Source organism: Magnolia sinica, chromosome 7 (genome assembly GCF_029962835.1).
Source record: "Magnolia sinica isolate HGM2019 chromosome 7, MsV1, whole genome shotgun sequence".
Taxonomy (NCBI): Eukaryota; Viridiplantae; Streptophyta; class Magnoliopsida; order Magnoliales; family Magnoliaceae; genus Magnolia; species Magnolia sinica.
Window position 1 is genome coordinate 81231186 of NC_080579.1, and position 72089 is coordinate 81303274.

General features: G+C 40.4%; 1 protein-coding gene across 2 annotated transcripts; it reads right to left on the minus strand.

Annotated features, from left to right (window-relative positions):
- Positions 1-15361: 15361 nt before the first annotated feature.
- LOC131251539 (phosphoglucomutase, cytoplasmic 1) lies at positions 15362-53237 on the minus strand. 2 transcript variants are annotated; one of them, XM_058252295.1, is made up of 19 exons: positions 53101-53237; positions 52900-53012; positions 49736-49817; positions 44825-44880; positions 43906-44019; positions 43748-43810; positions 26568-26687; positions 26370-26470; positions 24319-24378; positions 24107-24206; positions 23502-23659; positions 23314-23409; positions 22701-22764; positions 22513-22594; positions 21315-21490; positions 21146-21222; positions 16872-17004; positions 16204-16320; positions 15362-15624 (listed from the first exon to the last, which is right to left on the minus strand). In XM_058252295.1, the coding sequence occupies exons 2-19, from the start codon at positions 52978-52980 to the stop codon at positions 15553-15555; spliced, it is 1752 nt and encodes a 583-aa protein (XP_058108278.1). In that variant the 5' UTR covers positions 52981-53012; positions 53101-53237; the 3' UTR covers positions 15362-15552. The 2 variants fall into 2 exon arrangements, with proteins under 2 accessions (XP_058108278.1, XP_058108279.1); XM_058252296.1 differs by lacking the exons at positions 43748-43810; positions 43906-44019.
- Between the last annotated feature and the right edge of the window lie 18852 nt (positions 53238-72089).

A 72089-nucleotide genomic window follows, 5' to 3' on the forward strand; every position in this document is an offset into this window, starting at 1 on the left:
CCTGCCCTCGCATGGCATATTTGGAAAGAAAGAAACAACCGTATTTTTAACTCCAAATATACTTCAAAGGAAGCCATCTTTAGAAATATTGTCTAGGACCTGAGAGTTAGAGTTTTATTCTTATTTGAGCCTTTTATTGTAGCTAAGGCTCCCTTTGCTTTATCCGCAGCTTGGGACCTCCCCTCTGCATACTCTATTTCGCACCCTCCAATGCGCCACGTGACTTAGCTAATAGACCCAACTCAGCCTGAACTCTTACCTCTGTTTAGATCTCTATTTCCATATTTAGTCTCTTTGCTTTTTTGACACTGGTGAGGATGTGATGAGATCGACCACCATCTTCCTCAAGCGATAAGCTCCTTGAATCCACAAGGTACTCTTGAATCCATAAGAGAAAAAAAAAAACTCCAATCCATGAGAAGAGATAGAATTTTGTAAGAAGTTTAATTGATAAATAATAATAATAATAATGAGTTTAACACCTTTAAATAACCCTAAAAATGCAATCAAAAAGTTCTCATCAAATTAGGAAAAAATTTCAAAAAATCATGCAAATTTCCCACATCTGTCAACTTGTCATTGACCAGTCGAGCTGATAGGTCGAAACAGCCAAAAAGTGTCCAGATATTTAAAACGAAAATTATGTGATTTTTGACCTATAGACCCGATTTGCCGACCAGTCAAACTGGATTTCTACTGGTTGATCAAATCTATCGACCTGTCGAAATTGGCAAAAAAAAAAAATGTCCATTGAAAATTATGAAATTTCTAGTAGTTCTGGTGGAATTTTGACCTGTTGACCACAATGGTCAACCGATCAAACTATACAGAGTGTGTTCGATCCTTCTTGACTTCTTTTCTTCTGCCCATCTTAGCCACAAACGAATCCGCGACTTGTTCTACATCATTTTCCCCACTACTCATATGATTTGGGGGGTAGTCTCTGATTATGGCATGCAAGGGACTTTGGATAAATGCCTTCAAACTTTGTCGCAAGTTATATCTAAACTTCACCTATTAATATTGCAGGTGCTTGCATCCTGGTGCAAAATAGTCAGAGCCTTGCAGCGATCATGGACCTCTCTTAGGAGACGCGCCTATTTGTCCGGAGAGTGCACTCATATATCATTGCTTCTAGTAGCCATGCCAGTTTAACTCCAGGGCACATTTATACAACTCTTTCAAAGCTTGCAATTGTTTCCATGCACTCATTTTCTCACTTTATTACTAGGATAGAAATTGCTCATTTGCTTTGATGCCTGGCCCTAATTATGGGTTCTCTTTCTCTTATTCTTTCTCTTTCTTTTTCTCCCTGGTGGTCTCCTTCCTCTTTTTTGGTGTTTTTCTTGCCTCCCTTGTGCTCGAGGTGTGGGTTACTTCTTTTTTTCCTTTTTCTTCTTTTCTAGGGATTCTCTATGCTTGTTGTATCATTTTAAGCTTTGCCTTGTGCAAGTAATAAGAAAATATTCCTCACTTGCTTTCCAAAAAATAAAAATCTAACTAATGATATGGACAGTCAACCATGTGAGGACCATCTTTAATTATTGATCACTACCAAAAAGTCACTTTATCCATCATTATAGTCATTCAAGCAATGTCTAGAGAAATAAAGGTTTCATATTATTCATAATAGAGGTCCAACATTGACCTGTAATGTCTATAATGAGGGGCTCACTTTTAAATTCAATGCCTCTAAAAAGTCACATTGATAATCTTGTTGATTGATGTCTTAAATCTGTAAATCAACAAGTATGTTGATAACAATTTTGATTCCATCGAAGTCTTGCTTGATGTCATCGAAGGCTTGCTCGATGCCATCGGTAAAATCTAAGATTTTCATGTTTAGTCACAAGAACGTTTTGGTATTTAGTTCAATGCCATTGAAGTGGGTTTGATGACATCGACAGTCTAGTAATGCCATTGAAGTCCCATCGAATGATTGCGCAAAGTTACGCAGAGTTGTGTATTTGCGGAATTTATTTCCTATTTCGATTGTAATTCTCCTAGATGCTATGTGTGTGTGTGTCTATATATATATATATATGGGTATAATCGGTATTAGGTGTATTTTAGAACTTTCTATTTCATTCCAAAGGGTTTCAAGGGCTTATAAGGAGAGATTCGAGGCTTGTTCGAATCGGGTATTCTCTCTATATCTTTTAAAGGTTTTTTCACATTAATTTGGAGTCTTTATGATTAGACTTGGTTGTTGCAATTAGAGTACTTTACTTGATTCATCTATGTGCTTTCGCGGTCCCCCAATAAGTGGTATCAGAGCCAACATTGGGGCACAGATTGAATCTGAGAGCATAATATCATTGGCTTCTAATCCTAAGTTCGATGTTGAGAAATATTCCAGCAAAAATAAATTTGAATTATGGAAAGTCAAGATGACTAGTCTCTTGGTTCAGCAAGGATTGGATGATGCACTCTTTGAGAATCGACCGGAATCTATAACAAATGATGAATGGAATAAGATGGAGAACCTCTATCCAATTGTGTCTAACGGATGAGGTCATCTATAATGTCATGAGAGAGAAAACTGCAGCAAGTTTATGGGCAAAATTCGAGCACATCTATGAGAAGAAATCTCTTGAGAATCGTCTATACTTGAAGTTTCAATTATGCAATCTAAAGATGACAGAAGGAAGTGATATTGAGGCCCACATTAGAAACTTTAATATGATAATTTACAAATTGTTGAATGTGGAGGAAATGATTAAGAATGATGATCAAGCATGTATCATGTTAAACTCTCTCTTGGGTTCATATGAGTTATTCAAAGACTCGTTGTGCACTGGTAGATCAACCTTGAGTTGTTATCTCAACCCTTATGGGAAAGGCAGTGACATGGCACCTCTATTGATGCATTAGTTATTAGGGGATAAAATTCTGAGCCAGACAGTGGATCTTCTCGATTAAGATTTAAATCCAAGGGCAATGGCAAGGGAAAGTTAAAGTGTTGGAGCTATGGGACATCTCAACACATGAAGAAGATCGTAAAAATCATAAGGTAAAAAAAAAGAACTTAGAGGCTTCTTCTAAGGAAGTCAACACTGCCAAGTCTGATGAAGGTACAAGTGGATGGGACATATTGTCAGTATCTATGGTTGGACACTTATACAATGATCATAGGGACAAGTGGATTTTGGATACTAGGGCGTCATATCACATGACTCCTCATCGGAGTTGGCACAGCATTTATAGAAAGTGCGATGGTGGCCAGGTATTTATGACCAATGACAATGCTGGTAATGTAATTGGTGTTAGATCGGTGCGCATTAAGATGTTTGATGGCATGGAGCGTACCTTGACCGAAGTGAGATACATTTTGATATAAGGAAGAGTTTAATATCTCTTGGAGCACTGAAGGCGCTTGGGTGCAAATTCACTGGCCTATATTATGTCATTAAAGTTTTGAAAGTGACACTCATTGTTGTGAAGGTATAGAAGAGTGAGAACCTATATAGGTTGATTGGGAGTACATCATTGGGTGGAGCTGCAGCATCTGTAGTGGATTCCACATCTGAGTGTATGTAGCATGCACATTTAGGCCAAATGAGCGAGCGGGGCATGAAGGTACTCTTTAACTGTTGTTTATTTTCAGTTTTTTAAAGTTTTTATTTAAATATATGCAAGCATTGTATATATGGTAAATATTGGAGGTTACCTTTTAAATCTGGAAAACATGTATATGTGCGTGTTCTTGATTATGTGCATGCTGATGTATGGGGGTTGTCGCCCATAGTTTCTGCTGAAGGATCGTCATGGTTCGTCACATTTATTGACGACTACTCAAGTGTGGATTTATTTTATGAAAAATAAATTCGATATTTTTACCAATTTTAAAAAATGGAAAGTGATGTGAAAAAACAGTTAGGGCGAAATGTAAAGGTTCTAAGGACAGATAATGGTGAAAAATTTACTTTAAGTAAATTTAATCAATATTTTAAAGATGAAGGAATCGTGAGGCACAACACAGTGCACCACTCACTAGAACAAAACGATATGGCTGAGTGGATGAAACAGACTCTCTTAGAGAAGGCCCGATGCATGGTTGGTAATACTGGGTTGAGCAAGGAATTATGGACAAAGGTTGTTAACATAGCTTGTTACTTGGTAAATCAATCCCCTTCTACGTCTATCAATTGTAAAATTTTAGAAAAAGTATGGAGTGGTCAGAAGGTAGACTACTCGGGAGTGCGTGTGTTTAGTTCTAAAGCTTACTCTCATGTACCATCAGTTGAGATAGATAAGCTAGATCAAAGAGCCAAGAAATACATTTTTGTTGGCTATTGTGGTGGTGTGAAGGGATACAGGTTGTATAACTAGGTCACACGAAAAATCATCCTTAGTCGTGACATCAAATTCGACGAAGGATCCTTATTCCGTAAGGATGAGCAAGAAGAAATAGAAAAGTTGGTGGTGGATATTCAATTGGACAGAGATGAAACTCAGGTCGAGACAGAGACATAGATAGAGGTACATGAGCAAGTGAAGCAACCACCTGTGAGAAGGAATCCACCACAGGATCACAAGTTACCGGCGAGATACAATGATGACTTAAATATCGCATATGCCCTCATTACAAATTAGGGGGATCCGTTTACTCTTCAAGAGGCTCTTGATGAGCCGGATGCAAAAAAGTAAAAAGCGATGATGGACAATGAGATGGACTTCTTGTACAATAACGGGACATGGGAGCTAGTGGAGCTTCATATTGGTCGTAAAGTGATCTGGTACAAGTGGATCTTCAAGAAAAAATAATATATGTGCAAGGCAAAGTTGGTAGCAAATGAATATGCTCAGAGAGAAGGTATGGACTTCACTGAGATATTTGATATCTATCAAAATCGTGTTGGCGATGGTTGCCCAATACAATCTCGAGCTGCAGCAGATGGATGTGAAGACTGCATTCCTGCATGGGGAATTAGAAGAGCAAATATACATGAAATAACTAGAATGTTACGAAATACAAAGGACAAAGAACAAGGTTTGCAAGTTAAAGAGGTCGTTGTTAGGGGTGCACATCGAACCGGTAGAACAGTGGAACTGGACCGGAACAGACCAAACGGTCCGCTTTGGTCCAGTTCTAGAGTACATCAGTTCCGGTTCCGGTTCCAAAATTAAAGAACCGTTTAATTCGGTTCGATTCCGGTTTGGGGTTAAGTAGAACCGAACCGAACCGTGGTCCAAACCATGAATCTGAACCATGGATCCAATCCGTGCAACTAAACTTGGAACCGAACCGTGGAACCGTGAGTTTACAATATATTTTAGTTGTATATTTGACTCATGATTTATGGTTTACAATGTACCTTTTGATTGTTTTCATAAATGTATTTTTTCACACCATATACAATATCTAAACCATTCATCAAATGGATCACAACGCGAATGGACATGGGCTAAATTATAAAATAGAACATGCAATTAAGATGGATTAGAAAAAGCCCAGAACCGAACCGTTTTTCACGATTCGATTCCGGTTCAGTTCTAGGGTGCTAACGGTCCGGTTCCGATTCTGAAAATCCTAGAACCTGAAGGAAAGGTTCGGTTCCGGTTTCACTCCAGAACCGGACCAAACCAAACCGTGTACACCCCTAGTCGTTGTATGGCCAGAAATAGTCACCTAGGTAGTGGTACAAAAAGTTTGATTCTTTCGTTATGAGTCAGAAGTTTATCAAGAGTGAGTCGATCACTATGTCTTTTACAAAACACTGAGTGATGGCAAATCCATCATCCTGGTGTTGTATATTGATGACATGTTAATTGCCAGTTATAGCATGTCTGAAATCAATTTACTAAAGACTCGGATATTAGAGACACTTGAGATAAAAGATCTGAGGGCTGCAAGGAGTGTTCCTGGCATCGATATACATAAAGATAGGAAGAGGAGTAAGCTTTGGTTATCTCAGGTAAAATACATTAAGAAGGTGTTGATCAAGTATAAGATGGACAAGGCAAAACTGGTCAGCGTTCCCCACACAGCTCACTTCAAACTATCCTCATAACAATATCCTAGAACAGATAAAGAAAAACAGGGTATGTCTCATGTGCCTTATTCGGATGTGGTTGATAGCTTGATATATGTCATGGTCTGTACGAGACAGAATATTTCACGGGCGGTTGGTGTTGTTAGCAGATATATATATATGTGTGTGTGTGTGTGTGTGTGTGTCTAACCCTAGAAAGCAACTGTGGGAAGCGGTAAAATGGCTACTTCAATATATTTGAGGTACACACGACTACATCTTATCTTTTGAAAAAACAGAGGCCAAGTTAGTTGGATATGTAGAGTCAGATTACGCGGGCAGTGTGGATTCTAGAAAGTCGACTTTAGGTTAGTCGTTTATGTTGGCAGGTAGAGCAATCAGTTGGATGTCAAAGCTTCAATCTGTGGTGACTATTTCCACAACCAAATCTGAGTATATGGCAGTGATGGAGGCATTCAAGGAAGGTGTTTGGTTGAGAGGGATGATAAATCAGTAGGGACTTCAGTAGGAAGTCATGCTAGTTAATTGTGACAGCGAAAGTGCTATTAATTTATCTAAAAATTATGTTTATCACTCACGTACTAAACACATTAATGTTTGTTACTATTTTATCTAGCAAGTGCTTGAGGAATGAGGCGTGACTCTGGAGAAGATTAACACAAGCGTGAATCCGGCGGACGTGCTCACTAAAGTAGATCCCACAAAGAAGTTCAAGTTCTGTGCAACTTCTATAGGCTTGGCGAAGGCATAAATGGAAGATGGAGCGTGCACGAAAAGAAATGGTAGAGTTATTATGCAAGGTAGAATTAGAAATAAGAAAAAAGTGAAAGTGCCCTGGTTTGTCAATTAACGTGACATGTGAGTCATATAGTCCAGTGAGCCCCATATGAAGACTACAAGTTGAAGACTCAACAAGTGGATCTGTGCAAAAGTCTCTAAAGGTAAATGAAAACCTCACATACCATGACCAAAACACCATAGGTAATAATCTCCATTCAAAAAACTATAATCTATCCCAAAAATATCTAGAAAAATATCTTTGATAGATTAAATAATGGATAACATAATTACAAGAATAGATGAAAATATACAAAGTTTTTCTACAACTATCAATGACATCAAAATTTGTGTTTTAATGGCATCGAGATGTATTCGATGACATCGAGATTGTGACCAAATATGTCCAGCAACCATTTGACATATTACTGGAATTATTCGATATAATTGAGATCTATTCAATGTCATCGAAATTCAAATTTTGATGACATCAAGGAAGGCTCGATGGCATCGAAACATAGGCACAAAATATCCAGCAAGCTATGAAGGAAAATCATGATTTATTCGATGACATTGAATTTCAAACTTCGATGACATCGAAATTGGGACCAATTTGTCGAGATAGTTTGTGAAGAAAAAAAAAGGAATTATTCAATGTCACTAAAATTTAAATTTCGATGACATCAATGTAGTCTCGATGACATGATGTTTAAATTTCATAACTCTCCAAGTAAACCTCAAGTTCTCTTGGTAAGAAAAATTCGATGACATTGGAGTCTATTTGAGTCATCGAAGGAAACTTCAATGACATCAAACGACCTTCGATAACATCGAACGCAGACAGATTTCTATCCATTTTTTTACCGTTTAAACTTTATTGCCTATTTAAAGAGGCTTGCTTCTTAAGTTCCACAGTAAGAAAATGAGAGAGATTTAAGAGAGTTAATACTATAGTTGATCTACCCTCCATTTTAAATCTCTTTTTTCATGGGAGTTCATCTTTCAATCCCCTCTTAAATGCAATCATTGTTATATTAATAGATCGGATTGAAAAATGAATTCTACCATTCGAGGATCTTTCAGCAACACCTTAATAGCAATTTATTAAACTAAAATCCTTTAAATGAAAAATATTCTGAAATCTCTCCAACACTTTAAGACCAACATTTAATAGAGTAGATTTCATAAAATACCTTGACCCAATACCGGCGACTTGCATAGGAAGCATACACAGCTATTGCAGATCAAGAAAGCTGAAGACCCTCCATCAACAAGAAAGATCACCTTCAGCATGTGCTATCAACGGGGCTCATCTTGTCACGCCCCAAACTCGGAAACCGGGCTCACAAAATTCCCGATCGCCGAATCTGGCGCCGACAGCCTCCGTAGAACCCCATTCTCGGCTCCCAGCGCCCATTCGCCAGGTTCCGATCCTGGGATGCCACAAGGAGGATTTTGTATATCAGTTTGATTCGTAATAAGCATAGCCAAAGGCATAACCCACAAACAACAACCAAAAACTCCATCACATTTCCACTATAATCAAAAACTTTACAAGTACAATGAGCATAAGGGAAATACAATGAAGATAGACCAAAACTCCAAAAGAAGATCAGCCACGCGTCCAAACCTCAGCGCTGCTGCGATCCAACGCATCTATCGTGCATAAGCTTATAGAAAGCTTAGAGGGTGGTGAAAGCGTATGCTCAAGGTGATAATGTAGCTATGCAGTATCAGAGTAATGCGGAACATGCTGATGAATGCTAAGAATCTCATTAGCCGTGCCAAGGCCATGCGGTGCAAGGAATGATGTCGGCCATACCAAGGCCATGCAAGGCGAAATGCAAGTCAAGCATACAAATCCTCATCTAAGTCCACATGTCAATACGGCTCAAATCTGAAATATCCTAGTACACTCCAAGCAGATTGCCGCCCATGCAATAAGGTGAGTGGAAAAGACCTCAATATCCAACTTATCAATATCGGGCTCGGCTCGTCAAGGCGGACCCATTCCTCGAGACATCAACCCGACAGCATTGCCCTACTTCGGGGGTAAGGCCACACCCCCTTCCAACCGACCACGACACGTGGGAGACGTAGCCTGGTAATCGGCACCCCGCGCTCATGCACCCACTCGGCCTAGACGTTGGAGCAACCTCGGTACCATAAGGGTTTATGGACTTTCACCCAGGGATATCTATCGCACCCCATGTAGAACAAGATTTCGGATATCCAATCCCGCAAACCACGATACGTCTGGGAGGCTACTACCGATGTCCTAGGGCGTACAGTAACAATATCACACAATGCAAATGCATGAATCACACTATCCAGTCATACAACAATTCTGCGCGTATCGTGCGCTCATGTAGGGCAACACCCCCTGTACGGGAGCCCCTAAACAATCTGCCCGAAGGCTATGCTATGATCAGTCATTTCTCATATCAAGCATACGTATGATGCATATGATCATGAATCATGGAATTAAATATGTTATATGGGGTGGATGATGTTCATAATGAAGATGGGCCTAGACGGCCTACACATAACACGCACGAGCCTAACAATGGGCCTTAGGGAATGTCATAATGCGGACATTTAACCACACTATACTTGCAATGTGGACGTCAAACCACCATTGCTCCCAAGGCATAGCCCTGACGTAAACATCATTACATAAATCATGTTGGGATCGTACATTGCAATGGACCTTAGGCACGTCCCATTGGGCCTTAAATACGTCAAATGGGCCATATCATATGGGCCTTGTATTCATCAAGTGGGCCACATCATTGGACCGCACCAATGGGCCTTATGTGCATTGCAATGGACTATAAACTGTGGGCTTTAGAATGTATCAAATGGGAATAAGTTGTCCTTGTGTAGGACGTCATAACCTTGTGTAGGCATTGATAGTCTTGTGTGAGCTTCACCTTATGTAAGCTCCTAGTTATGTCCTTGTGTATGACTTGTTTACCTTGTGTAGGCTTCTAAGGTTGTCTTGTCTCCATTTTAAATCTCTTTTTTCATGGGAGTTCATCTTTCAATCCCCTCTTAAATACAATCATTGTTATATTAATAGATCGGATTGAAAAATGAATTCCACCATTCGAGGATCTTTCAGTAACACCTTAATAGCAATTTATTAAACTAAAATCCTTTAAATGAAAAATATTCTGAAATCTCTCCAACACTTTAAGACCAACATTTAATAGAGTAGATTTCATAAAATACCTTGACCCAATACCGGCGACTTGCATAGGAAGCATACACAGCTGTTGCAGATCAAGAAAGCTGAAGACCCTCCATCAACAAGAAAGATCACCTTCAGCATGTGCTATCAACGGGGCTCATCTACTTACAAGTAAGTTACTAGAGTTCATTGACCCTGAAGACCTTTCCTTGTGTAGGACTGGTATTCAGAAGTTGATATATAAGACCTTCATAGGCCTCCGACGGGGGAATAAGTTGTCCTTGTGTAGGACGTCATAACCTTGTGTAGGCATTGATAGCCTTGTGTAGGCTTCACCTTATGTAAGCTCCTAGTTATGTCCTTGTGTATGACTTGTTTACCTTGTGTAGGCTTCTAAGGTTGTCTTGTGTAGACTCCTTAATTAACCTTGTGTAGGTTGTAAAGGTTGATGGTTAACTTGATTTAAAACCATTTGATAGTGAAATCCAGCACACTCCAAGGGGGAGTGCATCAGCCGAGAGTGGAGTAGGCACATAGCCGAACCAGTATATATCGTTGTGTTTGTGACGATTATTTATGCTCATATGTATTGATTTATTGAATGTTTAAATTAGCACAATACATGTTTTAATATAATATAGCAGCTAAATTTTCATTATTCAAGTTAACTCCTTAACTCATGTCAAAATTGGTAGAATTTTTTAGTTATGAATGACCCCCCTAGAAATTTGATCATATATGCATACTTCGATAACAATGGTTCAACAGCAATTTTAAAAAGAATTTATGAAGAATGACAATTGATCCATGCTAATTTTATATGATTGCATGATTATGAGAGGTTAAAAAGGTAAAAATAATTGTAAGAACAGATGAAAATATACAAGGTTTTTCTGCAACTATCGATGACATCAAACACCGATTCAATGATATGTTTCGATGACATAGAGATGTATTCGATAACATCGAGATTGTGCCCAAATATGTCCAGCAACCATTTGACATATCACTGGAATTATTCGATATAATCGAGCTCCGTTCGATGTCATCAAAATTCAAACTTCGATAATATCAAGGAAGGCTCGATGACATCGAAACAAAGGCACAAAATGTCCAGTGAGCTATAAAGGAAAATCATAATTTATTCGATGACATCGAATTTTAAACTTCGATGACATCAGGGAAGAATCAATGACATCGAAATTGGAACCAATCTGTCGAGAGAGTTTATGAAGAAAAAACAAGAATTATTCGATGACATCGAAATTCAAACTTCGATGACATCAATGTTTGAATTGCATAACTCTCCAAGCAAACCTCAAGTTCTCTTGGTAAGAAAAACTCGATGACATCGGAGTCCGTTCAAGTCATCGAAGGAAACTTCGATAACATTAAACGACCTTTGATGACATCGAATGCAAATAGATTTCTGCCCGTTTTTTACTGTTTGAACTTTATTGCATATTTAAAAAGGCTTGCTTCTTAGGATCCACAGTGAGAAAAGGAGAGAGATTTAAGAGAGTTATTATTATAGTTGATCTACCCTCCATCTTAAATCTCTTTTCTCATAGGAGTTCATCTTGCAATCCTCTCTTAAATGCAATCATTGTTATATCAGTAGATCAGATTAAAAAATGAACTCTACCATTCAAGGATCTTTCAGCAACACCTTAATGACAATTTATTAAATTGAAATCCTTTGAATGAAAAATATTTTGGAATCTCTCTAACATTTCAAGACCAACATTTAATAGAGCAGATTTCATAGAATACCTTGACCCAACACCGACAACTTGCATAGGAAGCATATATAGCTGTTGCAGATTAAGAAAGTTGAAGACCCTCCATCAACAAGGAAGATCACCTTCATCATATGTTATTAATGGGGCTCATCTACTTACAAGTAAGTCACTAGAGTCAAGTGACCCTGAAGACCTTTCCTTGTATAGGACTGGTATCAGAGGTTGACATACTAAGACCTTCATAAGCTTCTAACGAGAGAATATGTTGTCCTTGTGTAGGACGCCATTGCCTTGTGTAGGTATTGATAGCTTTGTGTAGGCTTCACCTTCTGTAGGCTCCTGGTTATATCCTTGTGTAAGACTTGTTTGCCTTGTGTAGGACTTGTTTGCCTTATGTAGGCTTCTAAGGTTGTCTTGTGTAGACTCTTTAATTAACCTTGTGTAGGTTAGGAAGATTGATGGTTAACCTGATTTAAAACCATTTGATAGTAAAATCCGGCACTCTCTAAGGGAGAGTGCGTCAGCAGGGAGTGGAGTAGGCACATAGCCGAACCAGTATATATCGATGTGTTTGTGACGATTATTTGTGCTCATATGTATTAATTGATTGAATATTTAAATTATGCACAATACATGTTTCAATATAATACAGTAGCTAGATTTTCACTGTCTAACAATGACACAGTTTTGATGCCATCGAGCATTCTTTGGTCACAACGGTTCTACCGCAATTTCAAAAAGGATCTATGAAGAATGACGATTGAAGACATAATAGAAATTGTTGATTGATGTCTTAAATTTGTAAATCAACAATTCCAACAATGACACAGTTTTGATGTCATCGAGCATACTTCGATACCATCGAAGTCCTGCTAATGCCATCAAGAAAATTCAAAATTTGTGATGTTGGCCGCTAGACACTTTTGGTGTCCATCTCGATGCCATCGAAGGTTGTTCGATAACATTAATGGCATGCTCGATGTCATCGGTAAAATTTGAAATTTTTATGTTTAGTCACTGGAACGTTTTATTGTTTAGTTCGATACTATCGAAGTGGGTTCAATGACATCGACAGTCTGTCAATGCCATCAAAGTCTCATCAAAGGTGTCATCGAATGATCGCGCAAAGTTATGCAGAGTTGCGTATTTGCGGGATTTGTTTACTATTTTGATTGTGATTCTCCTAGATGCTTTATATATGGGTGTAATCGGGATTAGGGTGTATCTTAGAGCTTTCTAATTCATTTTAAAGGGTTTCGAGATCTTGTAATGGGAGATTCAAGGCTCGTTCGAATTGGGTATTTTCTCTATCTCTTGTAATTTCTGCTTTCATAGTTCATTACCATCACTTCGTGCCGTGATTATTTTTTGTAAGAGTTTTTCCACGTTAAATTCAGACTCTTTGTGATTGTACTTGGTTGTTACGATTGGAGTACTTTGCTTGATTCATCTCTTTATGCTTTCGTAGTCCCCGACAAATCCTAACAAATCATAGATGAGAACCGGATGGTCAATATTTCTTAGACTAGAAAGATCTTATCAGTAATTTACTATCCATAATGATGAGCCCACCTTTTATTACCGGCTCCTCCTGAAAACTTACTTTGAATTGATGATCCTAACCAAATGATCAATAGATATGAAATCGAGGGTCCATATTTATTACATTAGAAAAGGTACGTAGCATCCGCGATTTGGACTATTTATCATGTAGGGGCCACCATTGATTGTCGATCTCCCAAATATCACTTCGATGTGATGATCCTAACCATCCAATAAATGTCCAGGAAAATGGACCATCAATTCCTCTTAAAAGTTACTTTTGAGCTCATTATTCTAACCATCCGATTGAGGAAGGGAGATGGATGGTTCGTGTTTATTATACCAGAAAATGTTTGAGCAGTTATCTGCACCTTTTGTCTCATGACCCACCTTTGAGACTTTGACTAATAACACCTCCCAAAAATCAATTTGATCCAATGACAATAACCTTTTGATCAATTGTTAGGAAATGGATGGTTCACATTCATTATACTATAGGTCTTATATAAGTGATATGCCCTTCATCACATGGAGCCACCTTTGGTTGTTACTTCCTCCTAAAAGTCACTTTGAAAGGAGATCCTAACCATCCAGTTGTTGATAGAAAATGGACGATCCATATTAGTTATAATATAAAAAGGTCCAATCAGTGATCTGGACCCTAGACCATGTAAGGCCCACTTTTGATTGCCCATCCATTTCAAAAGATCAAATCGATATGATGATAGTACCCGACCAGTTGATTGTTAAGAATATGAACAATCCTATAGTTGAGAATATCAATCATTGATCCAGATCACCGATCATACAGCCCATCTCTTTTAGAAGCCAACCTAATTGGATTATCCTAACCATCCAATCAATGGTTAGAAATGTGAATAGTGAATACTTTTAGAGTTCCAAGTTATTGATTTGGACTATACATAATGCATGTCACGTGCTGAGATGAAAGCCCAAGAAAGATGAAGGAGAGTGTGGGACGGTATTGGGGAGAGTTGTTGATCAAATGACTTCAAATATAATTAGTTCTAACTTAAGAAAACGCATGCAATATATTTCAACAACAACAACAACAATAATAATAGGATGTTTCAAATGCCAGTTCTTGGCATGATCTGTTATGCTATGATGGATTGTTTTTATAAATTATCATGGGGTTCTCAGTAATCCATCCAAATGGGACCTGACCCCTTTGCTTGACATGTCATTGCGCGCACAGGGATCAAATGCCACCACTTTCAGACCATCCAAACAGGCCCTCAGAGGTTGTATATTATAAATCTAGTGGCTGGAGGACAAATAGGCTCATCCTAACCAGTTTTAGACCATCCAAAAAGGTTGTATATTATAAATCTAGTGGCCAGAGGAATCACAAACAGGCCTGGGAACAGCGTTGGGTTTGGAAAAGCATGAAAACCGATTTTGTGCATTTAGCCGACCATCCATTGTCTCCATCAAATGAGCTCAAAACAGCAATTCCACTAATCTGATCTAGGAGTTGAAACAAGCAGACAGATTTTGTGTTTTTTTTTTAAGAAAAAAAAAAAAGAAAACCACAACCAAGTGGGCGAAGTGTACGGAAAACTTCCCATGCATTTAGTTTCATTTGAACTCATTGGCATGCATTTGAATGACAAGAATCATTGCTTCCTTTCCATCTATTTTCCTGCTTTCAGTGAATCATCCTGCTTTCAGTGAATCATTGCCTCCTAACGGCCTGAAACCAAACAGGCCATTAGGAATGCAATCCTAATAAACAAAATGGCAGAACACGCTCTCATGGCCAGCTTGGACGTGCCATCCAAAATGGCGTTTGAGGCATAAACCCCATTTTGAAGCTTAAATCAGGGTTTTTTCTATGTGCGTTTGAGGCATAAACTCCCTTTTGAAGCTTAAACCAGGGTTTTTTATGTGCATTTGGATGCACTTTGCAAATCCCTGTTTCATCATCCCTCTAAACAGAATAGGTGCTAAAATGCAACTAAACGTAACCAATCCAACTTGTTTTGTCAAGTCAACGGGGAAAGCAGGCTTGAAACCCCCTCTCTGGGGTTGTGCAGGTGCGTGCATATGGGCCATAACGGCAGTTTCAGTAAAGCAAGTCCCAACCATACTTCAAAAATGATATTTTATTATATATTATCATTTCCGGAAGTGCAGCAGCATGATGGAAAATAGCATGAGATATACGATCAGGTCAAAAAATAGTATCATGACTCAAGCAAACTGCTCATGGTACTGGACCCCACATCGGTAGATACCTCTGAGGAACTGATGAAGTCTAGAGAGGAACTATTATTTTCTAAGTAATAACTGTCGGTGCAGATCGGCCTGTGAATTCTTGCATCTTAGAAAGCTTGAGAGCAACCTCCACCTGTGAACAGCATTACATGCATCACAGCCACGTACCAATGTACATATCTATGGAAACTAATTTGAGAAATGGTAGTGAGAAGCACTACCTTAATAGGCCCAAGTGTTGTAGTTTCTCGCCGTACACAGCAGAAGGTATGTAGTGAGAAGCACTACCTTAATAGGCCCAAGTGTTGTAGTTTCTCACCGTACACAGCAGAAGGTATGTAGTGATTGTGATTAATCTGGTGGGTCACAGAGTGGATGGACCATAGACTAAAAAAACATGGTGAGTGCATAACCCAGACAACTGATTATTGCAGGTTTTACCAGTTTGAGTGCAGACCCATTGATCGTTTTTGCTCAATCTTTAGTTAACCATGTATTTGTGGCTAGTGATTGGACAGCTGCTATAGTCCAGTTGCTCCGAGTTTTTGGTCTATGGTCTTTCCAGATGGCCCAGTGAGCTGACGGCCATCACTATTCACAAGTGATGCATCTACAACCATGATGTTTCAGCGCGCGCTTCATATAACTTCATGAAGAATACGCAGGTGGCATTTCAAAGAGAAAAGGCAGCAGATGAGGGATCAGTGCTTACCAGAGGAGCAAGTGCATCTTGAGAATCCCTCCCAATTTTTGAAGAATCATTTTCGTATTGCTCGATGTAAAGACGGATGGTCGCACCCACAGAGCCAGTTCCGGATAGGCGGAAAACCTGATATTGTGATTTGAAAACAGAGTCACAGAATTGCAGTAAAAGATTATTTCGTTTGGATACTGTAAATGAGGAACTGTAGTGTCCTCATTCAACAGGACATCCACCCAGTACAAGCATCTCCCAGACCATGGTTCAGTGATCCAGAATGCTGGCGCAGGCCTTGCTGTGGATTAGAGATCTCACCCATAAATTTTGGCGGATTGGACCTTAACCTTTCAAACAGGAAATAATCCAGAAGAAAAGGCCCGGAGATTGGATGGTCAAGATCATCCAACCTGGAAGATTTGCAGCATATCCTTCATCCATGTAGAGTCCATCAGACAAACCTGTGCTGACAAGCTTGCATGGACTAGTGCCATCTGGACATGGTACATATCTGGAAATTGGTCTCATGTGTTGTTTTGGAAAGGAGCACTTTCATACGCACACAAGAATGTTTCATTACTTTTGGAAATTCTACTGAGAATAGAAATCCCAAAAGGCATGACATTTTTTTTCCTGGCCAAGCCAAATGCAGCCTTAAATAATACAATAGAGAAATTGCTTACCAATCGCGACCCATCTTCAAACAGATATCGGATGCCCTGGTGCTTCGAGATGGAACCATCGACAGGATCCTTGTACTCAAATTCATCTGCTTCAACGACTTTTGACACATCTGATCTTATTCCCTCTATAATCCTGCAAGAAGCAACCATCAATAGTCATTAAGAAAGTGACCACACCTCCATCAAATCACAGAGCACAAGGGTAAGAAGAAGCTCCTATGCGGCCAGGAATTTCTTACACAGCATACCTCTATGGGCAATAGTTCAGAACAAGGGAGTTCCACTTCCGTCCCACTTTATACACATAGTGGCTACCAAACTTACAGGAATGACTACAAGACTGATTCCAATGGTAACTACAGTTACCCACTCAGACACATCGTCCAGCTATGGATATGGGCAGGAGAATGCTTATAGCTATGGGTACAAAATGGGATATCTGAGCTTTTCGTATGAGTACAGATTATTATCCAAGAGTCAGTATTGCAGTCCGTCCATATCCTGCAAACCTTACCAACCACAGTCAGTTACCCTTACCCAGAAATGTTACCAAAATCCTTATCGTATCACAATTCGTAATTGGGGTTGAATCTTATCGAATCCCAAATCATAAGTTCTTTTTATGCTTTTTTAAAATTTTGGAAAAAAACAATTATATGAAAAATATAAATAAATCAGATTTATAAAAATAAAAAATTAAAAAAAAAAGGTTAAAAACTCATCAATCATCCTTTTGCCATCAATATGCACCAAGTAATACCATGTCATAATAGTGTTAAAGGATTCTTATCTTTCCTTTATTTTCTCTTCTAAGAAATATCCCTTAAAAAACATACAAGGATCCTTTAATAATTTATGTTCTTGTTACCTTTCTTTTTTTCTTTTTCATTTTTTGAAAGGTTTCTTGTTACCGTTCTTGAATATAGAATCACGTCGAAAAAGCAGCATTTGATTCTGTAGACCAACAGGAAAAGATATTTTGATTTCTAACCACTAGTCCACTACACAATACATACAAGTCAACATGATCGTAACCATTCATAAAAAAATTCCAGATAAGTCATACATCAATTTGGTGCTTTGACCAATTAAGAAGTAAGAAATCATTAAAAAGTTCCATCATTTAATGTTGAAGATAATATATATTATTTTGTCTATTATAAAGAACTAAATAAAATAATTTACCTTTTCTAAATTATTTTTAAAGCCCCCACCAATTTTGAAACATAATATCAAAGTCAAGTGAAGCTTAAAATAGAAGAAGAAATGATGCGGACACAGGTGCATTCAAGGTGTACCAACGAAGAAAGCGCCAACCACAAGTGTCGTCCTTGTGGATAGGCGAATATTGAGGAGCTGAAGACCTTTCACATGTGATTGGACATATAGAAGACCCCACTTAAGGAAGACACATGTGAAGGAAGATTGGAGAAAAAAGACCGAGCGCCCAAACTTTCCCATACTTATGTTATTTGCGCGTTTTTTGACTTAGTTAGGGGCCTTTTAGTAATCTTATATCTTTATTTGCTTATCCTAGGGGTATTTTAGTAATTTTATGTCTTTATTTGCTTATTTAAGTGGGTTAAAGCCCTAAACACGAATTTCAACTATTGATTAATGAAAAGCAAACCCTTTGGTTGCCTCCTTCCTCTCTTCTCTCTAATGGTGCTTCTTCTCTCCCCTTGATCTTCTTCTTCTAATTTCTTCTTGTGCCCCTCCAACTTCCTCAAGGTAATAACTTTCTTCCTTCTATTTTTCAGTTTTGGCTAATTCTTCTTCGATCAAAATCTTGAGAACCGATCTAAACCCTAAATTCCCAAATTCTCAAATCCCTAATCCGAGAAACTTCTTGGTTCTTCGCACTAGTGATCTTCATTGATCGATTGGGTGTGACCATGCAAGATCGGGAGGTCTCATCCCTCGCCGGATCCAACCTAAGTAGTAATTGAATTCCATACTCCATGGTTGTAGTGATGGCCCGCTCCATTGCATGTTTCCTTTATGATTTTCTTAGTTATGATGATTACTATTAGAATTTTAGATCATTTATTCCTTTTATTTCCGCTGTTTAATTATGTCCATGAGCATGCATCATAATTAGGGCTGTCCTGCGTCAAGAAAAGTAAAATTTGAATCATAAATCAGATTTTGAATCGTAAATCATATAATTCAGCGATTCAAGGTGGGATTCAAATTGTTTTGCTTAAAATTCAACTCAAATTGTAAATCGTAGGATTTTGACAACACCGTTACCCATTACCCATGGTTGAGTGTACTCGTTCAATAAGGATGAGTACTAGTGATAGCTCAGAGAGTGCCTGCATTGGTATAATCAATGTTTTAAATATCGACGATATTGGCCGATATATCATATATCCCACGATATATCTTATATCCCACCTGTGCGATACGAACACACACAAGTAGTGGGATATATCCCACATGTTCGATCTGATGAGCATTTTTTATTTTTGATCTTTTTTTGATGTAAATCTATGTTAAATCAGTGTCAAATTGTTACAAATCCATGCATGAAAAATCATGGATTGGGAGCTTTGATTTTGAGATTTAGAGGAAAAGGACTGAGTTGCGAAAATTTGAAAAAAATCAAAAATTTCCCAATTTCTCGTAAATCGGTTGCAATCTGTGTCCAAACATAAAATCAAACATGCATGTAGCCTAATCTAGTGATTCTTATTTTGCTTTTGAATGTATTGCTTGTGTTTCCACATATATTCTTACATTTATAAATTATATAAATAAACTTTGAATATAATTGCATCAATTCAATTAGACAACGCATAGATTAGGACCCCATACAAAGAAAACCTATTATGTGCACTTGTTTTTTTGTAATGTTTTGATTTGTGTGTATTGATGTCTTTTTTAGCAATCACTGAAGTTTCATTGAAAAATTCGACCAATTTCCAATGTTTCCCCATGTTTCCAACAACAATGATACATTACACGATACAACCGATATACCCCATGCGATAACAGATATGTTTCCGTATCCCAAGGGTGCGATATGTAATGCGATACCGATATTTCGAACACTGGGTATAATCAATCCATGACCTTGCCATATTATTGTCGTCACGTGAAGCAGTGTTATACATATCCCAAGGCCAAGGATCATATAAACAGTTTAAAGCATTATGTATCTTCCTTTTTTCCATACTTTATCTTTAATGTTTGACATACTTTTTTTTCCTTTTTTGAAGATTTAATGTTTGACATATTTTTTTTCTTTTTTGAAGATTTAATGTTTGACATACTTCTAAATTATTATTAACCAAAAGAGAAGTTCAGATCTTGTTTTGCACTATGGCTAGTACCTAACCGAATTGTTGTCCCCAAGAAACTAGGTTATGGCTATGAAGATGGCAATGAATATTTGATTCAATCCCAATATTTAGTTAATTGAGAAATAAGAACGGTAAAAATGAGAATCAATCAATTGAATTATATGAACAAAATAATTTGTTTTATAATGAACCTCAATGCTAAAATGATTAACAAGAAATATGAGCATACGGCTGCCAGAAATTTTTTCAAACCACAAGCAAAATTAAATGCTTGGTTTAGGTTTCAATTTGACTTGAATACCATTCAGTAAATGGCCTTCTTTTAACAATAGTAACTGTTCTTTTACATGGAACAAATAGCATTTGAAACAGCCCATCCATAAATGGTACCAGCCCTACAAAACCCTTGGTTATGAATCTAAACCAGCCAACTAGTAGATGACTTCTTGGATGAGCCAAACAGCTGAAAAAAGTGTTTTAAAAAGCTCATAACTATCCAACCCATTTAGTAAATGATCTTTTTTAATGATAATGATAATAATAACAATGTGTTTTTATGTATCAAATAGGGTTCAAAACAGCTAATCAATGTATGGTACCAACCAAAACCCCAGATTGGTGCACTTTGGAGACGAATCTAAACCAGCCAACTAGTAGTAGTATGCGACTTCTTGGATGAGCCATACAGCCCAGTAAGTGTTTCAGAAAGTTCATAACTATCCAACCCATCACCCACATTCATGCAGTTGAAGGGGACATTCAACTGTCCAAGGGTAAAAAAAGAAGTCTGCAGCTAAAATGCTTAGACACAACCAATAGCTGCAGTTCTTTTCCCCTAGGCCTCCATCCATGAGCTGGCCAGTCAAGTTCTTAGTCTGGCTTGGTTGACACATTATGAGAAAATATAATTGAACATGAACTAAATCCAACCTACAGCAGGTAGGAAAATTGCTCAATGAATCTTACTTGTTGACATCGGGAAGAGAAGATTGCAATTTGACCAAGTATGCCATGAGCTCCTTAGCCGCACCAGCATCGACATTCTACAACAGTACAAACTCATTAAAGGGATGATCCACTAATTCTATTGCTAGGGTCAGCCTCAGATTGGCTATAAGTCCTTGAGAAATCTTACCTCATAGTCAAATCGAGTATAATAGTGGCGACCGTAAACAGCCCAGTGCTGACGAACGATGTCTTCCACACTCACCAGCTTCTCCCCATTGAGATTACCCTTGTTTTTGAAGGCGATAATGGAAAGCCAAGCTAGAACTGCCCAGATGCCATCCTTCTCACGGATATGATCCGATCCTGTACACAATCAGAAATGAATTTTGTAAGGCCTTTGTATAAGTTTTTAGTCTCTAAAAATATAACATGAAGTCTTAAGATTCTTAACATCAATGGCAATAAGTGAGAAGAAACAAAATGGGAAACTACTATATGAGCAGCACTGCTTTCTTTTTTAAACCTGGATTATATATACACTAAGGCCCTGTTTGGTAGACGCCTAAAATGAATTCATCTCATTTTAGTTAACGATAACACGGTAATAGAGATCTTGATCTTAAATGCACAATTACTGTTAACGTGAACTCATTATGCATTAGAGATCAAGATCTCTAATACATAATTACTGTTAACTAAAATGAGATGAACTCAATTTTAGGCATATCTACCAGCCAAGGCCCAAGGCTTTGAAACATATCCTGAAAAACACTGAAGCAAAAATTCACAACTCAGGATTTGAACACAAGGAAGAGTCCCGCTAAGGATATTTGCTGAAAGAGGTATCCGGTCCACCACATAGGACACATGATAGTGTGGCGTGCTTAGGCAAGAGCCAGAATGTTCGTTATGCAGCTCCACCGTGAACATGTGCGGACCCAAAAGTCAGGTAGGTCCATACACCAGGTGAGCTACACATGATAAAATGGATCATTAAGATATATTGATACATGGTCCCAGTCCAACATATGGATGTGCTGCACATGAATGGCCTATTTTTGGGCCAGGACATGTTCGCCATGGGGAACACCTGACGAATAGTCCAGATCTGACATGTGTGCCACATAGGATCCCAACCTCAAGCAAATATCCTGTGTTTCTCTTCGAGAAAAAGTATACAATAACCATGCCCCTTGGCCTAGGTTAATGAACCTTTTTTTCGCTACAACTTTGTTTAGGCTTTTCTTCTTCTTCTTATTCTTCTTCTTCTTTTACAGTAACAGATCTGTTTAACATCATCACAGTGCCCTGTTAAAAGTTTCTTCATAACTAAGCAGGATAGCCGCAGGAAATAAAAAACAACGACCAATATAAGAAATACACACCAGTTCCAAAACTTTCTTCACCGCAAATAGAACATAATCCAGCATCCATCAAGTTCCCAAAAAACTTCCAGCCAGTAGGAACCTGATACAAGATAGAAATAAGTCACTACATTGTGCATCTGACACTACTATATCCGGATATTCAAGCTTCTATATGAGAAGCTTCCTCGTTTCATTTTCCAAGATACCTCAAAAAATTTTAGATTCAAATGTTTTGCTACAACATCAAGGGCAGCTGATGTAGGCATGCTCCTGCAAGCAACAACTCCCAAATGATCAGAAAACATAAATGAACTAATTGGTTATCTTCTCAACAGAAGGAAAAAAAAAAATGTCTAACTTAAGGAAGGTACTGAGCAATGCTAGCAGGACAACATCCGCAGTTGCCAAACCCATACACCCCCCAAACATGCCTATGTGGTGCACGTACAAGATCCAGGCTGTTTGCCAGGTAGGCACCAACATTTAACGCATTGATTATCTGGTGGGTAAAACCTTTAGCAAAGATGGATGGTTAGGAAAAGGGAACCGAAATCCCAAATTCAACCTGTCTGTGGCCCACCTGCTGGACAGATCAGCCCAACTTCTCACCCAGGGCACCTTAGCATTGCAGCCAACCTGATAAACAACCCAGATCTCACGCAGTCTCCCATATTGGCATACCACATTCAGCGTTGGCGGCTGCAGACACATCTGCAAGCAGCGTTTCTCGAAGGACCACCATGACTGACCATCAAGCAGCCGAGAAAAGGATGCTTCAACAAATAGTAACACTAACAGGATGATCAAGAAGGATTGTACCTGGCAACTCCCTTCAAACCTGAAGCGAAATAAGGAATGGATTGAACAGCATTTGCAGCAATGATTGCAACAGAATCTGATGGTGTTACAAAAAATCTGGTTTATGAAGGGAATACGAAGTCAGTACCAAATTCCGGAGGCCGAAGGCAAAGGGGAGTCCTTTCACCAGATGCCAAGTATACTCGTACCTTTTACCAAGGATCATGTTACGATCCGCATCACCATCAGCAGCAGCGCCAAATTCTGGTGGTTCACCAACAGAGTTGTCTTTTCCCAATCCCATTCGTGCAACCAATTCTTTTGCATAAGTCAGGTTTGGATCTGGATGGCCTCCTCCAAAGTCTTCCTGTTTGCACAGACTCAAGTATGAAACCAATCATGAAGAAAATGTAAAGCCTAAATAACTCCACAGTTAAGGATACGTAAAACCTACAATGGTCGAATGCTACTTGTACCAAACACATGTTATGGGCATGAGTTCTCACAGAGGCATGTGGCAGACACATACAAGATCTGCACCACGCATCTGCCAGATCACGCCATATATGGGCCGTGGCCTAAATATTAGGCATTTGATTTAACAAAACAATTGCTATCATTCATTAGTAGATACTGGTTAGATCAAGCTGTGAAGATCATTAGATCAGCATAACTTGGCCACCGATGATATGTAAGGTGTCCTGCAAAATGAATGTTCTCCATCTGTACGTGTGCCACACCATCCTTGGGAACTCATGCTCAATAATTTGTTCAGAAACCGTGTGAAATTACCATTGCTTTCTATAAGACATACCTTCGGTACACAATTTATTAATGAACTTTGATGTGCACCAAGCTCTTCTACAAAAATACGTTGGGCGTAAATCCCACCTACTCCATGAAGTGCATCATAACTGGCAGAGCAACAGCATAAATGAAATTGATAAATATCCATCATGTAGTCAACAAACAAGGCTGGAACAGAAGAATATGCATCTCAGATGTGACTTGAAAACATTCACATACCAGAATGTAAACTTCGGAGATTCAAACAGCTTTTTGATAAACTCAAAATCAAAAATTGACCTGGTTATTGAAAAAAAAAAAGGATTGAATTAACTTGAATGGAAGAGGAAAGAAAACAAGGGCTGAATTAAGTGGGATGCAAAGGCAGTATCAGTGCATACAGTTTCCGACTACAATACTGTCGCAAATGGTGTATACATGAAACACAAAAACCAGTAGTTCTTCAAAAAAATTAGCAAATGCAGGAAGCAAGTGTGAACAAGAAAGTACATACATATTATTAAATTTATTCATTTATTTATTTATCAGCAAGGAAAATATGACCATGCATATGCAGCTTTTAGAAACATAAGGACATAAAACACCAAGATCCTGCAAATCCAATCTCCCACTATCTTGAATTATAGGGTCCTAAGCCTCCTTAGCAAACATATAGTTTAGAGGTGGAGTCCGTGCGTGTGGGACCAATGGTTGTTTTCTAGACTTTTGATTTGATGGGCCCCACATGTACAAGAGATTCCTAAAGATTCTACCACAATGGAAGATCCTAATTATCCATTCTTTGGCCCAATTCCACTGGATGTGCCATGCAGATTTTTCTTATCCAACTATTTGTAAGCCACTTATCTAATGGGTTAGGATCTTCCTGCACTGAAGTTTACAAACTGGACCACCGAACCATGGCCTCACATACCTGATTACTTCATACATGGACAAACCAATTTTAATCCTCTTGCTCATTATACCTCTGCATATCTAGTTTTGATACCTCAGAACACAAATAGAGAGTAGGCATTACAGCAAAAGATATGGGAATGTCACATGAGAAACTGAGATTTGAGAGCCGAATCAATCGAAAGATTAAATTCGATTGACTGTTCAGCAGAAATGCCATACCAAGTGAGTGACTTGTTGGTTTTTCTTTTAGTTGTGATTCCATAAAAACAGGCTGGACCTAAGTAATCACTATTGAACTTAATTACCAGCTAATTGCTTTGTATTCTTAAACCCCTATATCTAAGAACCAGTCACTATATGATGTATTAATCATATGATTGTAGTGACAGAAATCATTTCTCCAAAAAGGAAAAATCTATCTGATTACGGATCTCAAGATTCAACATCCTTCCCCACAATTAACGAACTCAAAATAGCTACAGGAATATTATAGGCCTCTGAAGATAATCCCAGGGAGCAAGAATATTCTATCATCTACCCATAGATGCTGCCAAGCAGGGCATTGTAAAGACATAGTTCAAAAAATATAAGATACCATGCCCCAATATATAATATCACTCCTTAAGTGTAGCCTGCAATATGTTCCATCTTTTTTATGTATAGGCACAGTGCACTGGATATATACCTCATCATATAAGAATGCAGTTGTTCCAGGTAACCAACAAGTGTTTATCCTGCAGTTTTTTAAGTAACATGCGCATGTTTCTAACTCTGCAAAATTCTGATCTGCTGGGATATCATAGATATTTTTTCAAGGATCTCCTGTGAATGCACAAAAAGCACCTAGATGTCTTCCTTGTGGGAAACATTCCCACATGCATAATGCCACTAATACGTGCCTATGTCATACACATGCATTCTTTTGCAATAGTTGCATCCATCCCTCCTCTCTGGTGTATATCAAAGTGTAACATGTTGACTTCAGACAAACTTGGTAATTTCTTACTTACATTTACTTTCATAAAATGTCCGCTTTACCTAAGTCTATTGAAACAGTTGTTGGAAATCACAAGCTATGCTTTCTCCTTATAAACATTCAGAGCAGTCTGCCAGTAGCTAGCTGAAGGTACTGGCATGTTTCATAAGCATATCTATCCATAAAAGCACGAGTTTTGATTTCTTTTTTATCCCTTTTCAGCAAGAAGCACAACTGCATACCGTTGTATATTTTCTCATTGACAGTTTAATTATCAAACCAAATACAAGCATGAAAACAGTGAACGAAATTGGGGAAATTTATGGATAATGAAACATATTTTATTTTTACCATCCATAAAAGTTAATATCGATTTATATTGTGAAGGGTTGCTTACTTCATCAATTTTACATAATCAGTAGTTGATTCAAAAACATCAACATCAAATGGGCCCTCGTGCCCCCCAAAGCTTGATAGGCCTACGATTGAAATATCCACCTGCAGCACTTACCAAAATTAGAAAGATAAAAGATGATGGCAAAAACCAAAGGCATACCACAGTGAGAAAGAGAAATGCTCATGATATGGGTCATACATCTGGGAGATCTTCTGCTATGAAGTATTCCTTTATCGTCTTTGTGTTAGCATAGATCTTATCAGTAATTGCCTCGGGAGCAGGTCCACCATTTTCCATGTTGTATTTGATTCCAAAATCCTGTGAAAGTAGATAAGATACATAAGCTAAACTGTAGATAGAGAAAAAGACAATATCAGTTAAAAGATTAAAATCTTAGCCAAGTCGAACTAACCCAAGAGAACTAATCAAAATCACAAGGGCAGGACAAAGTCACACATGGAAACTGGAGACAAGTAAACTGAAACTAAAGCATGACTTTTCCACTTCTCCTGTTGCTTTCAATATTTTCAAGAAAGAGGAGCTACGCTTCCTTGGACATTCTTAATCAGTACTGTAACTATGAAATAATCAGTATCGTAACTATGAAAACAACAAGATTCAATTGGACAACGTGAGCCATTTCTTAAGGGTTTTTTACTTTTCTTTTTTGATGAATAAGCCCGATCACTTTTCCTATTTATTGTCCTCACTTGTCTCATTTCAATACAAGTTTACATAAACTAAAATCCCCATGTTTCAGGATATATAATCCATTTTCTTACATTCTTATGTTATTGGGGACTGATGGATCATGGAGGAGATCACCGATGACTCAATCAATGTAGTCCACTCTTTGTGGATCATCACAAGGGATCCAATCCATTACAATGTGTTTTTCTTATAAAATAAATTTTCCTATTTATTGTCCTCACGGGACATCACTTGGGAGATTAGCTAAAACTTTTGAGATACTGGATTTTCTAACATGAACTTATGGGAGAGGTTATTCATGCCCATGGGCAAGCTGTAACTTTTATGTGTATCTGACAGGATGGGTCGAGTCTCATCATGGAGGTGTGCATGTTCCAATAACTCATTCCAATCACTCTTGGCCAAGTCACACATGTGACTTGGATGTAAACTGAAACTAAGCACAACCATCCCATTTCATGTTCTGTTGCTTTGTGTATTGCAACTTTGGGAAAGAGGTTATGTTTCCTCAGACACTCTTAATCAATACTAGTCACGCCCCGAAATTCAGGTACTGAGTGTGCACCCTCAAACCTAAGTTACGGTCCATGACTCATACACTTAGTGCACTTAAATCAGTGAGTCACATTATTTAATAGAGGCACAATATAATCTGAATTCTATGTTCCTATTAACCTCCACCAATACATTTATATCAACTTAATCCATTCACAAACATTCACAACCACACATCCAAAAACAAAAACAAAAAAAAAAAAAAAAACAAAAAATCAAGAATACAAGTTAAAACTAAATTGAGACTTTTATTAAGTCTTTAGAATCATCAAGTTATTCAAAAAAATTTTAAAAAAATCTAAATTTGAAGTCATTTTAAAACAGAAATAAAATAATAATAGGAAACACATGTCTCATTTAATTATTCTACTGATCTAATGAAGTAAGCTCGTCTTCGGTTAAATACGGGCACTGATCCTATGGATCATCCACTGGTTTGGCTTCATGTTCTTGTTCTTGTTCTTGAGTCGTTGTATCTGCTTATTTCCATCTGTACGGTTTTTCCATCAATAAACCGTCAACTGGCCAGGCCCAGTGAGTGAACCAATCATGGTTCGTGCACGATACAATTAAAATAATACATACAAGTAAAACATTAAAATCAGAAATACAATGCAAATAATGTAATTAAAGCGAATGTTGTGAATGATATTGATGATGCATCAAGTAGGTATAAATAGAAACCATCCGCTTGCTTGAGTTGGATATCGACAACCCGCATCTGCACTTGGTAGGCTTCTACCGTTAATAGGCATGGGCAAGGCCCGCATCCCCCCCATTGGGTAGGCTTCCACATATAGTAGGCTTCTAGTAGGTACAATGAGTTGTCCCCTAGGGAGTTGTACAAGAGTGTTAATGATGCAAGGCACAAATATTTAATATATCAGAAATCATGATACAATTAATCATATCAACACAACAGTTTATTTTAATCATATGGAGAGGAAACATGTTGGGATTACTCACCTGATGATTTAGGGAGAAATCCGATAGAGCAGATCGGAGAATACCTATAAATAATCCATATGTAATACACCATAATATTAAAAAATATTAAGTTCATAGAGCATTTGATTTGTTTTGATTACTAATTAAGGTCATACATGGGAGTGATACTTAAGTTTTCAAGATAACATACCTAATAGATAGGGTTTATCTAATTTATCTCAGCCAAAAAGGGCAGGCTAGATATCTTATAAGATGACCCACAACATGGATGGCTTAGATCTTGTAATAGCATGCCATGATGATACATAATTTAGCCTATGTATGTTTTTTCTTAAACATGCACGTACCTTATATAAGTTTTACCGTGCATCCGAATGCTGAAATATATTAAATTATATATATTTAACACACTTTTTTATGTGGGTCCTACTTACAGGGATCTGGACTGATTATATGGTAACCAGCTCTATATTGACCATTGAGAAGAAATTTCAATCTAATCTGAAATCTATGGGACCTGTAATAACCTAAACGATTATTGTACAACTATCATCATTTTCTTTCTGTATGGGTCATTTTGGATGTCCTAATTTTACACTCTTAACCCACAGTAACCTTCCAAATCAAATGGATGGAGTGGATACAATAAATATACCACTGTGGGTCCACAATCTGATGACCCAAGATGGTTTCTAACGTTAGAAACCGCACTTGGTTTCAACGCTGGAAACCAAACTTTAATTTTTTTATACTTATTTGTTTATTTAATCTAAACCATGGGTGAGATGGGTAACCTCCTCATAAAGGATGAGCCCAAAAATCTTCAGGAAACAATACTTTTGTGGCCCACACGAATACTCAATGGTGACAATTTAATTTTCACTATTTAAGGCGTTGTGGTCCACGTGAGTTTTCATTCGAATAAATTTTTCAACCACATGTCTCTTATTAAGTGACAAGATTATTAGACGGTACGGATTTGATACTTACATCAAGAAAGCCCTACATAGAAGGCCTATCAATCCGGACTAATTCCGGTAGCGTGAATAGATCAACTTCACTTTTGCACGCCGGAGTGTTCTTACACCCATTTTATATTATTGTATTTTTTTTCATGATGGTCCGTACATAATATATGTGCGTAAGATCTATCCCATTCACCATTTTACCAACATCGTTTTAAGACATTGGTAGAAGAAAAAAAAATGAGGTAGATTCGTAATTCTGGTGGACCATACCACTATGAACAACACTGACCGTTCTTCCACCATTAAAACATATACATTTCTTATTTCAGACCCTCCTAACTGTCTATGTAAGATCCGAGTTGTTCATTGGTCCGCCCAATTATTTTTTAATGGTCAAAATAATTGGTATCTCCATCGGAACTCCCTGCGGCCCCGATGGATATTCCAACAGCGAATGCATCATGAATTCTATTTTGCATATTATGGCCTACCAAAATGTTAATTTAGCCTAATTTTTGGAGGTTTTCCACATTTTGGTCCTTAGAAGCTAATGGATCAAATTTTTATTTTTTTTTCAAAGATACGGGATTATATTAAAGAAAGGTAGCAGAAAAATCTAAAAAACCTACAAGCCTAGAAACAAGAGGTCATACTCCTCAAGACCGATAACATTAACCACCCATTCTATGATCATCCTTTTGGCTCTAGAACCCACTGCTTGAACCGAGGACTGATTGTCATTGAAGCATCTGTCGTTCCTTTCCTCCCAGACTGACCACCACATGGCAAGAATTGCCATTCTCCAAATCCGGGTTTTGACTTTACCCAGTTTGTAACCATGCCAAGACGCTAACATGGCAGAAGAAGAGATCAGGATACACCCGCTGATATTGAATCTATTGAAGAACTCCGACCAAATTTGAGCGATAAACGGGCAATGGACCAACAAGTGGTCGACCGTTTCTTCACTTTTCATGCAGCAGAGGCAAGATGTTAACGAGCTTCATGCCTCTCTTTCTCAGGTTGTCAACTGTGAGAATCCGATTTTTCCCAACCAACCATCCGAAGCAGATATATTTGGGGGGGGGGGAGGCAAGGCTCGCTGGAGTGGGAGGGGCGGACAAGATAAGAGTAAAATGATTTTACCGAAAACACACTGGATTTGTCCCTATTCCAAATCAGCTTATCTGGGGTGGCCTGGTCAGGAATCATCTTAGAGATGCAGTCAAGCAGCCCCACAAATTCAATAACCTCCCAGTCATGAAGGTTTCTAACACACATCACATCCCACACTATACCGGCATCAAAGGCAACATAGCAGCTAACAACAAGGATCTTCTTATCTGGGGCCAAGCAGTATATGTTCGGGAATCTAATTTTCAGAGGCACCTCCCCCACCCACTAATCTTCCCAAAAGCAAATAGCAGATCCATTGCCCAGCTCAAAGCCAATATTATCGATTACTGCTTGCTTTGATCGTAGGATCCCTTTCCAAATGAAAGAGGCTCTGTATGTTGAAGAGTCTTTGGTCCACCAACCTCCTGGAGAAGTTTCGTGCTTTCCTTTGACATCTCCCTCAGTGCCCAATCTCCAAGTCCACTTGCCCAGGAGAGCCTGATTCATGATCTTCAAGTTTTTAATGCTCGCACCCCCATCCTGGAAATGATTGCAGACCTCTTGCCAGTCAAGAAGGTGAAGTTTCTTTTGGTTCTCCTTCCCGCACCACAAAAAATCTTTTCTAAGCTTTGTCGATACGATCCAGAACTGACAACGGGCATCTGAATAGGGACATGAAATAAATTGGGAGGTTTGATAGGGCTACTTTGATGAGGGTAAGCCGGCCTCCCATCGATAAGTATTGGCACTTCCACCGAGTGAGGAGCTTTTGGAACTTATTCACGATGGCGATGGCGAGGGGAAGACCCACAAATGTAGATGGGAAGAAGGCAGATGGGCAGCCAAGGGAATCAGCATATCTTGCTAGATCAGTAGCCAATACATTTACACCAAAAACTTTGGATTTGGCCATATTGATTCTCAACCCCGAAACAGCCTCGAAGCATCGTAAAGTCGTACGCAGGTTGTCAACGAGAGTCGAATCCGCTTCAGAAAGTATGAGTGTCATCAGCAAATTGAATGTGTGAGATTGGGGTGGAAACACCTGGCATCGTAATTCCTTTCCAAAACCCTGCATTCTGGCCACTTAGCAGCATCTGTGATACAGCCTCACCCACCATGAGAAAAAGGACAGGGTATAGAGGGTCCCCTTGGCGAATTCCTCTCGTGCTGGAGAAGAACCCTTTAGGGGTGCCATTGATAAGAACAGAAAAGTGGGCTGATCCCACGCACGCTTTGATCCACCTTCTCCATCTCTCGCCAAAACCCATTCAAAGTAACATGTATTGCAGAAATCCCCAATCCACATGGTCGTGGGCCTTCTCGATATCCAACTTTCAAAAGATGCTCTTCACCCCAGACTTGTGGCTCGAGTGGAGACATTTGTTAGCAATCAGGGCACAATCAATTATCTGCCTGCCCCTTGTGAACGCGTTCTGATATTTCGAAATTAGCTTCCCCATTATTTTCGATAGTCTGGATGACAGAATTTTAGCCAGAATTTTGTATGAGCCCCAAATCAGACTAATGGGTCTGAATTCTAAGAAGGAACTCGCGCCAGCAACTTTAGAGATTAACGCGATGAAGGATACACCAAGACCTTTGGACAATTTTCCCCTTTGATGGAACTCGTGCAAAAAATCCATAACATCTTGTCATATGGTACCCCAAAAAGCTTGGAAGAACATCATGGGATATCCATCTGGGCCAGGAGATTTGTCTCCCCCCAGCGAATCAATGGCCGCTTTGGCCTCTTCTTCTGTAAACGCAGCCTCCAAGAGATCCGCCTCTGGCCCTTCTAGCGAATTGAATGAAATGCCATCGAGACAAGGTCTAGACCAATCATCTGAAGAAAGGAGGGATTTAAAATGTAAGACTGCTTGCTCAGCTATCTCCTGTTTGTCGTCAATCTGCCTCCCATCCACTGTGACACTCAGAATGGCTTTAGATCGAGCGCGCATATTGGCCACAAGAAGTCTGAGCTTACATAAAAGCCTGTGACCAGCAAATCCTTCGGCCTGAAAGGCGGGCCACCACTCCTCTATCTGCTGCCGAAAACCCTTTATCTTGAGCCAAGAGGAATTGAATTTGAAGGGTTTAGGGCCCCAGTTCTCAACTTCCATTGTTAGCAGGATCGGGCAATGGTCCGATGTAGTTCTGGGAAGAGCCCTCTAGCACACTGAAGGGAAGGCCTCCAACCAATCAGTGGACAGGAGAAATCTGTCCAGTCTAGATTGGATTTGAGTCTTGTGCCCGTTAGACCAGGTAAATTTAGCTCCTAACAGCGGAAGATCTACCAGCTCCTGGGACTGAATCCAATCTGAGAATGCCTCCATGGTCAAGGAAGCTCTTCTTTTGTGAGAATGCTCCTCGGCCAAACGAACGACATTGAAGTCCCCGACAAAGCAACACGGACCTGTAAATGACTGTCTAATAGAAGACGATTCAACCCAAAATATTGGTCTGTTAGAGTCCTCATTAGGACCATAAACAGCAGCAATGAGGCAACAGAAGTTAGAGGACTTATCTTGTAATATTGTTGTCGCCAAAAAGGCCCCTGTAGTTGAGGACTGAAGATCCCATTTGTAAAATTGTTGTCGCCGAAAAGGCCCCTGTTAGAGTCCTCATTAGGACCATAAACAGCAGCAATGAGGCAATAGAAGTTAGAGGACTTATCTTGTAATATTGTTGTTGCCAAAAAGGCCCCTGTAGTTAAGAGGACTGAAGATCCCATTTGGAAGACTTCCAAGCTATAAGGATACCTCCCGAAGAGCCATCAGCGTCAAGCGTAATACGCTTAGCATCCTTGGCTTTCCAAAGCGTAGCTAAAAGTCTATCTGAAAACAGAGGGACTTTGGTTTCTTAAAGGCATATGACGTCCGGGTCTTTCCTCCCGATGGACCTCTTGATCAGACACCTTTTTAGCTTGGAGCCCACCCCCCTCACATTCCAAGAGGGAATATTCATTAAGGCACGGAACTACCCCAGTAACCCTTTCGTCCATGTCTAGCACTGGACACTGTTAACAGACCTAAACTCGGCTGAAGGCTTTGAAGTTCCCGATTGCTGGAGGATTTGGGAACTTGTTTGGTAGGAGTTCTGGGAGGTGGGAGAGGTCTTCCCCTATTTTCAATACACTGAAATAAAGCAGTATAATCCTCTGCTCTATTTCCAAACGATAATCCCAGGGATCGTCCTACATGACCAATCGCGTCTCTAATCCATTTCTCATTTTGGATCTCATCGAAGATTTGCTCTACTTTTTCCTTCAGTGGGGATCATATCGATGTCTTCCTGTTGCTGATGAGGGTAGTCTACACGCATCTGTAGGGGCTCTGCTACTATCACATCATCAGGTATGTCCTCTTGGAAAAGAGTAACGGGCCCAGATCTGCCCAGTCTCAAGAAGGTACGAAATTGACTGGGGATGTGGGGAGAGAGGGGTAAGTTTGGGATTCAGAGAAGCGGCCCTCTTATTCTTCCCCTCTGGAGAACTCGTTCCCCATGGCAGGAGACAGGGTCCGGGCGGAGATGGAGGGAAGTGAGTGCTATGAATGAGTAGGTAGGTTTGTGGAAATGGGTTAGGTTATTATCAGGTATGGGGGGTGGGCCAAGCAAGGGTATTGATTTAGGGATGGGAATAGGGTGAATGGTGTCGGGTTCGAGTATGGTTGGTGGAGCCAGAGTATTTGGGAAGCGACGGATACGGGTTGAGAATGGACCCGATTCAGCGGCCCCGATCTCTATAAGAGACGTTAGTCTCGAGGTGGACAATCTTGAGGCCACGTGTTGGGATCTAAGGCTCATCTCGGGATACACAGGAGACGTGACGAAATCCAGACGAAGAAGCTTCTTCGTCGGCGGGATGTCTCGGGAGCTGGTGAACCGTGTGCTGACGTGTCTGAATTAGCGTCGCACACGTATCTGTCCCTGGCGAGAATTCATTGGAGGGGCCCTTCGTTCGATACTCCCTCTCTGCATGTGATCCACGTGTCGTATTCTCCGACGCCCGCGGTTGCTTCTCGCTGAAGTGGCGGCATCATCAGGACGAGACGCAGAAGCTTCTGCAATCATGCCATGTATCCCCCCGAATAGCTGGCTGCAGGCTCGCTCTACAATGGCTGCAGAAGGACTGGCAGGGGTCTCGAACAGTGCTCTGCCGGAGCATGGAAGACGAGCACCTTCACTAGTCATCTTCTCTGGTTCCTGGTCCGGAGCCGGAGTAGCCGATTCCCTGACTCTCCAAATGTCACCCCATCTGGGGTAGGTGGAGTCTGGAATCTCCATTTGGACCGGGAGCATGATAGACCGATTGCCTAGCTTCACCTGCAAGTGAGGAAGCAGGGGTGTTCCCTTCTTCCTTCTCACCCGGGCTCTGATGACTCCCAACTCCACTCCTAACTTCATTTTGGAGTCCATTTCTAGTAAGAATCCCAAACAGGAGGCTGCCGAGATGAGAAATTCATCGTACCAGCATTCCAACGGAATATCCCAGATGAGAACCCATACGTTTTCCATCCCAAAGATGGAGTACTCGTCCCACGCCATGACCTTGACTACCGGACCGTAAGAATGCAAATGGCCCGCCATTGTTAGCATCTTAGGATTGAGGCCAGGACACACCTTGACCCAGAGAGCATTATAGCCCAAAGGCTTGATATCAGAGTTGCCGTATTGGAATCCAGTGCAGTCTCTAATCCACTCCCTGACTTCCAATATAGAGGCTCCCTCTTTGGTTATGATGACCACTGTCATAGCCAGTTCAGCTCTGGCTTGGTTGAATCTCTCCTGGTTGACAGTGATGCTGAACTCCGACTGTTCTTCCTTAGCTTCCTCGTGAACTAATCTGGCCGAAGCACTGACTTCCGCCTCAGACCTTGGGGGGTTAGAGGGTTTCTCCTTAGAGATTGGGTTGCTATGTAGGAGGACATCTCTGAACGATTGCCCCTTCAATCTTAAAGCTTGTGAACTAGCGGGGATATGTAAAGGTTCCTTATGGGTATCAGAGGAAAAAGACTTCCTCATTTGAACTCTGTAATTAGGGCCGAATCTGGCCCTCTGGACTAGCATCATTACCCCCCAAATCTCACACCATGGAGCATCTCGACTACCCTAGCCAGCTTTGTTTCCGAGCTCATACGGACTAGGGCAAAGCCTCGGTACAAACCATTACTCCGGTCTCTCAACATTACCACATCTATGACTGCTCCTACGCGGCCAAAAACCCTCGAAATGTTGATAGGAAGCCAACAAGGTGGGTAACCTCTGACAAAGAGGGTAGGATAGGAATTCCTCTTTCTTCCCGTAGAGGTTGTTGTCTTTTGGCTATACTTTCTATTCAAGACCAGTTTCCAGCCATTGTTTCTAGGGCTGAAAGTTGGGCGGGTTGGGTCGAGTTGGTGCTCAACCCTAGCCCAACCCTAGGTTCTTATACCTCAACCCTAACCCAACCTCTGGTTGGGAATTCTCAACCCAAGCCCAACCCAAGCGGGCTCGGTCGGGTTGGCCGGGTAGATATATACTAATATTTTCATTATTACATTAGTTTATTATATTTTCAATACACGTCTTATTTTTTGTACCTATAATTTTATTAATTATATGTGTACTTATTTATAGAAAAGAAGTTTTTTTTTCCTTCTAAACAAACAAGCTAAAATATAGGACCACTCCTTTAAAAGTCATATTATGTATTAAGCAATCTAGTTGAGAGAGAGAAATCCAACGTATCTTGTTAGCTCGAGTCATCATAAATGACGTGGACCAATGAAACTCGTTGGCATTGTAATTTTCCGTGCCTTCAACATAGAGAATCCGCACTCAATTATAATTAATTTATAAGGAACCTATATATTGATCGGGTTCGAGTTGGGTCGGGCAACCCGAGACCTCAACCCGAGCCCAACCCAAGTTTTCTCGGGTTGGTGTTTGTATGGCCCAAGCCCGAGACCAAGCCCGATACATCCTGCCCAAGCCCAACCCAATGTCGGGTCGGTCGGGTTGAACCCGCCCAACTTTCAACCCTAATTGTTTCCAGACACATCCGAGTCCGCATTGTCTTCGTCGGCATTAACTGATGTCGCTGCTTCGTTCGTAACTCGTTCTCTACTAGGCTCTCCTTTTCCAGCTGTCGGTCTTGGTTCTGTAGACACGCGGTCGTCGTTCCTCCTAGTACTTCGCGTCGTCACTCCTCCTCGTGTCGAGGAAAATAAAGAAACATAATCAACCGAATTGATCGAGCCTCACATGCAAAATAAGTCAAATACATAATTCAAGTAAAATAAATAAAAAGAACTTACGTGTTTCCTTTTATTTCCCGTTACATACATAAGGTGCTCCAAGGTGCATCGTGCATATGCACACATATTGATATATGTGCACATGCATTGCACCCATGGTAGATCCACACCGTCCATCACGTAAACCCAAAGCATAATAACATATTTAAAATAAAAATTAAAATAAAAATAAAATAAGTACTAACCTTTGCAAGCCGTTCTTCCACTAATCTCTCTCCTTTTATCTTCTCTTATTTTTGTTTTTCTCTTTTTGATCGGCAAGAAATGTCCGTCCTTATAAAGAAAAGAGAGTTACTCGAATAAGACGAATAAGATAATGATGAAGGAGGTTGCAACCGATTTGATCCCCTTTAAAAAAACAAAATTTTTAATTTTTTAAAATTTAAGGAACCAGAAAATTTTGGAGTTGTTACATTCTAACCCCCTAAAAGAAAATTTTCGTCCTCGAAATTTACCTAAACTATTCTTCAAACAGGTGAGGATACTTCCCGCGTATTTCAACTTCCTGCTCCAACGATGCTTCATCGACTCCATGATGATTCCATAACACATTGACTAGTGATACTGTCTTGATTCTTAAAACGCGTTCCCTACGATCTAAAATACGAACAGGCCTTTCCATGTAAGATGTATATTCCTGAAGCTCAAGATCATGCCAATCGATGATATGCGAGGCGTCTCTTTCATACTTCCTTAGCATTGACACATGAAAGACGTTGTGAACACTCGACAGCTGTGGAGGCAGCGCAAGCCTATATGCCGCAGCTCTCACTCGATCTAACACCTCAAAAGGTCCAATAAACCGAGGGGCAAGCTTTTCTTTTGTATCGAATCGCATCATACCCTTCATTAGTGAGACTTTTATGAATAAATGATCCCCCACTAAAAATTCCAAATCACGTCTTAAGTTATCCACGTAACTCTTTTGTCGACTTTGAGTTGCTTAAAGTCATTTCCGAATGAGCTCCACCTTCTCAAAACCCTCTTGGACAATATCTGGCCCAATCAAACCTCTCTCCTACTTCAATCCAACAGTTAGTTGCACGGCAGGGGTGTCCATACAATGCTTCATACGGAGCCATAGATAGCTGTTATTATAAGCAAATTCAGCAAAATGTAAGTTATCATCCCAACTTCTTTTGAAATCGAGAGCGCATGCACGTAACAAATCTTCAAGTATTTAATTCACACGCTCAGACTGTCCATTAGATTGTGGATGATAAGCTGTGTTGTAGTCAAGGTGTCCCGTATCAGTATCGGTTGGCGTAACGGTGACCTCCAAAACCAATACGGATACGGGGTCGTAACGGCGATACGGGGGCGTGATGGCCCGTAACGGCGTAAAAAAAAATTTTGCCAAAAAAATATTAAAAAAATATGTATTAAATCTGGAATATTCTAAGCATTCCAAATATGCATTCATTTATAAATTGGAACATGTTTATGGTGGTATAACGGTCCACTCTTTGGTGAGAAGCTGTATCGGACTGTCTGATTAATTTTTGAACCAGGTAACCTGAATTTGACTACAAAATGTATATATTTAATTTTCTAAATATCTAATTTATATACTGAACAATTTAATATCTTTCCCCCAGTAGTTCTTTAAAAAAATGAAATTAAATTCAGGTAGATGGCGTTGCCAATTTCGGGCTGACTTGGAGGACCAATCTATGCCCCAAATTAGCCTCAAATTCATGCAATTTATTGTCATTATCCCACTTATGTATTAGTGGACATTTATTGGATAGTGAATCATGAAAAAAATCAAAAGGCCCTATTTTAAAAAATAAGAGTACACAAAATAACAATTAAAACTATTCAAATAATTTGATTTTGGCATTGTGAGTTAGCAATTGCAGTTTATTATTTAATTGGTAAATTTTAAGTTAATATGTCTTTTTTACAATTTTTTAAGGGCTCAAATTAGGCAGGACTCGGATTGTGAAGTGTAGCACAAGTCAAAGTTTTTTGGGCCCCACCCATGATGAATGTGTTATATCTAAACCATCCATTTATTTGACGAGATCGTCTTAAGGCTTGACACGAAAAATAATACTAATCTAATTATCAAGTGGACCACACTGCAAAAAGCAGTGGGGGATTGAACATCTACCATTGAAAACCTTTTTGGGATCACAAAACTTTTAGATCAATATGAAATTTGTTTTTCCTCTTCATCCAAGTCCTTTTGACCTTATGAACAGATTGGATGGAAAATAAATGTTACGGTGGGCCTACGAATTGTTTAACGGTGAAAATCATCATCTCCGCTGCTATTTTTGGTGTGGTCCAGACGATCTTTGGATACGATTCATTTTTCAGCTAATGCTCTAAAATAATATTTAAAAAAGATGAACGGTGTAGATATAATAAATGCATCACTGTGGAGCCCATAAAACTTTGATCTCCTTTGAACCGTTCGTACAACTCGGAGCTCGAGGAGTGTCAGCGCTCGTCTCAGCGTGACACATACTTACAACAGCTTACGCCTGCAAAAAAAAAAAGGAGAGAGGGAAACCGAAAAGAAAAAAGAGGGAAAGAAGAGAAGAAAAAAGAGGGAAAGAGGGAAAGAACAGAGAGAGAGAGAGGGAGAGGGAGAGAGAGAAGAAGGAGGAGGAGGAGGAGGAGGAGGCCGCAGCCGCAGTCGCAGCAGGGCCGCAGCCGCAGCCGCAGCAGGGCCGTAGCAGGCCGAGAAGAGGAAGAAGAAGAAGAAGAAGAAAGAGAAGAAGAAGAGGAAAAGAAAGGAAAAAGATAAGATTTTTTTAATTTTTTTTCTTTTTTTTTTTTCCTAGGCCCGTAACAGCCGTTACGGGTCAGTAACGGCCGTTACGTGTACAAAAAAAGGACTCGGCCGATATGGCCCCGTATCGCGTAACGGGTACCACCGTTACCGTTACGTATCGGCCGTTACGGCCGATACATAACCGTTTTGGGACACCTTGGTTGTAGTCTAAAGTCATGCCCATGGCTTCCTGTAAACTAGCCCAGAATCACGAAGTAAAACGAGGGTCGCGATCTGACACAATAGAACTAGGTATTCCGTGTAATCGCACTACTTCTTTGATATATAGTTTGGCAAGAACGTCCATTGAATAACTAACTCCAAATTTTTCTGGTTCCTAAAATTTTAAAAATTTTAGAATTTTGTTTTTTTAAAAGGGGATCAAATCGGTTGCAACCTCCCTCATCATTATCTTATCCGTCTTATCCAAGTAACTCTCTTTTCTTTATAAGGACGGACATTTCTCGCCGATCAAAAAGAGAAAAACAAAAATAAGAGAAAAGATAAATGAGAGAGATTAGTGGAAGAATGGCTTGCAAAGGGTAGTACTTATTTTATTTTAATTTAGATTTTTATTTTAAATATGTTATTATGCTTTGGGTTTACGTGATGGACGGTGTAGATCTACCATGGGTGCAATGCATGTGCACATATATCAATATGCGCGCATATGCACGATGCACCTTAGAGCACCTTACGCATGTAACAAGAAATAAAAGGAAACACGTAAGTTCTTTTTATTTATTTTACTTGAATTGCGTATTTGACTTATTTTGCATGTGGGGCCCGATCAATTCGGTCCATTAGGTTCTAAGGACCAAAATATGGAAAACTTCCAAAAATTAGGCTAAATTAACATTTTGGTAGGCCATAATATGCAAAATAGAATTCATGATGCATTCACTGTTGGAATATCCATCGGGGCCGTAGGAAGTTCCGATGGAGATATCAATTATTTTGACCATTAAAAAATAATTGGGCGGACCAATGAACAACTCGAATCTTACATAAACAGTTAGGAGGGTCTGAAATAAGAAATGTATATGTTTTAATGGTGGAAGAACGGTTGGTGTTGATCATGGTAGTATGGCCCACCAGAATAATGAATTTACCTCATTGTTTTACCAATGTCCTAAAACGATGTTGGTAAAATGGTGAATAGGGCTGATCTTATGCACACATATTATGTATAGACCATCATGAAAAAAATATAATAATATAAAATGGGTGTAAAAATACTCCAGCGTGCAAAAGTGAATTTGAGCTATTTACGGTACTAGAATTAGTCCGGATTGATGGGCCTTCTATGCCGGACTTTCTTGATGTAAGTGGCAAATTTGTACCGTCTATTAATCTTGTCACTTAATAAGAGACGTGGTTGAAAATTTTATTTGAAAGAAAACTCACGTGGACCATGGAGCCTTAAACAGTGAAAATTAAATTGTCACCATTGAGTATTTGTGTGGGCCACAAAAGTATTGTTTCGAGAAGATTTTTGGACTCATCATTTATGAGGAGGTTACCCATCTCACTCATAGTTTAGATTATCATGGGACCTATCAAAAAATTAAAAAAACAAACAAGTATAAAAAAAATAAAGTTTGGTTTCCAGCATTGAAACCAAGTGCGGTTTCTAACGTTAGAAACCATCTTGGGTCATCAGATTGTGGACCCACAGTGATATATCTATTGTATCCACTCCATCCATTTGATTTGAAGGGTTACTGTGGGTTAAGAGTGTAAATTTAGGACATATCCAAAATGTGTGTGACCCATACAGAAAGAAAATAATGGTAGTTGTACACTAATCGTTTAGGTTATTACGGGTCCCACAGATTTCAGATTGGATTGAAATTTCTTCCCAATGGTCAATATAGTGGTGGTAACAATATAATCAGTCCAGATCCCTGTAAGTAGGACCCACATAAAAAAAAGTGTGTTAGATATATATAATTTAATATATTTCAGCATTCGGATGCACGGTAAAACTTATATAAGGTACATGCATCTTTAGGACAAAACATACATAGGCTAAATTATGTATTGTCATGGCATGCTATTACAAGATCCAAGCCATCCATGTGGTAGGTCATCCTATAAGATATCTAGCCTGCCCTTTTTGGCTGATAAATAAGATAAAACCCTATTTATTAGGTATGTTATCTTGTAAAACCGAAGTATCACTCTCATGTATGACCTTAATTAGTAATCAAAACAAATCAAATGCTTTATGAACTTAATTTTTTTAATATTATAGTGTACTGCATATGGATTATTTATAGGTATTCTCCAATCTGCTCCATCGGATTTCTCCCTAAATCATCAGGTGAGTAATCCCAACATGTTTCCTCTCCATATGATTAAAATAAACTGTTGTGTTGATATGATTAATTGTATTATGATTTCTGATGTATTAAATATTTGTGCCTTGCATAATTAACACTCTTGTACAACTACTTAGGGGACAGCCCATTGTACCCACTAGAAGCCCACTATATGTGGAAGCCTGCCCAATGGGGGGGATGTGGGCCTTGCCCATGCTACCAACGGTAGAAGCCTGCTAAGTGCAGATGCGGGTTGTCGATATCCAACTCAAGCAAGTGGATGGTTTCTATTTATACCCACTTGATGCATCATCAATATCATTCACAACATTCGCTTTAATTACATTATTTGCATTGTATTTCTGATTTTAATGCTTTACTTGTATGTATTATTTTTAATTGTATCGTGCACGAACCATGATAGGTTCACTCACTCGGCCTGGCCAGCTGAAGGTTTATTGATGGAAAAACCGTACAAATGGAATTAAAGCAGATACAACGACTCAAGAACAAGAACAAGAACATGAAGCCAAACCAGTGGATGATCCACAGGATCAGTGGCCGTATTTAACCAAAGACGAGCTTACTTCGTTAGATTAGTAGAATAATTAAATGGGACATGTGTTTCCTATTATTATTTTATTTCTGTTTTAAAATGACTTCAAATTTAGATTTTTTTTTTTATATATTTTTGAATAACTTGATGATTCTAAAGACTTAATAAAAGTCTCAATTTAGTTTTAACTTGTATTCTTGATTTTATTTTTTTTGGATGTGTGGTGGTGAATGTTTGTGAATGGATTAAGCTGATATAAATGTATTGATGGAGGTTAACAGGAACATAGAATTCAGATTATATTGTGCCTCTATTAACTAATGTGACTCACTGATCTAAGTACACTAAGTGTATGAGTCATGGACCGTAACTTAGGTCTGAGGGTGCACACTCAGTACCTGAATTTCAAGGCGTGACAATACTGAACTGAGAAAACAACTATGCTCTTCCACTTGGACTGAAGATTCAAATGAACAACATTAGCTATTCTGAAGTTGAGGTAACTTCTCCCATATCTTTCCCCTTTTCACTAGTCTCCTTCCACTACAAGCATATGTAAATTTGTGTGCACGTGATGTGCTACATTGTTGGGGAAATATGTTTAATTCTTATTACTTGTTGTGCATGGCTTCTTTTTTGCTGATGTTTTTATCAGGGACTGGTGGATCATGGAGGTGATCATCAAGGACTCAATCAGTGTAGTTCATCTATTTGGGGATCATCACAGGGGATTCAACTCATTTTGATGTGTAAACTTGACATCATTTGTGGATTAGGTGAAACTTATGAGATACAAAAATAATAATAATAATAATTATTATTATTATTATTGTGAACTTATGGGTAAGGTTGTTCGTGCCCATGGAACAGCAGTAACTTTTATTTTGCATCAGAGGAGTCAAGTCCGATCTCGTAACTGTGCATGTTCCAATCATTCCTTGTAGTCTCAATGTCTCATACATGAATCCTAAGTCATGTGAATGCATGATTAACTAAACATAATTAAGCAGTCTTTAAAATGAGAACATGATGATTTCGAAAACTCCAAGCGTACAGATCAACGCTTAGAACAATGGTAGAGATTAACATATTCTTGAAAGGGAATCTTGCAAATACCTCGTGCGGACCTCCAGGATTATGACTTGCAGTTAGTATAAAACCTCCCGTCGCCTTAGATCCCTGAAATATGAAATATTTTTTTTAAGATTTACGTGAACTAGTTTTCCAAACAGATGATATACAATATTTAAGACCTAAGCAAAACTGGAACTTACATCTGCACCAACTCTTTCACGTATGACAGCCGATACGGCAGGTGTGGAAAGTAAACCATTCTGCCCGACCCAAACACGTCTTACTCCATTTGCAGCTGCCATTTTAATTATTATCTGCCAATTTTGAACAATTAAAGAGTCCACATCACAGGACATATGTCATTAATACGCACCCAGAAAGAGACCTGAGATTGGCATCTTTTTTTATGGGTAATCAAAGTTTTGTTAGGTACCACCAAATAATACAACAATCATAAAACAAAGGACACAAACTATAACCAGAAACAACATGTGCAGACAATAAACAACCCCAGCGGCCCAGCCTGTCCTCTAACTAGAGAAACCAACAAAATAAAATGCAACCCTAGCATTGGCATTTTAGATGCTTCCAAAGTTTAACCTGAATTGTTTTGCATTGACCAACACGAACAACATCTCTAATTAGAAGCATGTAATTATCTCATCTTGCGGAATGGAAAGCACGCGTGCATGCACACATTTATGTGTTCCTAACTTCCTATGTACATATCCATGTACATGAATAAAGTAAGTCTGGAGAAGTCAGCGTAAAGAGTTGGGAGGGCCAACCATAGTGGTGTGTTTAGCCTCACCTGGGGTAGAATATTCCAATGAGCAAGGGGCTAAGGCTTTTCTACATGGCTTACAATTAGTTTTTTGAGGGAAATGATGAATAAGAGACTTATCTGAGCCTTAAAAGTCAACCAGCCCCAGCTGTTCATCAGGTCGGGTCAAATTTTAGGGCTTTTCGAATATTGGATCTAGTTAAACATTAATCTTTCGATTGTTTCTACTTTCTAATCATTCAGAAAAAGATCATGTATTCATGTTCAAACACCCGTCATTATATGAGGAAGAAAGAAATAAACAAGTACCGCAAGGTCCCTGTCATACGAAGTACCTGAATGGCATCTTTCGAGAAGTAACGGCCATCACCAGAAACAACCAGCGTAGCACCTGCATCATGCAACAAGTGCTTATATATTAAAAACTGAACAAACCCCCATGCAGATGTGATTAAATCTCATAACACTAAAACTTGAGAGAATGAAATGAGGGGGGGAAAAGAAAAGAAAATTAAAGGCGAAAGATCCCTTCCAAAAAAGGGATCATCGATTCATGACCATTCACTCCAATAAAAGGATAATAGTTCCAGATATTCTGAAAGGAGAGAGATTCAAATGAAAATGCCTTAAATATTAGTGCCTTCATGGGGCTTAAAATGACATTAGAGTAAAGACTATATATTGAAAGCAGTGGCATGTGCACACACATCTATTTCAAATGCACCAAAGGGGTTTTTGTAAGGGTTGTCTCCGCCTCATTTTGCTCATTTAATAACAATTACTGCAAACAATATAAATTTTCCAAGTCTTTTTTACAATACAGTCTAAACTGTTAGAATTGAGTCGCGTCTGACAAGTATGCTCCATGGAATAAAGTGCCTGCCTCACTGCCTTCTCTGGTAAAAAGCACCATTTCAAGACTTTTGGTGGGAGCAGCAAATCCAGGTTAGTAAATATGACACACAATTTCGACGTTGACCCCCACATGAGGTTATTTGAACCACATCAAAGATGAACAGACAGAAACCACTAAAAGAATGCAAGTAAAAAGTATGATGAGATAGCAAGTACTTGTACTAGACATTCAACGTTGCAAGAGTATGGGATTACTTGCTGGTATCAGTGTTGTTGTACAAATCCAATTAGAAAATAAACAATAAATATCAGAGACCATATTAAACTCATTCCAGCAACACCAGTGGATGGTCAACTTGATTATTTAACCAAAGACAGGGCTCCGATAATATTTGCGTCCATTTTCCAGATGGTTGTGACTCACCCACCATACGCATGACATTCTTGAAAGGAATATCAGATTGACAGATATCAATGACACATAGATAAGCAACAAATGAGAGGAAAAACACACACACACACACACACACACACACACACAAAAAAAAAGGATTTACGTGGTTCCACAGTGTGTGGCTACTGGCTAGGGCCACATGAGATGACAATTGTTGAGTTTTTGCAATGCAGAGGTTTCACAGTACATCATCTCTAATTAGGTTTCACATATGTTTAAACCTAACCTTACTTAAAACAGGTGACATGTTTCTACACCAAAAATTCCCCATGGCCAGGTGTAACGTAACCCCATGAATCAGGCTACCTTATTATTATTCATGATAAACTTTGTATTTTTAATGGTCACTTTTTTCGAGTTTTAACATATGACTAATTAAAACTTATGCCCATTTATGCCAGGCAAAATACATTTCTGTTTATTTCTGCCTGATAAGACAGGTGGCAAAACCTGTCTTGGTACTGCACTGCTGGAAAAGAGATGAAGAACCGGATCTGACAATCTTGGTCCACCTGAAGGTCATATAAGCCACATTTTTTGGCTAGGGATTTTAGGAGTTGGGACAGTTCAACCTTCACGTCACCGGAAACTATGCCACATTAGCAAATGTGTGGCACACCGACACCCAAGGTTAATGCCATCAGACCAAGAATGGCACCAGAATAATGGGAGAAATTCCACTTTTCAGCCAACATCTTTGGTTTTTCCAAGCAACATTTCTTCCAGTATATGTCCACAGTACAAAGGCACAAAGACTGCCAGTTAGGAGTGAGTTGGTGCAAGTTGAAGGCTCTAAAAGGGGACAGGAAGACCCGAAAGGATATGGGTGCAGGTGGTAAGAAAGATTTGATGAGCTATGGTCCAACTGAAGTTTTGGCCATTGATAGAGTGGAATGGAACAACAGGATTCATGTAGCCGACCCCAATTAGTTGGTATAAGGCTTAGATTTAGACGAAGATGATGATAATTTTTCCTAGCCATATGTCCACCGTATAAAGGTCCTCCCTTCTATAACAGAAAATGAGTTGGGCTCTTTTTTTATTGCCCTGCATCCAGTGGGCCCTTGGAGTGTGCGTGTGCGCGCGCGTGCACATGCGTATGTGTTTCCAGATCTGTTTTCCATAACAGTCTCAATGCACTTTCCATCAATATTCTGCTTTTTCCCGGACATTTGGGTTCAAATACCCATGGATTTGTTGTTTGCTTACTGGCTGAATATAACTTGGGAAAAACTAGTTTTCTTGAAGCCACTTGCTCATATCTCTCATCAAAGGGTGATATTCTATAACGTTTGTGCAGACCTGATTTTTATTGATAAAACAAAATTTTTTTAAGAAAAAGCAATGCAGGAATCATTATAGCAAAGATGGCGAGTAACACTATGCTCATTTCTAGTGACATTATCCTTATCCAGCATATCCGCTAAAGAGTAACTTTATCATTGGATATTCCTTCCACCAAATCCCTAGGGAGGCTAACTATATCACTGATTCCTTTGCTAAGGAAGGGGCCCATAGGCCCCTTATTTGCATAGAGGTCTCCTATCTCTTCTTCTTCTTCTTTTCTTTTTCTTGAATGATGAACTCTTTATTGAAAAAATTGATCTGGGATAACACAACTACATACAGGGCTAACACAGCACCCCGGAAAGCAACTGAAACTCAAAATGAGCACTTCTCACTCAGGAGAAGAACCAAAGAAAACGAGGGGAGATTAGGATGAAACCACAATAGCAATAGGCAACTTCTTTCATGATAACAGAAACTCTGGGAATGCAGCTCCCAATTTCACAAGGAAATCCACCTCCTCATTAACCTCCCTGTTGATATGTGCAAAATATTCAACACACTCTCCACAATATACAGGACTCCTATCACCATTGCCTTAATTGATTATTGTATTTTCGATTCCACTTGGGCCTTTAATAATTGTTTGTTACTTCAATAATTGTTTTGTTATCAACGAAGAAGAAGAAGAACAAAACCAACAAAATCAACAAGGCTATAAGGAAGTGATCATTGCATAAGGGTCATCTTATTGATCATGTAAATACATCTCAAAGGAGAGGTGCAAGACCCACACAACCAAGCTATGGCACTCTTATCTCCTAGAATTAGAGGCCCATTCAACTCTTTGCAGAAGAGATTAACCCCTAACTTCATCACTCCCAATGCAGCCCGATAAAAAAGCCAATCCACACTAGGACAAACAAATCAATCCAATTTCCGCTTTATCATCATGCACAACACTTCCAGTCCTAGAGGTTACCAGATTCTCCATAGAGCTATTGCCGACGATTAGCTTCCAGCACTCATTCCAAGGCGGGCTCCAAGAACATAATATTAAAATATAATTTGTATATTTAAATATATTTTTTAAGGACCTGTTACCATATCTAAATTTTAAAAGCCACTAGGTTTGACACCCACATACGTCCAACACCAATACGTGTAAGTCAGATGTTGCACAGTTTTGAGAATATAAAATGGACATTTTGCTCAGAAATCAGTAGATGCAGAAATTCAAAATAACCTTATATAATATACACTAGCAACTTTTAGGGCCCATTTGGCATCTCTTATCTAATCCAATAAGAGCTACTCTAATAAGAGCTAGAGAATTAAGACTTTTGTTTTAATACTTGTTTTCCAATAAGTTCATTTGGTAAAATCACTTTTTTATAACCCAAAAAAGCTATTATTTGAAGTATGTTTGGTAAAATATTCAAATAAGAGCTTTTTTTAGAGGTAGTTGCTATCATTTTTAAAAATTACCACAAGTCCATCTCAAGCAAGCACGCCCCCTTATGCTTCTCACCTTGGATGCTGGCCATCCTTCATATCAAACACTAGATGTGGATCGTCCATCATGTGGAGCCACCTTTGATGTGGACCGTCCATCATGTGGGCCAAACCTTCAAACTAGGCCGTCCATCATGTAGGGCCCACCTTGGATGTGGACCATTCATCATTAGGGGCCGACCTTTGACATGGACTGCCCATTATGTGGGGCCCACCTTGATGTGGGTCATCCATCAAGTGGAGCCCATGATGTGGAGCGTCCATCATGCGGGGCATACTTTGATGTTCATGTGGACCATTCATCATGTGAAGGCCCACTTTCAATATGAGTCATTCATCATGTGGGCGCACCTTTGATGTCAATTGTCCATCATAGGGACCCAACTTTTTTTGAAGCTTTGTGGATCCACATTCAATGTCAACCACCCAACAAATGGGCCCACCTTTTTTTAAGCTTTGTGGATCCACCATGTGGGTCCCACCTTTGATGTGGACCATCCATCAGGTAAGGCCCACTTGATAAGGATACTTTGATGTGGGCCATCCATCATGTCCGAGCCACCTTTGTTGTGATACATGCATTCTGTGGGCCCACCTTGATGTGGATCATTCATCATGTGAGGCCCCACCTTCAAGTGGAATAGAGAGATAGCAAAGAGGTTTTAAGGGCACAATTTTGGTATTTTCACAAAATACATAAAGCCATAAACGCCTACTTGCTTAAGCTAAATAAGCTTCTTTAAGAGAGAGAGAGAGTGAGTGAGAGAGAGAGAGAGAGAGAGAGAGAGAGAGAGAGAGAGCTGCATTACTTAAATATAAGAGCTTATTTGCTAGTTTAAAAAATTAAAACGTGAAACTATAGCTTTACCAAACAGCCTATTTTCAAAATAAGACATTTTTTTTAGAAATAAGCAAATAAGCTCTTATTAGTACAGATGCCAAAGGGTCCTTAGCTTAAACTATTGTTGATGAAAAACAAGGGGCAAGCAAAATGGCTAAACCTGGTAAATTGTACAAATATTTCAAATTTTAGTAGCCGTTAAAATACACCGAACCACAAGAAGCTAATTTAAGAATAAGTATTGTGTTTATGCATGAGAAGAAAACTGGAAATCTAAACAAATAGAAATCCTACCTTTCACTTTGTCTGCTGAAAGGGCATAGAAAGTTGATTGAACAAAGTTCTCCAAGTAGTTGGGCTGATTAAACACTGATACCTGAAAATGAAGATACCATGTCATTGTAGATCTATTTAAACACCACAAAGTGTCGTGGAGGTCAAAGGTTTTAACCCCAGTATGACAACCAATAAAAAAGAAGGTAGTTGATTAGCAAAAAGAAAAAGGAAATGAGGAACGAATAATCAAATCATGTTTTTGTTTAAGAAAAAATATAGTTATTGGAAGCTTTGACATCACAAGACACGGTCAACTGTTGACTCCCAATTAAGAATAGACTATTCATTTTCTCTTCTCATGGTGCTTAACCAATAAAATATTAAACAGGGTTTAGCCAGGCAAAAATAACCTTGAACATGCAGAAGAGCAGTTGGCTGATCCCAACCCCATTAGGTGGGCTCTACCTTTGATAACCCACAATCCAAATTCCACACAACTTTTGGGCGACCCTGACAGTCTGATCAATAGTCCAAATGAACATATAGAAGAAAAGAAGGTTCATAGGCTGCATTAAGGTCCATCAACTGGATGGTTATGATCTTCCAGAAAATGCATTTTAAGGTGAATAATGGTGGGTCTCATGGTTCCAATCACTCAACTGTGTGACCAAGTCTTTAGTGGCAATGGACACCTGATCTATACAGGTCAAATTAGATGACATCTGACATCCTGAAACGTCATGTTCGCCACTTAAATCATACAAATTTTTATTAAGGATTCTGAAGATTTTACTCAAAAAATCAGAAAAGGAACAAATAGATTACAAGCAGTCATCCCAAAAGAAAGAAAACCCTGAAAATCCCCCTAAACTGCCCCAAGCAGCAAACTTCAACTCAACATCAAAGAAAGATCCTGCAAAAATCCACCCGAGCTGCCCCATGAACTTGGACCCACTCTACAACAGAGTGCTTGATTTTAACTATATCACATAGGCCAGGCTAGCATTTTCATGGAAGCACCGGCTATCACATTCCTGCCACACTGCTTGCACCACAATCTTTCATGGCAAGGATCTGATCTCACATCCACAGCCTCCCCTTGCCAAGCCTTTAGGAATTCAACCATTTTTGCAGGATTAGCCAGTTTTGTTCAAAAACTCTCCAATCCCCATAGCAAGCACCCAATTTATAGGACAAAAGGGTAATGCTAAAAAAAAAAAAAAAAGTGTCAACAGATTCAGCTTCCTTAAGGCCCATGGGGCATCCATTGGGGATTTTTATATTCCTTTTCCTCAACTTGTCTATCTTCAGGATCTTATTTTTCACCAGCACTTGGGACGGTCCCTTATCATTCCAAATGAAGCTGAGAGGATCAAAGTACTCCAGAATGGATTTCAACAAGATCGCATTGTAGAAGGATTTGATCATGAATTGGTTTGTCTTGGATGGGACCCACACGGCCACACCCAGTTGTCAAGAGATCTTCCATCAACTTGAGCTTGATTTAATACTTCCAGAAGGTTGACGACCTCATCAATCTCTTCCCCTCTACGTATTCCTCTGAAAATTAAGACCCATATCACCCTCCCTTCTTCATTTGATAGTGCCGCTGCAATCAAACGGTCCTTGCCGGGGCCAAACTAAAAAGGGCCAAAACCACTCATTAAGGGGGAATCCACGTACCACCTGTCCAACCAAAAACTAATTCAGGACCCATCCCCTAGAAAATTATGCTATAATTTTCCTTTCTGTGATCTTGATATATCAAGATCCATGACCAATAAAAAGTGCAATGACCAAGAGAAAGCAGTATCCCTAAAATCTAGACACGAACTAGAATAATCTTGTGACATAATTACAAGACACTTCAATCTAGATTCCAGACCTGTTGCCTGGCAACTAAAATGAAAACATCACAAAATTGAGGTCAAACGTTAATTGCTACCAAATTTATCAAAAAGGGCAAGACAAGGAGCAATATCAATAATATAGTTTTGAAAACAGACATATGAAAGGACAAATATCATGGCAATGCATCACAAAAAGTTGATTTTTTTTTTTTTTTTGAGAGAAAAAGTTATCGTGACTATCAAAAGGTATAAAAAATAAACAAATAAATAAAAGAACATAAATAAATAAAACAGATAAACTAGAAGAAAAAATGCAGCCACCTGATTGAAATAAATAGCAAATATGTATTCAATTTCATGAATATGAATATTGGTCATAAGCAATCAACAAAATGAAAATCATCATCATCGTCATAGGCTTATCCCAGCTATTTGGGGTCATATTTTAGAATCCTGCTACAATTTACCAATATAGTCGTCCATCTGGCCCATATTCGTAGTCTCGCGATCCATCTACAGAACATGAGGTACTGCTTCGGCAGCCAGAGCCATACCTCTGATGTGGCCTGTATCTAATGGCCCACTGTGCAAAACCTGCACTGATTGGACAATCATAATCACCCAGATCATGGACACAAACTGCATCTTAGTAGCTTCAACTGTCCACTCACAAGCCACAGTGACACCCATCAGATTATCCAACCAGTAGGATTTTGCAACGGTAGTGATCAGCATCGGGGCCCACCAGATGAACAGCCCCAATCAGATAGAGCATGGCTAATCTAAATTGGGTGGCCCAGAGGTCTAAAATCTCGGTAATTCCACAGAAAAAATAAAAACCCCCGCATTTTCCCTAAAACGAAATGCAACTGCTAAACGGAACAAAGAACAAACAGATAACAAGATCACAAGGAACGATCCAGCACATCTGGTTGTATACAAACTCCCAGTCAGCCAAACTCATAAACTGTGCGGGATTGCCGTGATCTGAACTACAAATCAGAGAGAAAACATCCGATCTCTCTAATCCGACGGTTCTCAGCTGGATTGTATCCGAATTCCAACGCAAACAGATACAACCATATCATTTCACGAAGCTTCCAAGGAAATGCAACCACCATATCGAGAGAAACAGCAATCAGATCGATTCGATTTCAAATAAAAACAGATTCGTAATCAAATTCATACCACGAACAGCGTATAAAATCAAAACCATCACGAAGAAAGAAAGCTCCAAACAGTAGCAAAATGAAGAACGAGTGATCTGGAAATAAAAAAGATCTCAAGATTCAAGAAAGAGAATGCAGGCGAGGGAGGGAGGGAGAGAGAGACCTTTTTCCTGAGACCGGAAGTTCCGGGCTTTTGGTCATCGAAAGGAGAGGTCTGTTTGCAGGAAACCTTGAACATCACCATCTCTTCCTTCTTCTTTCTTTCAGATCTGGATCCTGTAGAAAATAGAAGAGAGAAGTGCGTACGATAACAGGGAAGGGTGAGCGCAGGATAAGGAAGAAGAAGAGAAGGGCAATCACGCACTTTTGTGTGATGATGCTTGGAAGTGAAGCGACAGATAGAAAATTGAGGAGAGATGCAACGAGTGTCTCAAAGAGAGAAAGAGACTGAGACAGGGAGACTGACACGTGTAGAGCAAGAGCAGAAGGGAGCGGATTGCATGTGCCTGGACGGTTGGGGTCCACAGATATGTAGGTCATAAATCCACTCCGTCCATCTGTTTTGAAAGACCACAACAGGACAGGATTCTAAAAATCAGTATGATCCAAAACTCAGGTGGGTCACACCAACAAAACCTTCGTAACCTTCGTGAAGATTTGATTTTTCTTTAGAATTGCAACGGACTGGCATCTGTTTTACGTCTGTGGGGAACACCGTGTAGATTTTTACATCTGCTCGGTGCCTCGGCCTATCAGGTTGTTCGGCCTCAAGCCAAAAATCGGCTAGATCCACCGATAAGATGGTCCAGACCAGATGGAACAATTGAAATGGGACGCCAACCGTAGGTTAGTGTGTGGGCCACCATGGTGAGAATCAGACCCGTTAATCAGGTGTATATCAATAGGATGAAGAGAATATTGGAAACATTGCTCCCATTGGTATGACCCTATGAGGTTCTTAATCACGATTACTTTGTGTGTACGGAAAAAATAATGATTAACACCTGATGAACGGAGCGGATTTTACGATCCCACTGACCTGTAGGTTTTATACGGAAGCGGATTGCCTTGGTGTACATACACCAGCTATATAGCTGGTTTATTTAAGTCAGCAAGTTCTGTGAGTCTCATCATAAGGTATGTGTTATATCCAAACCGTCCATCCATTTGGCGAGTTAGCCTTAAGGCTGGAGAAGAAAATTAAGATAGACCTAACTATCAAGTGGACCACACTGCAAAAAGCAGTGGGGGATTGAACATCTACCATTGAAACCCTTTTAGGGGTCCCGGAAGTTTTGGATCAATATGAAAATTTTATTCCTCTTCATCCAAATCTTGGTGGCCTTATGAACAGATTGGATGGAAAATAACCTTTACTTAGGTGAAAATCATTATCCCCGCTGCTTGTGGTGCGGTCTGTTGGTCTGTGGATATTATTTATTTTTTAAATAATGCTCTAAAATAACCTCAAAAATAGATGAACGGTGTGGATATAATAAATACATCACGGTGGGTCCATGTAATTTTGATCTCATTTGAACCGTTGGTACAACTTGGAGCTGGAAGAGGGTCAGCGCTCGTCTTGGCACGACACGTACCTACACCAGCTTTATAGCTGATGTGTGCGGTGGACCAGTCAATCCGCTTCCGTTTCATGCGGGTAGCCGATGTAGCCGTTCCCAGCCGGGTCTCCCCCATGTGGTTCGCTTGGCACGCGCCGCAAATGCTGGTTGATTGGAGCATGTGTGAGGGGACAGAAACGCTAATCAGTCAGGATTGGATGGTGTACCACACACCAGCAAACGGTTCAAAGGAGATCAAAGTTGCGTAGCCCTAGAGTGATGTATTTATTATATCCATACCGTTCATATTTGTGGAGATCATCTTACAGCATGATCTAAAATTAAATAATATCCAATGCCCAACTGGATCACACCACACATAGCACCCGTGATAGTGATTTTCACTGTTGAAACATTCACGAGGCCCAATATAATGTATATTTTCCATCAAATTTGTCATAAGTTATAATGACGTGAATGAAGAAGAAAAACAAATATCATATTAATCCAAAACTTCATTGACTCCTAAAGGATTTCAATACTAGCAGTTCAAATCCCCACTGCTTTTTGCAATTTGGTCTACTTGATTTTTAGTTTTATCTTCTTCTTTTTTTTTTGGTAGAAGCCTTAGCTAGACGGGTAGACAATTTGAATATAACACATACCTCACGATGGGACTCATAGATAGGGGTGTACACCGAGTTGAGTTGACCTCAGCTCAACTCAGCTCAGCCACTAACTGACCCCAGTTTGAACTTAGCTCGACTGAGTCCTCAAGCCTAACTGGCCAACTCGGCTCAATTCAGTAAGCAGTTTGGGCTAGTTCAAGCCAAAATCGAGTTTCTGCGGCATCTTTACAAACACATGTAGTGTACTTTTAAATTCTCACTGTATGTAAAACAACAGTAGCTATTTACAAGTATTCCATCAAACACCTTATTGGCAACATCAAAATCAAAGAAAATGGTATTTATTTCATATACATACCCTCCTTGCCACTAGCCGACACTTCGTTGAGTCATCTCTTCAAATACTTGGTGAGCAACATTAATATCAAAGTAACCGTCTCTTCAAACACTTGGTGAGCAACATTAATATCAAAGTAACCGAGTTTCTAAACTAGTTCGATTCGAGTTGAGGTTCGATCTAAGTTAAGTCGAGCTTGGGAAAGCTCATACTCGGTTCGAAATTTTTTTTGAGCTCAAACAATCAATTCAACTCGGCTCAAACTTAACTTCGAACAGAGTGGAATCAAGCTTTTTGAGTCAAGCCGTAGTAACTACATTCGTATACACCCTTACTCACGGAACTTACTAAACACCCGCTATAGTTGGTGTGTGGTACACCCGCCAATCCACTTCCAATCAAGTAGACTGATGGTTTAAGTTTCATGATTAAAGAATCAACAAGTTAAATCAGCATATGGGTCGGGTACACTAATTGCGTGGTGACTCTGCCAATGCCCTCACCACCATGGACAGATTACGTGCCATCATCAAAGATGGGTAGATCCATTTCTGGCATGTCACCTAATCAAGTCCGACCGGTCAGGTCACTGTGGACGTCCACGGTGTGATATTTTGTTGGCTTTTTAGCCGTACGGTTCTTTTATATATGTGATCCTGGCCTAACCACATGGCCCGTTGATTTGCTGCCTAGATTAGGTTCTTTGCCACGTACGTGTGCAAAGTATAGCAGCGCAAGTCTACTTTCCAGCAGCTGCGATGATGCGGATGAGCCGGGTTGGTTGGGACATAGGAAACGTGAATGTGAGTTTTATAAGCTCTACCACAATATATGTTTTGTATCCACACCGTCCATTCATTTGTAGAAATAATTTTAAGACATAAGTAAAACAATGAATCAGATTCAAGGCTCAAGTAAACCAACCATAAAAAACAGTAGGAAGAGTGATGCCCTCATTAAAAATTTCTAAGGGTTATAGAAGTTTTTGATCAAGATGATATTTGCATTTTACTTTTGTTAATCTTGTATCATATTAAGGGTATATTAGATTTCAAATAACCATCATGGTGTACCTAATAAAGGTTTTACCCGTGGTTCACTCTCTCTGCTGTTTTCTATGGTGGGCTCATTTTAGCTTTGAATCTACCTCAATCTTTAGCTCATGCCCTAAAAATATCTCTGCAAATGAATGATCTCTTTTGAGTGGATTAAAAGTGTGTATACAACACACGTATTATAGTGGAGTCCGTAGAACTTGATGATATCAATTCACTCAACCTGTCAGTAGCTAATCCATGACAGAGGGTGCATTTTCTACTTCAGGGAATAGAAAATCAGGTCCACCTGTATGAAGGTTTATGTCTTAGAAGTTATGGATTTAAAAAAAAAAAAAAACCACCTATCCATTGATCTTATGCCATCAAAATGACAGTTGAAAAAACAGTTAACGGTCGTATATGCAGAGGGCTTACCCGTAGAAAACGTACAAGGTTGTGCTTACTTTCTAAAAAAGTAGCCATCAAGTGTAACATCACCCTGCCACGTATCTCGTGGATGGAGAGGAGCCGAGAGACGAGCCGGTTTGGGTGGGTCCCGTCATCCACCCAGGTCAGTGGATCCCTAACTGCGGGGGCAGTGGGGGCTACTTTGATGTATATGCCATATATACACACCGTCTATCCATTATGAAAACTTATTTTACTCTATCATCCCAAAAATCAAGCAGATCTAAATCTCAAGTGAATCATACCATAAGAAAAAATAGTAATTGAATCCCCACCATTAAAAATTTCATCGGAGCCCCCGAAATGTTTTTTGGTCATTTGACCTTGTAACAAGTCACCAAGATCCAAATGAAGAGACTACACAAATATCAGCTTGATCCAAAACTTTTGTGACCCCTAATAAATTGTTAATGATTGATTACCATTGTATCCTATGTTATAGTCCACTTGATATTTGAATTACTTCAATTTTTTTAATTATATACCAAAATAATTTTTGGAAACTGATAAACCACATAGATATAAGACAAATTTATCATAGTGGGCCCACGGTTAGGGATCCACTAGCCTTAGTGGATCCGGAGATCCACCCAAACCACGCCTCTGAGAGAGGGAGCGGGTTAGGTGAGACACACGGCTCACCCAAGATAGTACAACCCTTATCATGGGCTCACCTTGTGTGTATTATGTATCCTTCCTAGTCATTTGTTTTTCCAAATCAATTTAAGGCATTATCCAAAAAATAAATCAAATTCAATTATCAGGTGGACCATATTGTAGGAAATGGTGGTGATTGACAAAAGTTTTGAATTAAGCTGATATTAGTTTTTCCTTTCATCTGACCCTTCCTTCGTGATCTTATTAACATATTGAATGGCAAATAAACACTATGGAAACATTAAGATACACCCTAAGGGCCTGTTTGGCCGGCTGGATTAGATGAGCTTAGGTGGGATGGAATTGCATCTCGTCCCGTGCCAATTCCACTCCATGTTTGGGAAGAGTGGAAAAGCTTGGAAGTAGGCTAGATGGAATCGTATCGGTCGGTGCTAATATCACTCAATGTTAGCAAGTTGTGTAGGTCCCACCATGATGTGTGGGCTATATCCACACCGTCTACCCATTTTTTGAGATTATTTTAGAACATGGACCAAAAATCCAGGTAGATGTAAAGCTCAAGTGGACCCCACCATAGAAAGCAATGGGGATTGAATACTTACCGTTGAAAACTTCTTTGGGGCCACATAAGTTTTGGATCTGCCTCATTTTTAGGCTCATTCCATAAAATAAGGTTACAAAACAAATGAACGGTTTAGATATAACACGTGTGTTATTGTCAATAGTTTTAAATGATGGTGGGTATATCCTTTCAATGTACCACCGTATTGCAAACAAAAAAGGGAATTAAGCTTATCCCTTGAATACAGGGAACAGTCCCTGCCATGGGTAATAATGATGTTTTTTGAATCCCATCCCACCTAATACCGTGGGATCGGTCCGGCCAAACAGGCCTTAAGAAATTTTTAATGATAGGGTGTTCAATCACCACAAATTCTTAGAGTGCAATCTACCTAGTAATTTGGATCTTTTTTAATTTTTTATTCATGTCCTAAAATAATTTTTTAAAAATAGTTGGGCACCTTGAATTAAAAATACAAACATCAAGTAGGGCCCAAAGTAAGGTAGTGCCATCTTCGGTGAGAACAAGGTCTCACCTTATCTACGTATGTGGAGAGATGGTTTTAACATATTCTGATTCTTTTGCTTGGTAGATTATTTTGCTTGGTAAATATTGTGTGAGTGTTAGGATGTACTCAGATTGGGACCCATCATGGATTAGGGCTGTACATCGAGCCGAGTCAAGTCGAGTTAGGCTAAGCTTGGCTTAACTCGTCCATGCTATACTCGAGTTCAAGCTTGAGCTCAACATTTAAGCTTGCCTTGTTTGTCAAAGCTATTGAGTCGAACTAGTGGTTCGTGTCCCCCCCCATTGCCCAACCACCCAACCCGACCCAATCTGATTATTATTTGAAAATAAAAATTTTAAAAAATACAACTAAAATCATATAATTACTGTATTAAATAAAAAATAAACCTACCTTTGCTTGTGGATGCTTGGATGGTGGCCGAATGAGCTGACTGCTGAGCGTGTCGAGTCGGAGAATGAGAGAAAGAGAGAGTAAAGGGCAAGCCAGCAACGATCGGCAGGCAAGCAGCAAATGGGTGGGGCTGTGTGGGCAGCAGTCGGGTTGACTTTGGGGGAAAAAAAGAGAGTAAGGGGTATAGGTGCAGTTGGGTAGGATTTTTTTAAAACTTTTAAGTGTGTGTGTGTGTGTGTGTGTGTGTGTATTAATATTAAAAATTTAGCTTGACTTACCCGAATCGGCCATCAAGCCGAGTCAATCCAAGCCGACACAAGTTGAGTTGAACAAGCTTTTCGAGCTAGCTCGACTCATGTACAACCCTAATCATGAATATATGGGGAAATTTTAGTACCGTGGGGCCTATAATAATGGATGTGCTTTGTAAATATCAACTTAACTTAGAACATGGACCCAAAAATGAGCCAGATTGAATCTCAAGTTAACCACGTTACACCAAACCAGAGTTTATAGGACCACCATTTGAAACATTTTAGGGGGCGACAAAAGTTTTGGATGTTTATGTTTTTCTTTCGTTCCTATATTTATGACATTGGATGTTAAGGGCCTGTTTGGCCAGCCGCATTAGGTGGGATTAAGGTCGATGGAATTGTAAAAGTTACAATAAATGCATGTGTAAGATATTGTCTCTGGATTGAGTGCATCCAATGTTTTCTAATACCATGTTTGGAATGTATAAATTAAAAAGTAAATATCAGGATTTACTTTCAAATTGCATTTGGATTGGACCTGGATGAAGTAAAAATTCATCATTTGTGGAATAGGCTCATTTTCCAAAGCCTACAAAGTTAATTTTAATCCTATCTCACACTCCTAAACATTATTTCAAAGTAGGATTAGTAATGCAATCCCATTTAATACAACTTAATACCACTGGCCAAACGGGCCCTAAATAAAGGTTACAGTGGAAAAGGATGGACAAAATGGGTAAAACAAATAAGTTATGGTGGGTCCCACAACACTGACAATTACTGCCCTAGTCAGAGTCCGTTAGGCTGGGATGCAAATCTGATTGCGTATTGAGATGCTCCATACACTTTATTGTAGTTAGTAAACTCTCTTGAGCTAACCTTGATTGTACGTGGTTTATCTACGCCATTCATCCGTTTTTCCATCTAATTTTAACCGTCTATCCTAAAATTTAAGCATATCAGAAGCTCAAGTGGACCACACGATAGTAAATATTTCAACATTAGACATTTAATTCACACTGTTTCCAGTGGTGTGTTCCACATGAGATTTGGATATACTTCATTTTTGGGCTCAAGATCTAAATTATTTTCTAAAATGGATGAACGGAGTAGATATAATATATAAATCAGAGTCGGTACCATAGAGTTTACTTAGTAAGTCAAGGGTGTTGAGTTAGTTCGCAATCTACTTCCGTTCGGATTGGGAATGATAGGGCATCTCGAACCACGTGCTGCCTCCGCATATTTTAGCGAGGGAGTTATTTGATACTCCGGTATTACATGACGCTTGATATGCAAGCACTTAGAAATTGTATGACTTTGTAAATTACTCAAATTAAACAGGCTAAATTATGAAAGCCGCTTTATCTTAGTCATATGCATAAAATTCATATCTGTTGAACTATCCTGACCTCTGATTCGTGGATATCTGTTTGTCGGAACAACAACATAGGATATTTTCATTTTCAGCCATCCATTTAATGTCCACCAATCAGATGGTCAGATAATCAAATCATCCAAATTTCTGGTTTAATCATGCTTCTGGACCGAGACCTATTATTCAGAAAGGTCAAACTAAATTACTTCTGTTGGGGACAAAAGATACAGAGTTCGGAGACTCGGACTTAATGCCTCGGGTCGCCAAAGGATGTGTCAGATCCGAGGCATGGTTCACTAAACCGAGACAGAAGTTAAGTCGGTTCGGACGACACATCAGCAATCCGGGCATGCATCGGGCCGATCTTCTTATCAGATCGGCCAGCGTAAGATAAAGCCTCATCCCGAATATCTTGGGATAAGATCCCGACCCCGAAGCTCACGGGATCGGATGAAGACTGGAAATGGGCACGATCTTGTCTCCGTGATACCAGGAGAGGATCCCGCACACGATATCAGGAGAAGAATCCTCGTACGATTAAATGCTCCAGCAGCTATAAAAGAGGAACCTCCATCGTCTTGTGAGGTAGGCAAAAATTCTTTCTCAAAACCCCTCAATACATTTAGACCCAACCCCCGACTTTGGCATCGGAGGGTCCCTGCTGCGGGTCTCCTTTGTCCTCTTCCGTGCGGTATACGAAGGTCAAAGGCAACCAACCAGGGGCCCGCTGTGGGAACCATACAAAAGTCATCTCATATTTCTATATTGAATTCCATGGGGATGACTAGAAGGACGGTCCCAGATGAAAAGTCGCGGTCCCCGCAGCCCATAACCCACCTAACAACCGCCAACGAGGAGCAACCAGAACAAGCAACACGGGGTCGCAACGATGGGCGGTTGGACCAGGAGGTTCAAGAAATTCGTTCGATATGAATATGATGAAGCAGATGCTGGACGAATGTTCAACAGCAAATGCAGCCACTCCCGCATCCTCAAGGGGAGACAACGACTGCGCGGTTGATCCTCAACCTTCCGCGCCGCGGTCCGCCCGAGCCAACCCCAAGGCGAATCAGAACCATCTCCGAACCGCTTCCCTGCCCCCTACCGATCTTCGACACGAGATAGAGCGAAGAATGCGCAACCGCCCTTCCATGGACGGCACGACAGAGAGCAGTGAACCTTGGAAAGCCGATATTCAAAATTTTAAAAGAGAAGTGCGGAAAGAAATGGCGAAAGAGATGACGGACATGAAGCATGGCCGGAATATGTATTCGACCAGATCCGAAGCAAAGGCGTCCCCCTTTGTGGACTCGGTAATTGCCCGAGAGGTTTCGATTACCTCAAATCACTCCTTTCACCGGCAAGACCGACCCGACGGAGCATATCGAATGCTTCAGAACCTATATGGAGCTCCACGATGCCTCAGATGCAGTAATGTGTCGGGCCTTTTCTCTTACATTGACCGATGTAGCTCGACTATGGTTCAAACAGTTGAAACCAAAGTCCATCAGCTCATTCGTTGAGCTGAGCGACGCCTTCCTCACCAACTTCATCGGTGGAAAAAAGAAATTGAAGCCCCCTGCACATCTTCAAAAGCAGGGAGAGCTATTGAAGGATTATATCAAGCGTTTCAATTTCGAATCCCTTCAGGTTCGAAAACATTCAGAAGAAACGGCTCTCAATGCGCTCATGCAAGGAGTTAGAGATAAGCCATTCCTGGCATCTCTAGACAAAACTCCACCCGATACTCTGGCAGAATTTATGGCACGGTCGGATAAGTATGCAAACACCGAAGAAACGCGAATTCTGCGTGAAACTAAAACTTTGGTCAAAGAGTCGGCCAAAAAGGAGGCCGACTCGGCCGGAGGAAGGAAACGCAAGGATGATCAAACGCATGATGAGCGAAGGTCAGGCAAACGACCAGATCGAAGATTTTCTACATATACCCCCCTGAAGAACATGTATTGATGGAAATCAAAAGCGAAGGCTTTGTTAACTGGCCCAGTAAGCTCAGGAGTCATCCTAATCGGCAATGGATTACTGCCATTATCACCGTGATCACGGGCATAACACAAGTGATTGCCGTCACCTAAAGGAAGAGATCGAATGACTCATAAAGGACGGCCGACTCAAAGAACATGTGGTTAAAGCTGGGGTAGCTGAGAGACGTCCGACCAAGAGTCAGGCTATGGAAGAAATCCGGACAATTATCGGCGGTCCGCGAGGTGGGGGCGACTCAAACAATGCTCGAAGGAATCATGCGAGAAAACTTAGTCAGCCTAAGTCCGAGCTTATGATTATAGATCGGCCACCAAAGGAGAAGAAAAGGGAAAGATATTGCATTTCGTTCACAGAGGAAGATGCCCGAGGTATCTATCACCCCCACGATGACGCATTGATTGTCACCCTGACTATCGCTAACCGAAAAGTATTCCGGATACTCGTCGATACGGGGTCATCTGCAGACGTGTTGTTTACTCAGGCGTTCGACAAAATGGGGATCGAACGATCCATGCTACGCCCAGTTCGGACCCCGTTAATCGGTTTTTCCGGAGGACAGGTACTGCCCGAAGGGATTGTCTCGTTACCACTCACTGCTGGTAGTGCCCCACATCAGACGACGATGATGGTTGAATTCTTGGTCGTGATCCACCCAAACCACGCCTCTGAGAGAGGGAGCGGGTTAGGTGAGACACACGGCTCACCCAAGATAGTACAACCCTTATCATGGGCTCACCTTGTGTGTATTATGTATCCTTCCTGGCTGTTTGTTTTTCCAAATCAATTTAAGGCATTATCCAAAAAATAAATCAAATTCAATTATCAGGTGGACCATATTGTAGGAAATAGTGGTGATTGACAAAAGTTTTGGATTAAGCTGATATTAGTTTTTCCTTTCATCTGACCCTTCATGATCTTATTAACATATTGAATGGCAAATAAACACTATGGAAACATTAAGATACACCCTAAGAAAATTTTAATGATAGGGTGTTCAATCACCACAAATTCTTAGAGTGAAATCTACCTAGTAATTTGGATCTTCTTTAATTTTTTATTCATGTCCTAAAATAATTTTTAAAAAATAGTTGGGCACCTTGAATACAAAATACAAACATCAGGTAGGGCCCAAAGTAAGGTAGTGCCATCTTCGGTGAGAACAAGGTCTCACCTTATCTACTTATGTGGAGAGATGGTTTTAACATATTCTGATTCTTTTGTTTGGTAGATTATTTTGCTTGGTAAATATCGTGTGAGTGTTAGGATGTACTCAGATTGGGACCCATCATGGATTAGGGTTGTACATCGAGCCGAGTCAAGTCGAGTTAGGCTAAGCTCGGCTTAACTCGTCCATGCTATGCTCGAGTTTGAGCTCGAGCTCAACATTTAAGCTTGCCTTGTTTGTCAAAGTTCTTGAGTCGAACTAGTGGTTCGTGTCCCCCCCCCCCCCCCCCATTGCCCAACCGCCCAACCCGACCCAATCTGATTATTATTTGAAAATAAAATTTTTTAAAAATACAACTAAAATCATATAATTATTGTATTAAATAAAAAATAAACCTACCTTTGTTTGTGGATGCTTGGATGGTGGCCGAATGGGCTGACTGCTGAGCGTGCCAAGTCGGAGAATGAGAGAAAGAGAGAGTAAAGGGCAAGCCAGCAGCGATCGGCGGGCGGGCAGTAGATGGGTGGGGCCGTGTGGGCAGCAGCCAAGTTGACTTTGGGGGAAAAAAAGAGAGTAAGGGGTATGGGTGCAATCGGATAGGATTTTTTTAAAACTTTTAAGTGTGTGTGTGTGTGTGTGTGTGTGTGTGTGTGTGTGTGTGTGTGTGTGTGTGTGTATTAATATTAAAAATTTAGCTTGACTTACCCGAATCGGCCATTCAAGCCGAGTCAATCCAAGCTGACACAAGTTGAGTTGAACAAGCTTTTCGAGCTAGCTCGACTCATGTACAGCCCTAATCATGAATATATGGCGGAAATTTAGTACCGTGGGGCCTATAATAATAGATGTGCTTTGTAAATATCATTTGTTTTTCTTTTCTTTTTTTCAACTTAACTTAGAACATGGACCCAAAAATGAGCCAGATCGAATCTCAAGTTAACCACGTTACACCAAACCAGAGTTTATAGGACCACCAATTGAAACTTTTTAGGGGGTGACAAAAGTTTTGGATGTTTATGTTTTTCTTTCGTTCCTATCTTTATGACATTGGATGTTAAAGGCCTGTTTGGTCAGCCGCATTAGGTGGGATTAAGGTCGATGGAATTGTAAAAGTTACAATAAATGCATGTGTAAGGTATTGTCCCTGGATTGGGTGCATCCAATGTTTTCTAATACCATGTTTGGAATGTATAAATTAAAAAGTAAATCTCAGGATTTACTTTCAAATTGCATTTGGATTGAACCTGGATGAAGTAAAAATTCATCATATGTGGAATAGGCTCATTTTCCAAAGCCTACAAAGTTAATTTTAATCCTATCTCACACTCCTTCTAAACATTATTTCAAAGTGGGATTAGTAATGCAATCCCATTTAATACAACTTAATACCACTGGCCAAACGGGCCCTAAATAAAGGTTACAGTGGAAAAGGATGGACAAAATGGGTAAAACAAATAAGTTATGGTGGGTCCCACAATACCGACAATTACCGCCCTGGTCAGAGTCCGTTTGGCTGGGATGCAAATCTGATTGCGTATTGAGATGCTCCATACAATTTATTATAGTTAGTAAACTCTCTTGAGCCAACCTTGAATGTATGTGGTTTATCTATGCCATTCATCCATTTTTCCACCTAATTTTAACCATCTATCCTAAAATTTAAGCATATCAGAAGCTCAAGTGGACCACACCACAGTAAATATTTCAACATTAGACATTTAATTCACACTGTTTCCAGTGGTGTGTTCCACATGAGATTTGGATATACTTCATTTTTGGGCTCAAGATCTAAAATTATTTTCTAAAATGGATGAACGGAATAGATATAATATATAAATCACAGTGGGCACCACAAAGTTTACTTAGTAAGTCAAGGGTGTTGAGTTAGTTCGCAATCTACTTCCGTTGGGATTGGAAATGACAGGGCATCTCGAACCACGTGCTGCCTCAGCATATTTTAACGAGGGAGTTATTTGATACTCCGGTATTACATGACGCTTGATATGCAAGCACTTAGAAATTGTATGACTTTGTAAATTACTCAAATTAAACGGGCTAAATTATGGAAGCCGCTTTATCTTAGTCATATGCATAAAATTCATATCTGTTGAACTATCCTGACCTCTGATTCATGGATATCTGTTTGTTGGAACAGCAGCATAGGATATTTTCATTTTCAGTCATCCATTTACTGTCCACCAATCAGATAGTCAGATAATCGAATCATCCAAATTTCTGGTTTAATCATGCATCTGGACCGAGACCTATTATTCAGAAAGTTCAAACTAAATTACTTTTGTTGGGGACAAAAGATACAGAGTTCGGAGACTCGGACTTAATGCCTCGGGTCGCCAAAGGATGTGTCAGATCCGAGGCATGGTTCACTAAACCGAGACAGAAGTTAAGTCGGTTCGGACGACACATCAGCAATCCGGGCATGCATCGGGCCGATCTTCTTATCAGATCGGCCAGCGCAAGATAAAGCCTCATCCCGAATATCTTGGGATAAGATCCCCGACCCCGAAGCTCACGGGATTGGATGAAGACTGGAGATGGGCACGATCCTATCTCCGTGATACCAGGAGAGGATCCCGCACACGATATCAGGAGAAGAATCCTCGTACGATTAAATGCTCCAGCAGCTATAAAAGAGGAACCTCCATCGTCTTGTGAGGTAGGCAAAAAATTCTTTCTCAAAACCCCTCAATACATTTAGACCCAGAATCCAGGCCTGACTTTGGCATCGGAGGGTCCCCTGCTCAAGCCAGGGTCTCCTTTGTCCTCTTTCCGTGCAGGTATACGAAGGTCTAAGAGGACGAACCAGATCTTTGCATCAACAGTTTGGCGCCGTCTGTGGGAACCATACAAAAAGTCATCTCATATTTCTATATTGAATTCCATGGTGATGATTAGAAGGACGGTCCCAGAAGAAGATTTGAATGAGATTCCGGTCGCGGTCCCCGCAGCCCATAACCCACCTAACAACCGCCAACGAGGAGCCACCAGCAACCAGCGGGGTCGCAACGATGGGCGGTTGGACCAGGAGGTTCAAGAAATTCGCTTCGATATGAATATGATGAAGCAGATGCTGTATCAGCAAATACGGCCACTCCCGCATCCTCAAGGGGAGAGCGTCGGCGGCGGTTGATCCTCAACCTTCCCCGCCGCTCTTTCCGGCCGAGCCAACCCCAAGGCGAATCAGAACCATCTCCAGCGCAGTCGGCCAACGCTTCCCTGCCCCCGACCGATCTTCGACACGAGATAGAGCGAAGAATGCGCAACCGCCCTTCCATGGACGGCACGACAGAGAGCAGTGAACCTTGGAAAGCCGATATTCAAAATTTTAAAAGAGAAGTGCGGAAAGAAATGGCGAAAGAGATGACGGACATGAAGCATGGCCGGAATATGTATTCGACCAGATCCGAAGCAAAGGCGTCCCCCTTTGTGGACTCGGTAATGAAGGCTCGGTTGCCCGAGAGGTTTCGATTACCTCAAATCACTCCTTTCACCGGCAAGACCGACCCGACGGAGCATATCGAATGCTTCAGAACCTATATGGAGCTCCACGATGCCTCAGATGCAGTAATGTGTCGGGCCTTTTCTCTTACATTGACCGATGTAGCTCGACTGTGGTTCAAACAATTGAAACCAAAGTCCATCCTTGTTCACGTTGAGCTGAGCGACGCCTTCCTCACCAACTTCATCGGTGGAAAAAGAAATTGAAGCCCCCCGCACATCCGAACAACATAGTTCAAAAGCAGAGAGCTACTCAAGGATTATATCAAGCGTTTCAATTTCGAATCCCTTCAGCGAAAACATTCAGAAGAAACGGCTCTCAATGCGCTCATGCAAGGAGTTAGAGATAAGCCATTCCTGGCATCTCTAGACAAAACTCCACCCGATACTCTAGGGCACGGTCGGATAAGTATGCAAACACCGAAGAAACGCGAATTCTGCGTGAAACTAAAACTTTGGTCAAAGAGTCCGCCAAAAAGGCGGCCGGAGGAAGGAAACGCAAGGATGATCAAACGCATGATGAGCGAAGGTCAGGCAAACGACCAGATCGAAGATTTTCTACATATACCCCCCTGAACAAGACTCAGGAACAGGTATTGATGGAAATCAAAAGCGAAGGCTTTGTCAACTGGCCCAGTAAGCTCAGGAGTAATCCTAATCGGCGGGACAAGGATAAATACTGCCATTATCACCGTGATCACGGGCATAACACAAGTGATTGCCGTCACCTAAAGGAAGAGATCGAATGACTCATAAAGGACGGCCGACTCAAAGAACATGTGGTTAAAGCTGAGAGACGTCCGACCAAGAGTCAGCCTATGGAAGAAATCCGGACAATTATCGGCGGTCCGCGAGGTGGGGGCGACTCAAACAATGCTCGAAGGAATCATGCGAGAAAACTTAGTCAGCCTAAGTCCGAGCTTATGATTATAGATCGGCCACCAAAGGAGAAGAAAAGGGAAAGATATTGCATTTCGTTCACAGAGGAAGATGCCCGAGGTATCTATCACCCCCACGATGACGCATTGATTGTCACCCTGACTATCGCTAACCGAAAAGTGTTCCGGATACTCGTCGATACGGGGTCATCTGCAGACGTGTTGTTTACTCAGGCGTTCGACAAAATGGGGATCGAACGATCCATGCTACGCCCAGTTCGGACCCCGTTAATCGGTTTTTCCGGAGGACAAGTACTGCCCGAAGGGATTGTCTCGTTACCACTCACTGCTGGTAGTGCCCCACATCAGACGACGATGATGGTTGAATTCTTGGTCGTCGATCAACCCTCAGTATACAACGCAATACTCGGCCGACCTTCATTGAGTCTCCTCCAGGCCGTGGTATCCACATACCATCTTTCACTGAAATTCTCGACTGAGTCGGGAGTAGGAATTGTCAAAGGAGACCAGCAAGATGCGAGGCGTTGTTACATGATAGTTGTAAAGGGAACCGCCGACAAAAGTCCGATCAACATATCAACGATCGAATCATTGGACCCTCGGGGCGAGAGTCATGAACGAGGGCAGCCGGTCGAAGATCAGTCCCCTTGGTCGAAACAGATGGATCCAAGACGGTACGAATTGGCTCGTCTTTACAGTCCCCCTTGAAAGAAAAGCTGATAGCCCTGCTCCGTAGGTACGCCGACGTATTTGCCTGGTGTCATGAAGATATGCCCGAGATCGACCCCTCTGTGATGACTCACCGACTCAACATCGATCCGTCATATCGACCGATCCGACAGAAGCGACGACCGCTCGGCCCTGAACGATACGCCATCATTGAAGAAGAAGTCAACAAACTCCTCCAGGCTAATTTCATAGAAGAAATACACTATCCAGAATGGGTCGCGAATGTCGTGCTTGTAAAGAAATCCAACGGGAAGTGGCGAGTCAGTATTGACTATACTGACTTAAATAAAGCCTGCCCGAAGGATAGCTTTCCGCTTCCGAGGATAGACCAGCTAGTAGATAGTACCGCCGGACATGAGCTCCTTAGCTTCATGGATGCATATTCAGGGTATAATCAAATTGTAATGCATCAAACAGATAAATCAAAAACTACCTTTGTCACCGACAAAGGCCTTTATTGTTACCGAGTGATGCCATTTGGTCTGAAGAATGCCGACGCTACTTATCAAAGATTAGTCAACAAAATCTTTGCTCGGCTTATAGGCCGAACCATGGAAGTATATATTGACGACATGCTCGTCAAAAGTATACACGCGGCAGATCATGTGAATGATTTGGAAGAAATGTTTCTCATCCTACGGAAGTTTCGGATGAAGCTGAATCCGAGTAAATGTGCTTTTGGGGTGGGCTCTGGAAAGTTCCTCGGTTTCTTGGTTAGTCAGCGAGGAATAGAGGCAAACCCTGAGAAGATAAAGGCTTTGATTGATATGAAATCCCCTAAAACCATTAAGGACATCCAAAGGTTGACTGGACGAGTCGCAGCACTTAATCGGTTCCTGTCCAGAGCCACGGATAAATGTCTCCCTTTCTTCAAACAGTTGAAAGGAAGACAAACAATGGGTTGGACGGAAGAATGTGAAGCGGCATTCCAACAATTAAAATCATATCTCGGTTCTCCACCTCTCTTATCAAAATCCGAATCAGGGGAGTCTCTGCTCCTTTACCTAGCAGTATCCGAGGCAGCGGTTAGCTCGGCTTTGATACGAGAATCCGAAGGAAAGCAACTGCCGGTTTATTACGTCAGCAAAGCGTTATTGCCAGCAGAAACGAGATACCCAAGCTTGGAAAAAGTGGCATTGACTTTAATAACTTCCTCTCGCCGACTCAGGCCGTATTTCCATGCCCATACCATCATCGTGATGACCGATCTTCCGCTTCGCCAGGTATTGCAGAAACCAGAAGCTTCCGGCCGACTCACGAAGTGGGCTATCGAACTGAGTGAGTTTGACATTCAATACAGACCGAAGGTAGCAATCAAAGGGCAAGCCGTAGCTGATTTTATTGCCGAGGGAACACCACCAACCGAACTCCCGGCCAACGATATGCCAAAGGATGTTGCCCAACAACCCGCTCCCCGACCCTACCCGCCCTATTCCCGGAAAGCTTTGTTCGACGGTTCTTCCAACTCGAAGGCAAGTGGGGCTGGGGTTGTGCTGGAAACCCCCGATCATACCTATATACAGTATGCCTTACGACTTGGATTCCAAGCGTCGAACAATACAGCAGAATATGAAGCATTGTTACTCGGCCTCCGACTCGCCGCTAGCATGGGAGTCACGCACCTAAATGTTTTCAGCGATTCTCAGTTGGTTGTTAATCAAGTTACTGGTGTATACCAGACACGGAAAGACCAATAAAGAGCATACATGGAGAAAGCGAAAGAACTTATCAATGGATTTCAACTCTGTCGTGTCACTCGGATCCCTTGTACAGAAAACGGCAAAGCCGATTTATTAGCAAAGCTCGCCTCCGCCGATGAAGATGATATACCCAGGTCCGTCCCTATCGAATACGTCGATAAGCCGAGTATAAATGAACCAATTAGCGAGGTCGTCAATACAATCGACTCGGAACCATCCTGGATCGATCCAATCCGCCAATACCTTGACAAGGGAAAGCTGCCTGAAGATCGTGCCGAGGCTCGACGAGTTAAGATCCGAGCCTCCCGTTACACCATACTTAACGGAACCCTCTATAAGAAAGGTTACTACGCTCCGCTGCTGCGGTGCCTCAAACCCAGTGAGGCGAACTATGTATTACGTGAAATCCATGAAGGAATCAAAACCACTGCCTTGAGGGCGATCTCTCGCCCACAAGGTCCTACGACAGGGATATTACTCGCCCACTATCCAACACGACGCCCGCAAGAGCCCAAAAATGCGACAAATGTCAACGGCTCGCAAGCCTTTAGGCGAGCCATTAGCTAAAATAACCGAGCGTAAGATCACCGAGTTTGTATGGAAAAACATTATCTGCCGATTCGGAGTACCCCGTACCATTATTACAGACAATGGAAGGCAATTTGATAATAGGAGCTTTCGCGAGATGTGCGACAACCTCGGAATCAGAAACGTCTATTCTTCACCTCATCATCCTCAAACTAACGGACAAGTTGAGGCGGTTAACAAGATTATCAAGCAACATCTTCGGACCAAGCTAGACCGGGTCAAAGGAGCATGGGTCGAAGAGCTCCCGAAAATTCTTTGGGCTTACCGAACTACAGCTCGAACCGCCACAGGAGAAACTCCCTTTTTACTCGCGTATGGTTCGGAAGCCGTCACTCCCGTTGAAATCGGATTACCTTCGGCTCGAATCACTTGGTTCAATGCGGAAGAAAATGAAGAACTCCTTATACTCGGGCGGAGGCACGGCAACGACAAGTGGCTCGGTTCTACAATACCCGAGTTAAGATCAGGAGGTTTCGAATGGGAGATATGGTTCTCCGAAAAGTATTTTCCAATACCAAGGAATTTGGATCGGGTACGTTGGGACCCAATTGGGAAGGACCCTATATCGTCTCGGGCACCATCCACCGGGAACGTATCGGCTAGAAGATCTAAACGACAATCATTGCCTCATCCTTGGAACGCCGAGCACCTCAAGATTTACTATCCTTAGCGGTACTCAATGTTTAAAGACTCAACTAAGAAAGATTAAAGCCAAGTCAAATGAATAAAACTAAGCGTTTTTTCATTCATCAACCACATACGAGTACAACATGTGAATACATCGATTTAATAAAAAAAAAACAAGGGGCTCCTGTTCTCCTCCCTAGGAACGTCAAAGCATTCGGCATGTACCCCTCATCCCCGGTGGCTTGGCCGGGGCGTCCGGATTCTCGGATTTCGAGGCTCCTCCACCCTCGATTTCTGAGAGATCAAGGTCAGGAAAAGATTTCTTTATGTCTTTGACACATTCCAGAAATCCGCTTTAGAACAA

Coding starts and splice junctions, on each gene's coding strand:
- LOC131251539 (XM_058252295.1), bottom strand. CDS start 52,980: ATGGTGATGTTCAAGGTTTCCTGCAAACAGACCTCTCCTTTCGATGAC. Junction 22,765..23,313: donor GGTTTGAAGGGAGTTGCCAG/GTACAATCCTTC, acceptor TGTTGCTTGCAG/GAGCATGCCTACATCAGCTG. Junction 17,005..21,145: donor TCTCTTCCCGATGTCAACAA/GTAAGATTCATT, acceptor TGCTTCTTGCAG/GATTATAGAGGGAATAAGAT.